Genomic DNA, 72,089 nt, shown 5'->3' on the forward strand with positions numbered 1-72,089 from the left:
AAACAACAAACATTTGTGGATGGGGAACTGCCAAAAATTAAATAAAGCTGGATTTAGAGGAGGATGTAGAACAAGGGATACAATTGCTCATGTCAGATGATCTTGGCTGAAAGTAGAGAATACCAGGAAAAAATGGTGTGCATATTTTTCAATAACTATACAAAAGTATTCAACTGCTGCGATCATAAAAAGCTAGGAAGACCATGGAGACTTCCATAAAGCATTATTGTTCCAATGCAGAAACTGTATATGGACCCCAAGCAGTCTTGGAATTGACAAAGGGACTTCTGGTGTCCTTTCACCATATTTATATAATCTGTTTGCTGAGTAAATAATATAAGATGAATTACATGAGTCAGAGTTTATTATTAGAATTTAGGATTGGAAGAAGGCTTATTAACAACTGGCAGATGACTCAACCTTGCCGCTGAAAGTGAGAACTTGAAGCGCTTGCTGATGAAGAGCAAGGATTGCAGCCTTCAGTATGGATGACAACTCAATGCAAAGAAAACTCAAATTCTTACAAGTGAACAAATAGGTGACATGATGATAAACAGGGAAATGTTGAAGTTGTCAAGGTTTTCATCTTGCTTGGCTCCACAATCAATAGTCGTGGAAGCAGCAGTCAAGAGATCAAAGGATGGGTTGCACTGGGGAAATCAACTGTACACGATCTCTGTAATGTTTTGAGGAGTGAAGATATCACGTTGACAACTGAGATGCAACTGACCCAAGCTATGGCCTTTTCAATGATCTCACATACATATGGATGTTGAACAGTAAATAAGGAAAACCAAAGAAGAATCAACACGTTGGCATTTGGTTCCGGTGAAGAGCATTGAAAGCATCATGCACTGACAGAAGAGAAAACAAACCTGCCTTTGAAGAAGTACAACCAGAATGCTTCTTAGAAGCAAAGTACTTCATCCTAAGTACTTTGGACAGGTTATAGGAGAGACACCTCTCTGGAAAGGAACATCATGCGTGGTAAAGTAGACCGCCAAAGGAAAGGAAGAAGACCCTAGATAAGGTGGATTGATAGTCTGGCTGTAACAATGGCCTCAAACATAGTAACAATACCGGGGATGGTGCAGGACCAGGCAGTATTTCATGCTGTTGTATATAGAGTTACGATTTGGAACCATCTTAATGGAAACTAACACACGCGCACGCGCGCACGCACACACACACACACACACACACACACACACACACACACACACACACACACAAGGGTATCCAAAAATGGAATTGTGCTGGACAGAGTGGCGCTTTCATAGTATGCATTTTTCCCACTCAGCAAGTATTGAGCAACTCGCTTTGAGTTAGTGCACTCAGTAGCGACACCTGGGAAGGTCCTATCTGAACACTGTGAATTTCTTTTGTAAAAGCAGTTTCATGTGAACCTCACCTTTTGTGATGCCTGATTTAAGTGAACAGTGCGTGGCCAAGAAATTCTGTTTCCTGCTGAGGAAATCAATGGTGCAGAAACTGTTGTGATGTTGAACACAGCTTACAAGGACAGCATTATGGGAAAAAGTCAAGCAAACAAGTGGTTTTCTCATTCAAAAAATGTTCATTGTTGACAAACCTCTTTCTGAATGTCTGTCAACTTCCCAAATAGATGAAAATATTGACTCATAGTGCATTTTGGAGCTCATTCACCCAGATCAGACTCTTTTTCCAGCTTTCTATTTAGAGGGTCTGAAAAGATTGCATAACAACGTATGGCAGAAAAGGGCCTCGTTTGTGGCAGCCGGGGGAATGGTTTTGCTATCATGATAATGCACCTGCTCATGCAGTGTGCCAACTTTTGGCAAAAAACAGCATGTCTCCCTTTCATCTCCCACCTTACTCATCAGACCTTGCTCTGTGCAACTTCTTTTTTATTTCCATGAATGAAGAGGGCCATGAAAGGACAGTGATTTGACAATGTAGAAGAGGTGAAGAAAACAATGAGGGAGGTGCTGTCAGCCATCCAAACAGATGAGTTTGAAAAATGTTTCCACGAGTGGAATTGCTGATTTGATGACTTTATTAAGTGTAATGGTGTGTAATTTGAAGACTATAAAGTTGTTTTGTAAAAAAAAATTAAATCCATTGTTACCAAAAAAAAAAAAAAGAAGAAGAAAGAAATTCTGTTTTGGGGGGGTACTCCCCTTGTATGTATACACCCACACAAACATACACAAACACACACGTGCTTTGAAAAACTTGGGGAAATTGTTTATGTTTTAGTTCCATTGTTATATATATACTTTTCCATGTATCTATTCTACAAACATTATGGAAAATTGGAATTTTCCAAATATTTAAAATTTTTTCTCAAGATTTTGGAAGCCCCTGAGTTAGGGTGGGTTTTCTAGAGCAATTATACCAATTATACTGCATATGCATAAGAAATAAATTTATATTAATGAAAATATATATACAGAGAGGAGCCTATACAACCTCAGAGTGAACAAGTCTCAGTCTAGCTCAAATTCATCGGTGAAATAGCAAGCTGGAGGCTCTTTCTGAATCAAGTTGCTGCCAAGCTTATGAAGCAAGAGGCAGGAAAATGGAGCAGGAGTGGGGGGATATTGTAGGTCAGGGTAGGCAAATTTGAGTGAATTCATGCCACTAACAGTCCATATAGTTGATTGCTGGTCCAAGTCCCAGGTACAGGACCTAGGCCAGCAGGAAAAATATGATTAGAGGGAACAGTCCATGAGTCTCTTGGATGGACATATAATAGGCTGCCCCCTCCAGAGGATGTCATTAGAGTATGACTTGAGAGAGAGGTTGTATTCCACCCATTTTGTCTTACAGCAACAGTGAAGTTGACAGAAAACCTGTCACATGTGCATTCCTGGGTGGAAATGTCACTGGCACACAATGACTCCAGAGGGTAATGACCCCGGGATTTTTTATTATGTTCACTTGGCCGGGGTCCATCACAAGCCTGGGGAGAGCCTACAGGGATTCTTTCACATATGTCAGATCTCCTAAGAGAATGACTAGACATTTCACGATGCTAGTAAATATTAGAGGTGGGGTATTCAGGGAACCCTTTATTATTAGGGTGCACCCAAATTCCTCTTCATAATTGGTAGGTAGACAGAAAATATTCCTGTCCCCAGTTTCATGACTACTGACATAATTTTGTTCCCTCAGTACCATCATCTCATCAAATAGTAATCTTGAGTAGCCAAACCCCATGCCATCATCCCCACAGGACAGACTGGCACTGCCCCTGAGCATTTCCCAGGATGTAAATATCTACAGGAACAGAAATACTGCCCTTTTTCATACAGAACTGCAGACGGGTTTAAGCCATCCTATGCACAACCAATTACACCAATAGGGTTACTTCTGTTTGGTGGTTATTGATATATTATAGATGATTACGGGTAACTTAGCAAGGTATAAAAGAATAAGGTCGCTGGATCACTCAGGGGAAAATAGTGCTATAAAAGCAAATAGTCATCTGATATTTTTTATAAAGACTAGAGGAAAGGATAAAGGTACCAATATCAAGTACTTGGCTTTTAGCTTCTTTCATCCTTCACAACTGTTTTTTATTGCGCCTACATTTTGAAGTCTTTGTTAGTGATTAATTTTTACATTAAATGAAAGTAATTCAGAGAAAGGCACATGAGCCTCCACTATGTGTGAATAGCTCCTCACTCCTGTCCCTGGGACTGCAATTCCCAGAGGACGCAGTGCTGACACCCTAGGAACTTGTCCCAAACCAACCAAACTCTCTATTTTTTCCTAATTCATAGTGACCCTACGGCAGAGGGTAGAACTCTCCCAGAGGGGGAGAGATGACACAAGAACCTCATCTTCCTTGGAGGGTTCACATTTCTGACTTTGTAGCTAGTACTCCATCTCCTCACACTCTGTGCCACCAGGACTCCTAGCTAGGAACTGTTGGCAAAGTGACAGGGGGATTTTGAATTTCATCGTTCTCTACTCCAGCAGCGGGAATGAGGGACAACCGACTACTTTATGGCTGATGTCAAGCTCTTTACATCCCAGATACAGAATTGATAGTAGTCTTTCCTCTGGATACTGAGATCTACTTGAAGGTGAGAGAAGTATTGGCAATGCTAGCTGGCAGCTCTGTGCTCTGTGAACTCTGCATGGGGAGGTTGGGCAGCTAACCTCAGCACAGCATCCACTCCGCACTCCTCTAGGTGAGTAACACGCGGAAGCAGTCCCGGCCCACTGCCATGGACTCTCTTCTGTGCTGAAGACCACTATCAACAGCAGCAATGTTTCAGATGCCAGCGTCTGGAGGTGGTCTTTTGTCACTATTGATCAGAAAGGCAGTACTATCATTCCTGACCCAAGCCATGCGACTCCCACCATCTGAGAAGCCAAATGCCACGCACTCAGATGCAACTACCACTGGATTTGAACATCAGTTGCCCGAAGGGGATCTTGGAGCCACGTGGATTGGTGCTCATACTACTTGAAGTTGCAAAAACCAGTTGGTGGTTGAGGGCACCAGTCCAGGCTGTGAAACACCTGTCATGATGCTCCTGTTTTATGGGACATGGAGAAGAGCTGGGAGCCACTGCCCATAGCAACCTCCTTCTCGTGGTGGACCTAGCGCCTCCAGCGGAGGCTGGGTTGATCAATAGAGGCCTGAGTGTGGACTTCCACATATTCCTTTTTAGAATCCACAAGTAGGTATTCGTGTCAAGATGCGATTACACTCAATGCCCAATCAGTGCCTGTCACCTGTCTGTTGTACAACTTGAACTTGTGCAGTTTGCCCCCCTTGAGCTTCAGGTCATGGAGGCAGATGGCCATCTGGGGTCAGTCCTTATTTTGGACAGTGTAGCTGAGGTTTCCACCATGAGGCCGTGGGAGGCCGTAGCACTTCTCCCAGGTGCCTCTGAAGTAGGCCGGGCATCACCAACCTGCAGCTTGCCAGCCATATGTGCCTGTGAGGTAAATGGAATATCCTTTGTTTGTAAAAGTGCATCTATGGCTTCGAAGAATACATTTTAAAATTGTTGTGAGGGACAGGATTGGCTCTTTGCCTCAAAAGTTTGCTGACCCCTGACCTAAGCAATTAGACAGCCACTGAGGCAGCTTTTGTGTTTGGCTCAATTAAGGCATAAGCATGCGTATATCTACATATATACACACGCTCCTTAACTTAACCTTCTCACACTTGTGTGCAAACCAACACCCAGAGACCAGGCCTGTTGGGGAACTGGAGTCTGACCACTTGCCTGTGCGCCTACCAGCGACATTTCTGCATTAAAGTCACATCTACCCCAGTGTGACCAATTTATAGTCCATGATGTTGGTTTTTTTAAGCCTTTCCTGCCCACTGGTGCCAGCATAAGAGGCATAAAACACTCTAGCACGGATGGCGCGTTTGCTGCAGCAGCCAACGGAAAAGCACATGGTTGTGCTTCACTTTAAGTGAGGGGCACAGGAGGTACTTTCAGTCTGCTGAGAGCTAACCAGGACATAGCTAATTACATGCCTTCCATGGGGGAATTCCTTTTGAGTTGCAAGCAGATGATTTACTGTTGCAGGTGACCTATATTCCAAAGGCTTCAGATGCCTCTGTATACAGTTTCTCCACTTTGGCCGTGTCTGTTCATCTTCAGCTCATGAAATAGAATGATCACTGCTAAGTGATTTGGAGATTATGGGGCACACTGCTGCTGAGTTTTTCCTATGTAGTTTTCCCACGCACCACTCCCCTTACCGTGTTCCCCGACACCAGCAAACCACGACATGATCTGTTTGCATATCAATGTTCAGAATCCCACTCGAGAATCAATGTCCTCGTGAAAGACTCACTGGTATTTGCCTATTTAGAAAATTAAATATAGGAGAAATTTTGCTGAAACATGAACACTAACTCACAACAGGCATTGTTTTTGAGTGACTGTAACCTTGCACCACTTCTGAGAGGTTTAGATTACAGAATTCCTAGCCAGGGCTTCAAGTCCTTGGGGTATCCGCGCTGAAAGAGAGGAAAGCCGTCACCCCCTCCTTTCCTTTCTTTATACAGGATAAGATTACTGTGTCATTTGCAGAATCTGAGTTAGTTGGAAGACAATAACAGTAAAGGAGAAAGGTATTGCTTTGTGATTCAAATGAGACTAGATACATTTTTATTGAGCAATGGATGCCTTTATCTCTGACAGAATGTTCTAGAATGTCATAGGATTTAATCTGATATAATAATCTCAGGACCTGCTCTGGGATCAAGGAATGTCTTCATTTCAAACCAATTGGAGTTCTATTCTCATTACATTCTGATGAGATTGAAAGGTCTTTAGACTCTTTTGAAGTTTGGAGAGTGTAATTTATTTATGAAGTTTGTAAACAAAATGTAATTTATCCCGATAGCAAAGAACCAGGACAATTCAGTTAAAAATATTTCGCATATTAAGCACTTATAGCTTTCTCCGTATCTTCATAAATATAGTATTTAATTATAAATTACTTAATAAAATTGATTATAGTTTTAAAATGAGATGTTTTATTATTTAAATCGTATTGTTAGTGTTGAAAATTGTAAAATAAGCACCAAACAGACCATTATTGACAGAGCACCTTGTTCCAAGTACCCAGAATGAATACCAATTAACAGTGTTTTATTTGCTTCAGAAAATTTCTCCACCTTTTTATTTTTAATACCCGATCATTTGATCTCCCTTTGACCCAATTTGGAATTTGTTCTTGCTATTAATGTTCCCTGCTTTTTCCTCTATTAAGGTTGATTTTTCCCCTCTGGTTTGTTTTTATATTGCTGTTGGTTCTTTCTCTTTCTTTCTCTCTTGGTTTGCTTTCCAGTGTGTGAAATCGAGGATAGGCAAATCTATAGAGACAGTTACTGGGATAATGCCTTATTGGGGATATGGGAGGGAGGTTGGGGGGAATCAGGTGCTAATAATAAATACAAGAAGGAAGAAAAATTTCTAGAACTGATTGTATAACTACAGCTGAACTATGGAAGTGTATGATATATGGATTGTATCTCAATAAAATAATGAAAATAAAATCAAACACAAAAGAAATAGTTAAAACAATACAAGGACTACTCCATACACTTGGAGTCCAAATTTTTAATGTTTTCTACATTTTCTTTGTCACCTCACATGTGCTTATTATTATTATCCTTTTGGCTAACTATTCAAAAAATGAGGCGTAGATTCCAAGAGGCCTCATTTCTGAAAACGTCAGCGAGAAATACCAGAAGGCCAGTGTTTATTCACAATGTTCCCTTCCTAAGTTCAAGAACATTACCATTATTTTCATAATACTACCCCAAATTTAGTCCATAAAAATCTCCTAACTGTCCTCAAAAAGCCTTTTTTTAAAAACATTTTATTAGGGGCTCATACAACTCTTATCACAATCCATACATATACATACATCAATTGTATAAAGCACATCCGTACATTCTTTGCCCTAATCATTTTAAAAGCATCTGCTCTCCATCCAAGCCCTTTGCATCAGGTCCTCCTTTTTTTCCCCTCCCTCCCCGCTCCCCCATCCCTCGTGAGCCCTTGGTAATTTATAGATTGTTATTTTGTCATATCTTGCCCTATCTGGAGCCTCCCTTCCCCCCCTTCTCTGCCGTCTACCTCCCAGGGAGGAGGTCACATGTGGATCCTTGTAATCAGTCCCCCCTTTCTAACCCACTCACCCTCCAGTCTCCCAGCATCGCCCCTCACACCCTTGGTCCTGAAGGTATCATCCACCCTGGATTCCCTGTGCCTCCAGATCCCATATGCTCCAGTGTACAACCTCTGCCTTATCCAGCCCTGCAAGGTAGAATTCGGATCATGGTAGCTGGGGCGAGGAAGCATCCAGGATGGTGGGGAAAGCTGTGTTCTTCATCGGAACTACCTCACACCCTGACTGACCCATCTCCTCTCCTAAGTATATTCGGGTCCAGTCAAAAGACAAGGGAAATGGAATTAAAAGAAAATGGCATTTTCCCACAACCATTTTTGATAAACCTCATTTATACACAAATAAGTTTATATCTGTTTTTGAGCCACTATCCATTCAAACATTATATATTGAAGGTGATTGTTGATGTTTCTTCATTCTCTTTTAATCTAGAATAATTATCCAATCATTTATGTAAGTAAATGTATTATCAGTGGGGCTTTTTGGGTAATTTTATTTTATTGGGGCCTCTTTGAGCTATTATCGCAATTCATATATTTATCCATTCTGTACATATGTTGTAATCATCTTTTCCGAAACATTTTCTTTCTACTTGAGCCTCTGGCATCATCTCCTCAGTTTTTCCTCTCCTTCCCCAACACTACCTCTCCCATGCCCCATTGATAATTTTTAAATTCTTCATCTTCTTTGTTTTTATGTCTTACACTGTCTGCTGTCTCATTTTACCCACCTTTCTGCTGTCCATCACCCTGGAATGGGGGCCATATGTCAATCATTGTGATCGGTTCCCCCTTATCCCCCCCCACCTTCCCCTTCTTGTGTCACTGCTCCCCTTCTTGGCCCTGAGGGCTTTATCTGTCCTGGATTCCCTGTGTTTCAAACTCTTATCTGTACCAGTGTACATGTTCTGGTCTAGCTAGATTTGTAAGATGGAATTGGGTCATGGTAGTGGAGGGGGGGGAAGCTTTAAAGAACTAGAGGAAGGTTGTGTATCATCGGTGCTATACTGCCCCCTGCCCCCTGACTGGCTCGTCTCTTCCTTGTGGCTGTTTGACGGGGCTGTACAATTGACAACTGATGGGCTTTGGGTCTCCACTCTGTCCAACCTCTCATTCCCCTTGATATGCTTTTGTTTGTTTCTTTGTTTTGTTTGGGTCTTTGAAGCCTGATACCTAATTCCATGAGCACCTCATGATCACACGGGCTGATGTGATTCTTCCATGTGGGCTTTGTTGCTTCTCAGCTGAATGGCTACTTGTTTATATTCAAGTATTTAAGACTCCAGATGCTATATCTTTTGATAGCCTGCACCATCAGCTTTCTTCACCACATTTTCTTATGTACCCATTTTGTCTTCAGCGATTGTGTCAGGGAAGGTGAACATCACAGAGTACCCTGTTAGTAGAACAAAATGCTCTTGCGTTGAGTGAGTACTTGGGTAAAGACCCAATGTCCATCCACTACCATAATACTATATAAATAAATGTATGTATATAGATCTATTCCCCTATCATTGTATATAAATGTATTGACATATATATGTCTATATTTAGACTTCTAAAATGTCCTTTGCCTCCCAGTTCTTTCCTCTATTTTCTTTTACTTTCCTCCTGTCCAACTATCATGTTCAGCCTTCATTTGGGTTTTAGTCATTCCTCTCAGCTACATAGCCATTGATCAAAACCCCTAAGCATCCTATGCCCTCCTCACCATCAATTTTAGATCACTTATTCTTCTTTGTCCCTGGGTTTGTTGGCACCCACTTCCTTTTCCCCCATCTTTCCCTGTCCCATGTCCCTCGGTCACATTGTTCTTTCCGTCGGTCAGATTGTTCATCCTGCCTATCTTGTCCAGATAAACATGCATAGACAATAATATGTGCAAAAAACAAAGCCGAGCTAAACATAAAAAAAGAACCATTGTATTGGGTACGTAGTGATTTGCTTTTTTATTTTAATATTTCAGCTGTTTTATTGGCATATAATACAATTCAATAGTTCAATCACATCAAGAGGAACTGTATTATCAGCACAATCAACTTTAAAACCTTCTTATTCTCATCGCTGTTAGCTCCCCATTCTTTCAACTTTCCCTGTCACATTCCAAAGGAGCCATCAATCCTGTTACTTTTTCTATAGATTTTTATAGTAGTTTTTAAAATGTGGGTTTCATATGCAATTTTCTTATGACTAATGATATTCAACCACTTTTCAGATACTTAGTGGCTATTTATATATCTGCTCTTTGTGAAATGATCCTACAAAGCTATTTTATGCTTCTGTATTATTTGTGCTTTATTTTTTAAGAGTTTCTTAATATATTCACTTTAAGATATATGCAACCCTAGTTGTTTTGTTGGGTAAGCATTGGACTTCTAACCATGAGGTTGGCAGTTCAAACCCATCAACAATCTGGCAGGATAAAGTTGAGGTTTCTGTAAAGATTTACAGTCTTGGAAATCAATTCAGTGGCAGTGGGATATACTTATTTAACCTTGGTTTGTATTGTAAGTATTTTATGTCAATTTTTAGTGATTTTCATTTTTTGTCATGTATTTCTGATATTGTCTGCTTAAAAATGGCTGCATTAATTAGTGTGTAGACATTCTGTTATATCTTCATTATAATTCCTAACTTTAGCACTTGAAGCTGTCATCACATTTAAAACTGTAAAATTCGAATTCTGTTCTGTTTAATGCCATGACTCTTATCCTTGCTTTCTTGTACTTTTCAATAAAAGAGTAAAGCCTACCAGTGTCACTTTGCCCAATAAGCAAGGTACACAAAAGTTTAATTGTGCTTAGTTTCTAATCTGTAGTAAGCTATTTCCCATTTTCTTTCACATTGAAGAGTCTGCCTCTAGGCATGGCTAGTCTGTCTGTCTGTCTGTCTCTCTCTCTCTCTCTCTCTCTCTCTCTCTCTCTCTCTCTCTCTCTCTCTCTCTCTCCCTTTCTGCCTCACAGCACCTTGCTGCAGAATCAAAGCCTCTTTTCAAATGTATGATCTCAGACAAGATCAGGGTACCCAGGAAGTAAGGGAAGCATGGGTTTATTGAGCTTACCTACTAATCCACAGAGAACAATTTCACATGTGTTTCACCACATCCTAAAAATCTATATACTATATACAACGGTTCATTACAGATTTAGTAAGTAAGCACAGTAAACCTTGTTTTCACCTTGGAGATTGGGTAATCCTCCTAAACCTAGAACTATTTACTGAGATAGCCCATGCTTATTGCATTGTTTAATTTGTCATTTTTTTTCTGAGGGACTGTATTTGTAAATTTTCGGTCTATTTTCCGTATGCCTTTAAATGTTTCTTTGTTGTTTGAATGCTAGATACTGCAAAGGATGAAATATTAAACAATTAAACAGAACTCATCCAACCTAAGGGATATGCTATGTCTGCAAACATATATAGATCAACAAAGAGTAATTATGATCTGGTTGAAGTAAATACTTCATATATGGAAAATGTTATGGGAATATGAATAGGGAAAATTACCTCTAAATAAGAGTGTTAAAGTGTATATTTACAATTGTTCTCTCTTTGTTAAAAATCTGCACGATAGGGATAGTAATCTCATGATTCCTTCATGAGTAGTCAAGATATATTAGGATCCTAGATTTAGTTAGAATAAAAATAATTTGTTTCACATCATCAAAGTTGAAGCTGCACACCTGTTGACAAGAGCTCTCCTCAGAAATAATCAATCACTGACACCTTGATTAACAAATCCTTCAGAATTAAACTCATTTTATAGAAATCTTGTGAAGTCGAGCTGCCTGCAGTTTAATCACACATTGTCAAAATGCTCTACTGCTTAGTTTTTATCTTTTCCCAAGAGTTGAATACATGTCCCAAATATGTGCGCCACCTTTCCACCCTATTTTATTTATTTGTATCTACATTATCTGTGGATTTAGTAGGGACTTTATCTGTGGAATCGACTTAATATAGGTTTCTTTCTTGCAGGTATCATAGCAAGCAGGGATCTATTAGCTGTTTCACCTCAAGAGTCATGGTGTGTGTCGCCCTTTGCCTGAATGAAGGAGGCCTGGGGGCCGTGGTGTGGCCTTGGACTGCTAAAAGCTTGCTGAGCAGCTCAGCCGTTCCCATGAGAAAGACGAAGCTTTCCGCTCCAGTAAGGAGGTAGTCTTGGTAACTCACAGGGGCAGTTCTTCCCAGTTATGTAGGACAAGTGTAAGGCAGAGTGGACTCGATGGCAGAGAGAGTTTGCAGCAATGCATCATGATTTGAAATGTTCATCATCGAAGGAGTTCCGGCAAGATGGCGGCCAGGTAGGCAGCTTTTTATCAGGAGCCCCATGGCGATCAAGGAAACTAGGGAATGGGAGGCCGGTGAGGGATTTGGCTTGAGAAGCAGCCTGAGGAGAAGACAATGAACCAACAGTTTGGGGGCCACTTGGAGGGAGGAGTAGAGGGAGTGGCTAGCAAACAGATGCTATATACAGGGGAACAACTAGGGAATTAAAATCAACAGTGAGGAAGCATACAGAACCTGGTGGCTTTGAAGCAAAAAGGGATTACTGAGAAGCAAAAGAAAGGTGAGCGTGATCATGGAGCAGGAGGAAGGTAAAAGGAAGCAGGAGATATGTAGGAAGCAAACCATTGATACGTGTAGAAACATTGTTGTATACATATGTAAATATATTAATTCATAAAATGGAGGTATTAGCCTATGCACATATATTTTATGGCAATATATTGAAGAAGTGGATGGACTTTGGGTCTCTACTCAAGCCTTCCCTCAACACAAGAACACTTTGTTCTAATAACTTGATAGTCTGTGATGCTCACTCTCCTGACAAGACCACTGAAGACAAAATGGGTGCATAAGAATATGTGGTGATGAAAGCTGATGGTGCCCATCTGTCAAAAGATATAGCATCCAATATAAATAATATATCATAAGCTATATAAGTCTTAAGGCTTGAAGTTAAACAAGTAGTCATCTAGCAGAGAAGCAACAAGCCCAGTGAAAGAAACTCACTAACCTGTGTGATCGAAGAGTTCAAGTAACAGGCATCAGAAGACTCAAAACAAATAATCATATTGTCAAGAACAAGGGAACTTGGAGTGGAGACCCAAAACCCATCGATAGACAAGTGTGTATCCTCTCAAAAATGGATCACAAGAAAAGGACCAGTCAGCCAGGTAGCAGTATAGCATCGATGAAACAAACAATATTCCTCTGGTTCCTTGAGGCTTCCTCACCCCCAAATCATGACTCCAGCTCTACCTTAGAAATCTGGTTAAACTGGAGCATGTACACTGGGACAGACAAGAGCTCTCAACATACAGAATCCAAGGCAGATAAGCCCTCAGGAACAGAAATGGGAATAGTGATATAGAGAGGGTAGGGTGAAGGTGAGGGGAGAAGGGGAGAAAAGGGGGAACCATTTGCAATGATTGATATATAACCACAACCAGCCCCAAAGGAAAAGAGCAACAGAAACATGGGCGAAGGGAGACAGCTGATGGTGTAAGATATAAAAATAATAATTTATAATTTATGGAGGGATGGAGGGTGGAGGAAGGGGGAAGGAAGGAAAACAGAGGAGCTAATACCAAGGGCTCAACAGAACGAAAATATCTGGACTATCATGATGGCCATGTATGTACGAGTGTGCTTGATACAATTGCCGTATGGATTGTTATGTGGCTGAAAGAGCCCTCAGTACAGTGATCTTTAAAAAAGGAAAAAGAGAATGACAATTTAAAAAGTAATCACATTTTCCTACAGAAATAAAAGTTTAATGTAAAAGCTCTTAAAAAAACTCAGTGAAAACATAATATAGAATCATGGTTTTGGTTAAATCTATCCTGGAAAGTATGTCATGGAATACTCCTGCTGTCTCCATGCCCAGCCCCACCCCCACCCCCTGCCCTGCCCTGGTGTGGCGAGACTACTCTTTTTCATGTAATAATATAGAACTTATTAAATCTTTGATCAACTGCTTAGAAGAACAAATAAACTTTTCTGTTGAGGGTTAGAAAATAGTTCATCATAGCCCTCATGGTTACTTACATTTGAAACATATGCAGTCTAGTACTGGTTTATTATAGCTCAAGTAAATGTGTTTCATTAAAAATCATTAAGTAGAGCCTCCATTTTAATGTTTAGTTGTGAAAAAAAAAAAAACAAAAGCAAAACCCATTGCTCTCCATATTAAAGGATTTCCAGGAATTAGGGTGGAGGTGAGACATATAAGGGCCATTGGCTCTACTTTCTTCCAGGGATCAGTTTCCCAGAACCACAGGCAGAAATGGCGTGCCTCTTCTTCAGTGTCTGTGCTTCCGTTTAGCACAATTTCAAAATGAAACCTTCCCTTCAGTATCTCGTCTTTATCTTTACCATATCCTTGCCTGGGAATGGATTACATTAGTTATTTGCTGTCTGTTGTTTTTAATATCAATAGCTACTGAATATTTTCTGTTAGACTACATGATGGGAACATTTTCTCTCCAATACCCCCAATCTTTCAGTTAATACTGAAAATCATGCATTTCCTTTGAGGACTAAGGTTCTCCAGACACGAGCCATACTATCTTCAATCACTTCATTCATATGTGAAAGCTGGACATTGAATCAGGAAGACCAAAGAAGAATCACTGGATTTGAATTGTGCTGGAGAGGAACATTGAAGGTGCCCAGGACTGCCATGCGAACAAAGGCATCTGCCCTGGAAGAAGGAGAGCCAGAGGGGTCCTCGGAGGCAAGACTTTGTCTCACAAACTTTGGACACAACAGAGCGGAAGGCCGTGACAAGATGGATCGACACGGTGTGTATTCTGCTTTAAACTAAAAACAGACCACTTGTCCCTAAGTGTATTCCAATTTATGGAGATTTCGTGGGTTAAAAGATTAAGCAATGCTCCACATTTTCTTCCTTTAAATGTGTTGTTGCTGTTTTTTGGTTTTTGTTTTCACTTAAATTTTTATGGAAGTTCCCGTGGTATCACTGGTACATTCAAACCACTTACCTCTCAGTCAGTAAAGTTGATTGAAAAATCAAAACCAAAAAACCACCTCACTGCCGTCAACCTGACTCATAAGAATTCTGACTCACAAGATCCTATAGGAAACAGCTAGGACTGTTTCATGGATTTCATCGACTAGAATCCTGTTCAGGAGTCGAAAGCCTCATCTTTCTAATGGGTTTGATCTGCTGACCTTCAAGGCACTATATGCCATTAAAATAAGAAAAAAAACATAGCAACTGAAGAAAAGAACAATCAGCAAATTTATTCACGTGGTTAATACTGAATATGTGCATACAACCTTGAGAAGCCTCAAAGTGAGGCATGCAAATTACAATGAGAACACAGCTCTCCTTTTCCAGTCCTCCTGAGTCTGATTCAATAGTAGGCATGCCCAAACATAAGGGCAATAAAAGATATTGTAGTGTGCTATATTTTTGAAACCTGCATGTTAACTTATTCTTATTTTTCATAGTTTAAGATCGTTTTCTTTATTATCTAACTATTTGTAAGTGGTTATTTCCACACTTCCTCATGACACTATACTTTTGATTATGTCACCTTATTAATCTTGTAAGAAATTCAGGATATGCAATTAGAAGTAATCACTAGATCACTGGTTGCACGGTATATTTAATTTTCTGAGTAGCTTCTGGATAAAAGGGTTTTCCAGACTTGCTTTTTCTAGTCAGACGCTACCTGTCACGCTTTCTAGTCCGGGTCTCCAGTTTGTTTCTAACAGCTAGTGTTACCCATTGCGATGGTTTATTGTGCCAGCGTGGCCGATAAACACAAGTAGGATTAACTGAAGGGCAGAGGGATAAATGACCCGGTGAGCCTCGCCTTGCTTGATCTGTGCCTCATGTTAAAGGGGTACACTACCTGTGGGATGCCTAGCCTGTGGACTGTGTCGCTGTAAGTTGAGGTCCCTTTAAGCCCACACTATTGGAATGTTCATCTCTGGAGCTGGGGACCGACAGTTGATGACAGTGGAGGACCTGCCTTGCTGTTTGCTGCCTGGGTATATATAGCCCAGCTCTCTTTATAGAAGGGGACTGGCAACTGGCAGCTCTCAAGCCTTAAAGGACTGCTAGTGTCTCACTGCTTTATAATTTAACTGTTAATTTCTTGTATTATCTATCTGTATATAATTTAACGGTTCATTTCTTGTATTATATATCTATCTTTATAAATATATTTATATATAATTACTAGCAATCTGGTTTGTCTCTCTAGAGAACCTGTCCAACACACCCATGTTTTCAAATTGTCACTTTTTTTATGGTTAAGACGGATATCTACCTGTTTAAATGAAATGATATACAAGGAGGAGTCAAAAATAAATGGAAAAGTAGAATAGAAAGATAATGGAATTTTTCTACGAGATTCCCCCCCCCCCCCACTGTGCAGCCCGCTTCAATGCCTGAAGCCCATGGGGTAAAGCCAGGCAATGGTTCAGGGTTACAGTTTGCTTTGGCATGGGTCACTGTGAAAGGCCCATGGGATCCACGAGCTGTTTGAGGCCTCATGTATTTAGTATGATTCCTGTTGGCTTAGTAGCTACTCATTAGGCTGCTAACCAAAAGGTCAGGGGTTTGAAGCCACCAACTGTCCCCCGGAAGAAAGAGGAGGCTTTCTGCTCCCATGAAGAGTTGCTGTCTGGGAAACCCACAGGGCTAGGTCCACCCTGCCCTAGATTGTCACAAACAATGTGTTATCAGTCAGTTTAGTTTAGTTCAGTTTTTTATTACATAAAATACACATCAATTTAATATTATGAAAAAAAATAATTCTGTTAAGCTATTTTGTCATTACCTTGACATCCCACCTCTTTTAATGTTCTTTAATCTTTGATGGTTGTTTAATTAAACATACAATGTAATGTTTTAGCTATCAAAGCCCTTTGAGAGAATTGGAAATGCCTCATATCAGTAAAGGTAAGCTTTTTTAACTGAGGGAAGGAAAAGAGGCAATTTGATGTATCACTTTTTGTATAAACAGTGACATCTAGAGCTGCCATTAGAATTTTCTAATATGTGACTAAGTTAAAGGTTATCATCTGCTGCAGATTTAATGGATTGGAATAGAATTACAGCAAATGACCCTTGCTGGTCCTTTAAACGTGATCGATCACAATTTAATTGCCAAGGCAGAATAGCAATTAATTTTCATTAAACTGGTAGGCCATTAATACTTGCTGTTAGGAAAAGAAATAACTGTTAAGTTGTGATAGAAGGTGCTTAATCGTTTTCTTGTCAAAAGATAATAATGAAAAACATTTGCTTAATTCAATGGCAGTATATGGGTAAGAAAGCTATTGTAAATGTATCAGACTCTCCACATAATATAATTTTTCCTTGAACTTCTTGAAGTTCCCACATGTATTCATATGCAAATAATGGAAAGCAATAAATCTGTCTAGCGACGCAAAAGGAAGGACTTAGAAAAAGACAGAGAGAAGGAAAGACAGAGAGAGAGAGAAAGAGAGAGAGAGAGAGAGAGCAGAATTCTAGCCTGCCCAATGGACTCTCTAAGATTTAAAGAAATGGTCAGTTAATACAATTGTTTGTTTGCTGGGTTCCATTTTTGTGTTTTTCTTTGTTTTTGTTTTGCATATATATTTTAAGCTTTTTAAAAACTTTTACTTTTTAAATATATTAGTATAGCTCTGGAATGCTTAAGAATAGAATAATTAGCTCACCTATTTTGAAAACAGACAGAAATATTCATGGCGTGGTCACTGTCACATTGGAAATAAACAATGGGAGGCTTTCTTGACACGTTTCGTTCGACCTTAACTCCCTAGACTAGTAGTGGTGCTCCAAGTCCAGTGCGTGTGCACACATATGCACATGCTCACACACTACCATGCACTCCAGCTGACTCACGGTCCTCAGAGGGCTTCCACGATGGGACTCTGTGGGAACAATCGCATCCAGCTCTCAAGGAGTGCCCAGTGGTGAGCAGAGAACACCCAAGCCAGTGTTCCCTTAAATTAACTTAAAGTAACAGCGTGGTAAGCTTAAAACGTATTAAGACAAAGTTAGAGGCAGGCTCCAGCTCTCAGATAACAGTTCAGCAGATGTGGGCCAGGCCAGGGATAATACATGTTTAACTAATTCCACAGCGGATTCTATGCCAGTCTTCCCGATGGTTCTGTGTGTGTCACTGTCTTAGTTTTATTCGTATATATAAATAAATCCCCATTGTGTACATGTTTTGTTTGTGTTCTCCTTTTGTCATTGAACTTTATTTTCCCTCTTTAAGTAAATTAATATACTTATACAATTATTCTTAATGACTATTTTCAGTGTATAGACACCTAGTACTGTTTTAAATCAGTCTTCTGTTGTTGATAAGTTTCCAGACCACAGAATCACTATTTGGCTATTCTTTCTCTTTTGAACCTGGGAAGTTTCTGTCAGGTTACAAATAAGTTAATAAATTCTGCAGTAAAATTAATAACAGCAATAGCAGCTCTTCATTTTCTTTAAAATTCACAAATGTTCTGCTTTGAGCCATGCTATATCAATAATGTGTCAATATGTTCAGTATAAAATAAGCAAACCTCTTCTTGTTGCTTTTAAATATGTCGCTATTTACGAGTATGATATTGAAGTAAGTACCCAATCTTAACTCCTCCCTCTCCTCAGTGTGCTTTTGTTAGAGGCGCTCTAAGCGGCTTCTTCAGTCTCCCTTGGCTTACGGAAAAAGACTAGCTAGAGGTCAACTTTTTCATCATCAAAGGTCAAACAGATTAGAAGATAAAAGATAGTAAACCTTTATCCAGCATTTGTCTTTCCTAAAATGATTATTTAATGCACCTTAAGGAATATTTAAAAAAATTAAATCAGCATAGCACGTGCTTTAGATGTAATTGACAAAAACTTAGATACTGGATAACCTTGATTCATTTAAAACTCATTTCTAGGTATTTTTCCCTAGATGCTGGTTGACTGCATAAAATTTTTTAAAGTGTAGTAAGTGAAATGATACATCAGTATGTCTGATAATAAATCTGGGAGCTGTACCTGTGGAGTTTGCATACAAACAGTTTCCGGCCAACTTTGTCTATGTGACTCGAACTGTTTGTAGGTACTTTACTGTCACTTGTGAAGCACATGCCTGCGCCCAGTGCTCGGCTGTCTCCACAACCCTATGACATTTGAGCTCGTTCTTTCAACCACTCTGACCATCCTCATTCCCAGGTCACTATTTTAGAAAAATTGATGCCATTTTTTCTAGGAATTGGCCCTTCCTCATGACATGGACCAAAAAAATATTGCAATCTTTGCATCTAAGAGAACATTTCCTCTGTACTTCCTCCCAGGCAGATTTGTCTGTTCTCTGAAAGTCCACAGTATATTTAATATTTTTCACCGACACTACAAATCAATTGTGTCAATTCTCTTTGGCCATTTTTCTTCATTATCCAGCTTTTTCACAAATAGCAAGCAATTGAAAATAGCATAGCTCGTTTGTTCCCTGATGAGATCATAATGCAGACTGACAGTACGCAATCACCTTTGTAGACTTTTGCCTACAACTACAGGGTACAATGATAAAGCACTTTATTAATAATTTGTATCATCATCTTAGATATAATGGAGCCTGAAAGACTCAAAATTTGCCAGTTGGGTTGTGGGTCAAAGTAGATATTCAGAAAATGAGCAGGATGGCACTTGCTTAGAAGTCATTTTTACCTACAGAGATTAAAGAACATGAACGAGCAGGACATAACAACTTAAAACAGTGGGGCCACTTCACAGAGGGGTCCCAGTCTGCAGGACCTAATATGTTAAACTTTAAGCACAAACTCTAGGTCTGTTTAAGCATTGTGCCATTTATAGAGTGTTCACTGAGAATAGCAAGGAAAGTAGGTGAGGACACATCGTGGGAATTGGGACAGGTAAGCGTCCATGAGTCAAATGCGATCTCTTCCTTTAGAGAGTGCAGGAAAAATGTGGAGGGTCTGCGCGTATGCATGGGATGTACCAATGGATACTTGTCTATGAAGCTAGGGCAACAGATCAGAATAAACGAACTCTCAGTTTTATACTGAAAAGAAATATTTTTTATTTGGCCAATTTGAATACAAGAGAACGTAGGCTTATTGACTCACTTGATTCACAGTCTTCCTGAAAGATTAATTCTGATGAGGTCCCTGCAATTTATCCCAGAGTTCTAGGTGAATTTGTCTACTGTATGATGTAGTTAAAAAAGATTTTAATGACTATCTATGATAAGACTAATTGCAATATGTGTTTCACAAACTAGAAATGCAAGTAGTTATTTTCTCAAACAATAAAAAGTATATGCATGTATATGGAAGCATAGCCATTTAAATATTTGAGCAAAATCCAGATACTGGATTGTTAAAAAATAAAAGTGATTTTCTCCTTTTCAGTGTTATATGATGCTGATTAAATATCAAACAAACACTAAAAAAGTGTTTTAATGGTGTAGTTAAGTAATTGTGTATTGTTAGCAGTTGTCATGGATGGCACCATGAATAATTACTTAACGCTCTTAGACATTTTCAAATGCTCAGTTTATTTACTTCAAACACATATCAAAAATTCTAACAATCTTAAAGTTAACTTAAGTCATATAAGGGTGATAGAAACATAAGTCAGCATCATGTCGATTACTGGCCCTTAGTCCCGTACGGCATTACCTTCATCGGTGTCCTCACCCGGGTAGAGCCGCAGAGAGCAGGAGCGGATGTCTCCTCCTTGGTTTCTAGCTCTCTGAATTCTGTCTTTCTATTCGAACCTTTTATAGGTGGTCTTGCTGGCTCTTTGACATCATTTAAGGTCTTATTAGGGTTCCCCAGATGTGTCTGGGAACTTCTAGGTGCTGCCCTGGTGGGTGATTTACTTCTTTTCAGTGAGTCTGCAGGGATTCAGCATTTCTTACTGGTCTTTCAGTCTCTCTCAAAATGGAGTCACTTATGTTCATAGGTGGTATGTAATTCAGCATCTTGAATGAAATTCCATGTCTCATAAGGTAGTTTTACCATGCTCTCATCAATCAGTCAGAATTATTGTTTCATCATGGAATGATTGATATTAGAAACTGAAATATTTGAAAATTTAGAGTGATGAAATTATGTCATTTTTAAGGAGGATAATAAATTTCAGCAGCAGTTAAAAATAAATTGTTTTTAAGGGGACTTGTATATGCACGTACATCGAAATGGGATAGAAAATATACAGCGACTGTATGTTCCCTCTCTGTTCCTTGTGACCCTGAGAATCAAAAGAATGAGAAATAAGAAAATGAAATTATTATTTCTTGGAAAAATTAAAAATCTAGAAAGGATTCAAGTATCAAAGAGAGAATTCAAGGGGAAGAGTTAGAAGGGGGTGGAGAATGCTAGAGCATGTTATTAGGTAACTTTAATATGAAAGGGACTATACATTTAAAAATAATTTTCAGAGTAGATATAAGAATGAGAAAAAGATGCATAACAACAAACAACAAATGATTTTTTAACTTCACCAAAAAAAATAAAAACACCCAACAATCCAACAGAATATGATCCATTGCACCCTTTTGATGCTCTCAGATTTACATAGAAATTCAAAAGCCTTGACTACTAAGTAAAGCACACATGGAGGCTGTTTCTCTCTGGGTGGAGCCACTGCTGTCAAGTGGATTCTGACTCACAGTAGAATTACCCCCTGGAGTCCAAGTCTATCATGTCCAAGAGAGCAGACTGTGACAGCGTTCCCATGTGAATCCATTGGTGGGTTTGAACCACAAACCTTTTGATTAGCAGCCTAGCTCTCTTAGACAGTGCGCACAAGGGCTCCATTTACTTTAGTTTGGGTTTTCCTTACCAATTTAAGTTCATTTCTTGTTCTTTCCACTGGCAATGTAAATCTAGTCAGATAACTCAGATCACAGAAATATTTATGAAGATACTTTCATGTTTTTGAATGGACAAGAAATGACACGAATATGTTTGCTACCTCTTGAAATTGACTGAGAAAATGATACTTCTCCCTTGTTTTAAAAATGCGTAGATTTTGAGAGTCAATGAAATTCACTAAACTACCTTAGTAGGTTCAGGAAACTAGGATGCTGCTGTTGCTAGGTGCCATCAAGTCGTTTCCAGCTCCTAACAACCGTGTACATAACAGAACAACCCACTGCCTGGGCCTCAGCCATCCTCACAGTGATTCCTTTGCTTGAGCCCATTGTTAGAGCCCCGGGACCTTTCTGCTTTTTGCTGCCCCTCTGCTTTAGCAAACATGGTATCCTTCTCCAGGGACTTCTGTCTCCTAACCACATGTTCAAACTATGTAAGATGAAGTGTTGCTAGTCTTGTCTATAAGGAGAACTCAGGCCTTATATCTTTCAAGATAGATTAACTTGCCTTTTCAACATTCCAGAGTACTTTCAATGTTCTTCAGCACCACGATTCAAGTTCAATGATTCTTCAACTATTGTGTTATTCAAGTTGACTAGAGAAACAAATTCATACACACTCATAGGTGTATAAGAAAGAGGTTTATGTACAAGAGAAATTTAATATTGAGAAAACATCCCAGCCCAGTCTAGATCAAGTACTTACATCCGACATTATCCCATATGTCCTATACCAATCTATAAAATCCTCTTCAGACTCACGCAACACATGCAATGGAGCCAAATACAGGAAGATCACAGGTCAATGGGTGGAAAGTCTTGTAGATCCAGTGGCATTGTAAGCACCTCAGCGCTGGCAGACATCTCCACATGGTTCCTCCAGCTATGAAATGGATTGCCATCAGGGTAGTTCATGTGGCTTCTCCTCAGGGGTTTCTAGAACGGAGTGGGCCTTGTTCATAAAGAGTCTTCAAGGGGTAAATGTGTTTCTCACCTCCAATGAGCTATTTATGGTATCTCCTAGTGCCTCCAAATGAGATCATCAAGCGAGATCTGATAGACAGGCTAACCTCCACTGCTTCACTCTCAATTCTCAAATTGACACCAGATTATGTAACTACCAAAATTATCTTCTTGATTCAATGTCCAATTTTCATACGAATATGAGGTGATTGAAATACCATGGCTTGGGTCAGATGCACCGTGGGTGAGATGCACCTCAAAGTAACATCCTTGCTTTTCCGCGCTGTAGAGAATTGTCATGCAGCAGAGTTACCCAGGGCAACTCATCTTTTGATCCCTTGACTGTTGTTTCCATGAACATTGACTGTGGATCCAAGCAAGACAAATCTTTGGCCACTTCATCCTTTAATTAATTTATCATGTTAAGTATTGATCCAATTGTGAAAATTTGGACTTTCTTTATATTGACTCATAATCCATACTGAAGGCTACAATCTTTGATCTTCATGAGCAAGTGCTTCAAGGCCTCCTCCCTTTCAGCAAGCAAGCTTGTGTCATCTGCAGGGTTGTTAATAAGCTTTCCTCTAATCTGGAAACCACATTATTCTTCATGTAAATCAGCTTCTCTGATTATTTGCTCAGCATACAATTTGAATCATTATGGTGAGAAGATGTAACCCCGTCACAAGCCTTACCTGATTTTAAACCAGGCAGTATTCCCTTGTTCTGTCTCTTGATCCATGTACAAGTTCCTAATGAGCCCAATGAGGTGATCTGGAATTCTTGTTCTTCTTAACTCTATCCCCAGTTTGTTATGATCCACAGCCCAGTGCCTTTGTATAGTCAAGGAAACACAAGTAAACATCTTTCTGTTATTCTCCACTTGGAGCCAAGATCCATCTGACTTCAGCAATGATATGCCTCTTCTGAATCCAGAATGAACCTCTGGCAGCTCCCTGTCAATGTACTGCTTCAACTGTGGTTGCATGATCTGTAGAGAAATACTACTTGCGTGTGATGCCAATGATATTATTCTATGATCTGGGCATCATGTTGGGTTACATTTCTTTGGACTGGGTACAGACAAGGCTCTCTTCCAGTCAGTTGGCCAAGAAGCTATCGTCCAAATTTCCTGGCAGAGACAGTGAGTGGTTCCTGTGCTTCCTCAGCTTGCTGAGACCTTTCAATGTGTGCTCCATCCATTCCTGGAGCCTTGTTTGGGGCTAATGCTTTCAGTCCAACTTGAACTTCTTCCTTCAGTACCATTGGTTCTTGTTCATATGCTACCACCTAAAATGGTAGAAAGTTGACTCATTCTTTTTGATACCAATCTAAAGGTTTTCAGCGGCTCCTTCCTCTGAAAGGGGAGCTACATCCTTCTTTGTTGTCTGTTCATAGGGTGGAAGTTCCACTGAAATCCATTCACTTTGGATGTTCCTGCTGGCATTTGAAATAAGAATAAGATAGCCTCTGGTATCGCAGCCATACACAAGGCCCTCCAGTGTGACAAAACGAGAGACGAGGTAGAAATTAGAACGAGTGGGGGTTTTTAAGAGTCACACTGAATATGAAATGTATATCCCACTAGTGTTTATTTGAACAAAATATCAAGAGCCTTATAGTTTATGGGTGGTACATTGCATGCTGTTTACCTGAAACATTATATTTAGATTTCAATTTACTCTAACTCTAACCTATTGTGAAACAATCATGGCAACCCTGTGCCACTATTGGATTTAAACTGGTTTCTGCTATAATTCAGCATGCTTTTTCTCATTTCTTGCTGTGAACAGTTAATGAAATATTTATTGGTACTTCATGCATGACCATGTCACTTGAAAGTATACAGATTTATTATTTAATGTGGCTAATATTCTTACTAACATATTTTTCTACATATGGTGTCTATGTTCTGGCAAAAAATCATTTTAATTTATTTTGTTGCTTTTTTACCACATTTACTGATATGTTTATTATTCCTTCCTATACTAGATTACTTTTTTCTTTTTAGGGGAGAGCGCGAACGCAGTCCCCCACTGCCACAAATTTTGCAGTCGAGTTTCCCACATTTGGGGAAATCGCAGGGGTCTGCACCTCCGGAGTGTGATGGGTGAGCCTCGTCCTGGGACAACCAGCTTCGCGATCATGGAGTCTCCCCTGCGAGGTAAGTATACTAGATTACTTTTAATACTGATTTACTTCATATTTGGGTTTACATTTCTAGTGCGTACCAAAAATTGGTATGTATGATTGTTTTTTTTAAATACTATGGGCAAGAAGGTACTTTATCATATTTGGTTCTTTTGCTCATGGTCAAAATCCTGTGTTCCAATAATGTATTTATTTTCATTTGCTATTTCAATATAAAAATGATTCTCATTTTTCTTCGTATGATTACACTGTGTGAATGGACTGCAGTGATCTGACTTGATTGCTTTTTAAGTTCTCAAACCAACATAGTTGCAGTTCTGCATGACCGATTTCATTCAGGAACATACACCTTTTAGGAGATAAAATGAAGCCTTGGCTTCTGATTGATAAGGCTATTGGGGAACTTCAGATCAATATAAAGGTGACAGAATACAAGTAGTTCCTCTTTCTATAGATTACTGTATCTGGGCCACAGGCAGCCATCAGAAATAACGATCGTGTAGCCCACTGTATTTTGATGCCATTGGTTTTTTAAGTTTGCCTTATTCCATACATTTAGATAAATCATAATAGCAGATCTTATATCAGGGCATGCTTTTTGACTCTACATACTTGTGGTTTTCAAATGAAATTTAAAGGATGAAAGCTGACAGTTTCATGCTAAGTATGATATGGTACCCATTATTTATATGGTACTATATTATTGTAATCAAAAGGAGCTGTGAAAGCTGGTGTGCATACGGTTTTGAGCAAAATAATATATATTTTCTATTAAAATAAGTTATTTTCATTTTTGCAAGATGACCTACTGCCATACCTCATATTTTAGAGGATAAAAAAGCACAGAGTGTTTTATAACTGGAATATTTGCTAACTGATGTAGTTCTTTTGTATTTTTCTCATTAATTTCATGTTTTTGATATTCATTGTTGCAAGTTCTTCTTATTATCTAGGTTCCAAGTTCCACTCACGTTTAGATTTCCCAATTAATAATTGTTTATGAGGCTATCCAGGATATTAATAACATTATGGTAACATAGTATATCACGCTGACGTGTTGTAGGGGTCTCTGAGTCACCTCCTACTCGGGGAGTATATGTGTATAAGAGAACACCGCTGGTCCTGCACGCGTCTCAAAATTATTTTGTTTGAATCCATAATGAAAGCTAACATGTCAATTCATCTCATCTAGTATCTTCCTCTTTTTACTGACCCTTTACTTTACCAATTATAACGGGTCTCTCCTGATAACATGTGGAAAGCATGTGAAATAGTCTTGCCATCCTAGTTTTGAAGGAGCATTCTGGTTTTACTCTCTCCAAAACACATGTTTGCTTTTCTGGTAGTCCATGTTACTTTCAGTATTCTTGGCCAACACCATAATTCCGATGCATTAATTCTTTTCTAGTCGCCTTCACTCATGATCCATTATTCACATGCACGAGAAGTGTTTGAAAATACCATGGCTTGAATGTACTCAAAGTGACATGATTGCTTTTTTTTTAATTTGCAAAAAAACCCCAAACCATTCAATAGGTTTTTCATAGCAGATTTGCCCAATGTAATATGCTGTTTAAATTTGTGATTGTTGTTCCTATGAGTATTGACTGTGGATCCAAGTAACATTAATTTCTTGATAGCTTCAATTTGTTTCCTTATGTATCAGAATGCTGTCTCTTAGTCCAGTAGTGAGGCTTTTCGATACTGATGGCTGTTGTCTTTGATTTGCATCAGTAAGTGCTTCAGGTCTTCTTGGACTGCAATAAGCAAGGTTTTGTCATCTTCATATTGCAATTTGCTAATGATTCTGATATCTCATTTTATTTTAAATCATTTTATTAAGAGCTCTTCCAGATATTATAACAATGCATAATTCAATTAGATCAAACATAATCGTACAAATTCTGCTACCATCATTTTCAAAACTTTTTCTTTTTTCTTGAACACTTTGATGTCAGTTCCCCTTTATCCCTTCCCTCCCCACCCTACCCACAGGAACCATGATCCTTAGTTATAAATAGTTATTATTGTTACTGTTGTTATTATTATATTGCTATATCTAAAACCACCCATTGCATCTGTTCCACTACAACTGTGCTATTCATCTCTCTCAACTGGGCTTATAGAGTCATCTATGGGGTGGGTTCCTCCTTCCTCCCCTTTCCACCACACCTCTTCCCATACCTCCGGGAAGGCTTACTCAAAGTCAACACATACTGCCACAGAGTCACGTCTGACCCTTGGCATCCTGCAGGACAGGGCAGAAGCGCCCTTGTGGGGTCATGAGACTGTAAGCGTTGGCCACAACTCTTATAGCTAGAGCCTCCTAGTTCCCCTTCTGTGAACACTAGGAAACTACCTATGTTGTAGGGTTGTTGGGTGGAGTTTTCTGTATCCATTTCTGAGATAAATTAGGGTGATTATGCTGTTTACATCTTCTTTATCTCTGCTTAATTTTTTTCTGCTTCAAAAGAAGTAAATTAAGGTTTTCTACTATTATAGAGAATTTTCTTTATTTCCAAATTTTATTCAAGTTTAGTTTATGTATACTGGAACTTTTTCATTGGATGGGTTGATATTTATTAGGATCCTCTTCTTGGAACAACCATGTATTCTGATAAAATCTTTCCTTTCTCTTTTTCTATATTTTTGTTGCCTTTAACTCGATTTTATCAGAAATTAGCACCACTACTTGTATAGTTTTTTGGTTGTTATTCACTTGACATATGTTTCACTCTTTGATTTTTTGTTTATTGTATGTGTGTGTGTCTAAAGTATGTCTCTTTACACAATATATTGATTGGTCAAGTTTTCTTCTCCACTCTGAGATTCTTTTTCTTTTGATTCAAAACCAAATTTAATAAACTCGCTGTCATCAGGTTGATACCAACTCATATCGACCATATAGGAGAGAATGGAACTGCCTTTGTGAGTTTCTGAGATGGAATCATTTATGGGCGTAGAAATCTCATCCTTCTTGGATGGCTGTGGTTTCAGATGGCTGACCTTGCAGTTAGCAGCTCCAGGTACAGGCCCCTATGCCACCAGGACTCCTTTGTTTCTTGGCCAGTACATTTATTTCATTCAACTAGAGTGGAAATCAGGTGGCTACAAAAGCATTGCTTTCATTCTGCTAGGAGTGAGTTTGTGTGTCTCTGTGTTCCATATGTTTTTTTGTTCCTACTTCTTTTCTTTACTGTTTTTGTATGATTTCACAATCTCTTTGTTGATATTTTTAATGTTTAAGTAGACTATGACTTTCATCTTTTTAAAAATTTTGTGACATTGGCACAATTTTTTTTCAGATTAGTATATAATTTATTTTATTTTCCCAATTAAAAATGTGCAATCTCTTAATATTGTCTTGACTTTCTATTTGAAATTTCTTGTGACATCCTTTACACTCATGCTTGCGTTTTCCCAATTAAAAATGTGCAATCTCTTAATATTGTCTTGACTTTCTATTTGAAATTTCTTGTGACATCCTTTACACTCATGCTTGCGTTGCAGTTTTCACTGCCTACATATTGAAATTCTGGTTCCCTGCTTTCAGTGTTGTATGTCTATTTTATTTTTGATACTTCTATATGCAGGTTGATTTCCTGGTGATATTTTCATCTGTTTTAATCTCTCATTGCTGTCTCTTAATCTTGAATCTGTATCTGAAGGATTCCTTTCAGCATTTCTTGGATATTTAGTCTTTTTACAAATTATCTCCATTTCTGTTCACCTGGGAATATGCTAATTTAGGTATTTTATTAGAAGGACAATTTTATGGATATAGAATTCTTGTTTAGTGCTTTTCTTTTTCTTTCTTTCAGGGGTTTATATGTTCAATTGCCTTCTTACGCGCATGGTTTCTGTGAAGCTTAGTTACGTTGTTCCTCCTTCAGAGGTTGCTTTTTATTTTCTTGTGCTGCTGTCAGGATCATTGCTTTCTCTCTTGTGTTTGGGAATTTTGATGATATGCCTGAGGGATTTTCTTTGGGAACCTCTACTATTGGAGGTTTGTTGAGCTTCTTAACTACATAGTTTTCATCTTTCATCATATTAGGAAAATTTCTTCCAAGATGTCTTCAACAATTTTTTTGGAGTTTTTCTAACATTTATCTTCTTTCTCAAAAGGAAGTGATATCGATCAAAATAAAGATGTGGATCAGTGCTCTAACAGAAAAATAGTCAGTGATATTACTTCAATCTTGATAATTCTATATTCAGCTCACTAAATGTTCCCCTTTGCTACTCCAATGTATTGCCTATATTGGAAATTTTACTAAGCTCCTCGATTTTTGTTCACTATACTTGTATGGTATCTAATCTTTTAGTTTAATTTGCTCTTATATTTGTTTTAAAATCTCCTAGGGTTGCGTTTGTGTTTTCCTTTAGTTTTGGTTGTGATTTCTGTAAGTGTTTTCTAAATCTATATAATGCTTTCAAATTTCTTATCAATTAGTTCAGATATAATTTTCCCCCTGTGAGAGATTTTCTGGCTTTGTAGATGGTCACTTGTTTGGTCTCTTTTGATATGTGTATGTGTGTGTGTGTGTGTGTGTATAAATGGAATTTCTGTAACCTGAAATCGCACTGTTATTATTTTAATGTGTGAGTTTTTATTGGAGTAGTTACATAATTTCATGTCAACTTGCTCAATGGGTTTTAGGGGTGGAGTCTAGTCTGTCCAGAGGTCATAGTCAATGCTGCCTCTTTGTGGGCATGCCTTTCTCCTGGCAGTTCTGGGAACTCTGGTCTTTCTCCCTGGAGACAGGACACACATACTCTATCCTTCGTGTTCCTGCTGATAAGACATATGGAGCTATGCACATTGAAGCTAGAGGAGCCACATAGAGATCCACACCAGTGCTACGATGCTTCCACCACCACTGATTCACAAGACTTTCCACCCACTGGCCTGTGATCTTCCTGCACTCAGCACATTGCATGTGTTGCATGAGTCTGAAGAGGAATTTATAGACTGGTCTTAGACATATGGGCTAATATTGGACTTATGGACTTGATCTGGACTGGGCTGAGATGTTTTCTTAATATACAATTACTCATGGTATAAAGCTCTTTCTTAGACACATATGAGTGTCTCTGGATTTGTTTCTCTTGTCAACTCAGACTAACACATCTATGTTTGTTTGCTTTACTGTGATATTTTCCTTTTGCTTTAATATATCAAGACAATCGGCAATATGTTACTCTGGCCACTAGTTGCTAGTTGCAGCACTGGGTACTTACCATCTGTTTCCAGATGGAATCGATAGTGTGCTTGAATGTGTGATGATGTCTCTACTAGAAATGATTCAGAGCAGTGGAAGGAAAGATGAACAGGTGTTGGTCTTGGTCCTTGGTCAAGTGGTGCTGGAGTTGACAATGGCACTTGCCTAGTGGGGAGGATGAGCGGTATGGTGGTCTTAACTGGATAGGGTGCTGGCTCTCAATTCCTGGGGAATAATAGAATAAAAGGAGTGTGTGTGTGTGAGTGTGTGTGTGTGTGTGTGTGTGTGTGTATAAGGAAGCTGCACTAGTAAAATGGCAAAAGAAGGGGAGGAAGGAGGAACTTAATGAGAAGGAAAGAGAGAAAATGAAGCACAGAATTGACGACATCTGGCAAGCTTGGCTAACGTAGAAATATCATGCCACACTGTAGTGTGTCCTGCCACACGCAGAAAGGAACATTAGCTGGTGCTGTTGAATTTGGAGGCAAGGGAAAAAAGAGAAGGACAGGGGTAAAAAGAGTCAAACTAATTGATGCAAGTGTGCGCTGCTGAACACAAGTGCGGCAGGAATGCAGGGCTCGCTCTGTGAGAGCATGTGCCACCATGCATGGAGGGATGGGTGTGGAAGTTGGTGATCACATGGGGGTGGGCAGTATTCTTAGTGGTTTAGCAGTTCAGACATCTTCCACATTGAAATCTAACATGGTGTAAGCCAAGCAGTTACTTAAGTTATAGGCCTGATAATATCTCTTCAGATATTTGGCCTACTTGATGTTAAAGGTACGTGCTGTGTAGAACTTCACTCTTCTTGCTAGCCTGGATCTTACATCTGTCTCCTCAGTTCTTGACCCAATGGTGTGCCAAGTTGCCATGTGACAAGGGGAGTTATTGTGTGCTCATCCTGGGAGCAATCAGAGCCTTCAGACCGTGGATTGACTGTGCTCTGCCAAACACAGGCCTTCCTAAGGTGACGACATCCACCTGCCTGTCGTTTCCCGTTTTCAACCACATGGAGTGGCTCAAAATTGTATATAACTTCCATAACCCAATAAGGCTGTCTGTGCTTCATGTTATGCATGGTAGGTATATTTTGCTCAGACAAGTTAGAGCGCTGTTGGCCTGTGTTTCATGCAATGCATTAGCAGTATATATTAAGCACTGTGTCTTTAAACAGAGGAACATATGAAACATCATGTATTGATTAGTTGATGAAAATGGATTATCAGGGCTATTAGGATTCTAACCCGGTATTTTGACTCGGAACACCAATTCATTGTTCATGTTAGCTTTACAGCCTATAATGATTCATGAATAAAGAGAATAAACTGAACTTTAATGGTATAATTTTGTTACGTTTTAATGTTTATTTATAACACATACACATTATTCAATAACCTGTAGAGTCTTAACTTAAAATTTGATCAAGGAAGTTTTAAAAGGTTTTTAATGACATGTTATATTGACTAGTTAGTCTACTAGGCAGGGCTAGGATTCATAATCAGTTTGGCAGTTGAGGTTTAGTAACACCCCAAGATGTGCTTTCACACAATCTCTTGCAGGAAGCTTAGCACTTGTAAGAAGATTAGCATGGGATACACCTTTACTCAGGTAACCGTCCTCATGGAATTAAAATGAACTTTGCTTGGGTTCGATAAATGCTTTGGAAAGCTTATTTGATTTTTTGCTGGATCTAGATCTGATATCTGGCATATCAACCTGTGGTTCTTTGGACTTGAGCCAATGGCTTGCATTATTGCTTGCCAATTATGGGAGCTATCAGCAGCCTGCCATCTGACCTGCAAAACCTTGGTCAGAGTTTGCATCTCTAGTCACAAGCCTAAGACCTGTTGAACTTAGATTCATTCAATATCAGGCTGGTTGATATCAGGCTGTGGTATTCCTGCTCATCCTGGGTTCATCAGCTCCCAAGACTACATGATTCAGGAGAAAATTCTAGCTTAATATCTGACCCATGGAGGTCACTGAATGTGCCCGCTACTGCGACTGTGCATGCCATTCTTTTAGATATAAATTTCCATCCTCTCTGTAAGCATCACTGCTTTTGCTTTTCTAGAGTACCCAGCCAGAAACACTGGTAAACATGATCTAAGTCTCAATTACATATAAAATAAATGTTTCGTTAAATTATTGTGTATTTATCTCTAAATCACTATAGAAGTGATTTATTCTAATTCCTTTAACTCTGCTATTAATTGAAACATATATTTATCTGATACTTGACCCGATTTTAGCAATGTTCATTATTTAATATTTCAATTGAGCTATGTTTCCAGCATATGTTTATATACTAGTTATATGAGACATCACCCTCATATTCATATTTTTGTGGCTAGCAATAAAAAAACCCAAAATCACTGCCATTGAGTCAATTTTGACTCATAGCAACCCTACAGGATAGGGTAGAACTTCCCCTTTGGATTTCCAAGACTATAACTCTTTACATGAGTATCAAACTTCCGGTTGCTCCTGGCGGACAGCAAAACACACTAAAAAACAAGTTCTGGCCTGAAAATAGCAATATGAGGCTTGAATGCACAACATGCAAACATAGAACAATAAACTAGAATATGACCATCCACTGTCCACTGTAAATTGTGTTTATTTGGGATAACATATCCTGTTTTTAAGATAAAAGGATCAAAGCAATTTCCTGGACAATCAAGTATTTTTCCCCAAAACAACTGTTTGATGAGTTAAGTGTAAATGAATCAGAACCATATGGGCAGAGCTTTCCTTGCCGCACAGACTGCTTTAATGGGACAAGTGTTTATGAGAATGCATTTTGGTTTTTAAAAATTTGAAAAATATTTTTGAGAAATACTGTAACAATTCAAAATGTGGTTTGCTCATCTGTTCCTGGTACAATACACATCAAAATAAAGCCTTTAAAGGAAAACAACCCTCGGGCATAGTTAATCAGAATGATAGGCCCAGATCTGATGTTTATCAAGGATTCCTCAACTGTAGCTAGGCATTCTTTCGGGGAAGTGGGTTAAGTAGAGAATGAATTATATTTGGCAGTTGGAAAAAAAGAGGCAAACAATTGTCAGTATATGTGTATATATAGCTATATATGTGTGTGTACATATATACATTTATAAATACACATAGATGTACATATGTCATAAAATTGTCACAAAAAAGAGGTCAGTCCTCCCCATAGACATTGAAGCCACAATTATGTTGATTCTTGGAGCCGTGGAGGTCCAGAACAGAACTGCTCGTCCCTGCTGAAAGAGTTGCAAGATGAACCAAAGTGACACTCGTACTGGTGCTCAGCAGTGTCTGAGCGTTAGGAAATGCAGGGCCTTGCCCCCTCCCTCCCTTCCCGAAGGAGGGCGTGCGAGGACAGGGACTGTGCACAGGACATGCTCCCATAGCCACCCCCGGGAATTGGCCAGGTAGGAAGGAAAAGGAAGCATACTAGATGTAACAATACAACACACATAGAATTTTTATAGGATTTCTTCATTGCGTAAAGGAAACGACCAATAACTACTAACAATAAATCTTGTTCTCTCTCTTCTTTGGGGGGGTTGGGGGGTTGTTAGGTGTTGTTGACTTTGTTCCAATTCTGACAACGCTATTGACAACAGAAACACCGTCCTGCCCTGAGCCACCTTCACAGTAAATTTTGTGTTTAAGTCCATGGTTGCAACCCCTGTGTCCATCTGTCTCATTGAGGGTCTTCCGATCTTCGTACTGGCAATCTAAGCCTGCTGTCCTCAAGGGACTCCGCCTTCCTGACCAGTATTTCAAGTCCTTTTCACATTAAGCAAATAACTGTGTATCCTCTGCATATCTAGGTTTATCACGAGCCTTCATCTTTCCCTGATATCACATTGTTTTCAGATCGTCCAGCCTCTTGGATTAATTACTCAAGATGAATCAGTCAGTCTGGTGAGGACACAACTTTCACACACTCATTTTAGAACACCCAGTATTCATTCATTCTGGATCTTTCCCAGTTCTCCTGAATCTTGCTGGAATTTCTGGGAGTCCTTTCTCCCGTAATGTTGTGATGGTTCTTGAATTATCTTCAGCAACAATTTACTTGTGGGCGATATTAAGGATACTGTTAAATAAGTTGTGCATTCTGTTGAATCACTTTCTTTGGCATGGGCACAAGATATGGATCTCTTCCAGCCTTTGACCGTTTACCTATCTTCTAAATTTCTTGGCGTGGCCCAGTTAGCACATCCAGTGTTCTAATATTATCCATTAGGCATGGGGAAAGACAAGAAATCAGGAGTATTTATGGAATACCTAGGCAATTGCAGAAGGAATTTATTCTTTCCCATTCCCCTTCTTTTTTATTTTTTTAAATAAATCTTTAGGCTTAACCTTGAAGCAAAGGTCAAGAAGTGGGTAGTCATACTGTCAGGAGTTGTATTTTTACCATATAAAATATTACCTCAGAATATCAGTACTCACAACAAATTCTTGAGTCTGAACTTATAACACAGTTGTAGATTTGCTGTTCTAAGCTGATTGGACCAAATTGGACTGTACATTCTTGTCAGGTTCCGGTCTTATGTGGGTAGACTAGAGAAACAAATCCTTAGATACTCATATATGTGGTATAAGAAGGAGCTTTATACACAAGAGCAGTTGAATATTGAGAATATCTATTAGCTCAGCACTGGCAGGGTCTCCACATGGCTTCTCAGGCTCCAGAAGCCTGGCTCCATCAGTCTCTCTCCACGTGTCTTCTCCACAGGAATGTCTCAGAGAGAGTCAGGAGAGAGAGTGAGTATTTCTCCTCAGCTTGTCTAGCTCCACTGGTCGTTTCAGTGAGACTGTTTTCAAATTGTATCATATTACCTTCTAAAGGGATTTTTGATAAGTTTTATTGGACTTTGACTTTAGAGTTAATGTAACATAATTTTTAATTCCAGGGAGCAATACCGGAGTTCCCGGAATCCTCAGGAGAAGGCCATTCCCACCGAGAGGCCTCATTGGCTATGACCTGAGAGGCAGCCTAGCCTCCCCGCTTCACTCTGAAGCCTCAAGTCGAACACCAGCTCGTGTAACTAGCACAGGTGGGTAGCAGATTTTGTTCTGTAGTCCAGGCTAGGATGGCAGGGCAGTTGGTATGCGTTTTCTCCTACATTCAAGAGAATGGCCAAATAATGGAGGTGCATTTAAAAGCTGTGCTGAGATCACAAGCACTGCACTCCCCAAATCAAGCAATACATATTTCAAAACTCAAAGCCATTGCATCGGGAATGTTTATCTTGGCAAAGTAATTTGGTTTGTGAATAATTGGAAATTATGATCCAAAATATTACAGGAGGTTCTGTCAATAGTTCATGAGGACAGGGCTGATCTGGTGCTTTGGTATCTTCTTAGCATCTGAGGTGGGAATTTTCATTTTGTTTGTTTTAATGGAAGAATGGAAAGGTGGGTAAAATTAGTAAATGTATTAAATTAACTCCAATGTTATTGTCCAATAAAACTTATCAAAACCCCTCTAGAAGTAATATGATACAAATTTGAAAATAAGTGCACTAAAGAGACCAGTGGAGATAGAAAAGCTGGGGAGAAACATCCGACATCTTCCTCCCACCTTTCCTTATACCTCACCACTTTCCACTGAAAGAAATCTGCCCGAAGGAATAGGGGTCTGAGAAATGGTGCCACTACGAGTCAGTACCAGAAATATATGATAGCTCAGAAGAATGATGACTTGATATGAAGAGAAAGTAATCTTGGAGACCAGTGAGTAATGAATGATAGAGTTATATCATCTACAACCCATCTGGGTCTCAAGACCCTCAACAAGCTGGACTGGCACAGTTGCTGCAACAAAAGGCTCCCACATAAAACAATTGTGAGGATGGCACAGGATGAGGATGAGTTACATAGGGTCACTGCATGTTGGCCCAACTTGATGGAACCTAACAGCAGCAGCCGTCTAGGTCTCTAAGTCAAATAGGCATGCTCCCATAAGGAGCTTAGAAGCGATATGTTTTCATTTTCAAAGTTCCAGCACTACTTTCCCTTTAAGAGTCAACGAGTTGAGAGAGCATAAAAAGATGCTCACAGCATTTGCCTCACACCCACCACGTTTAGAAAACAAACCACCCCTCATCGGCAGCAGTGTACTTGGTAAAAGTATGTTCTGTTCCCAGAAAGATTGCTAAAGATCGTAATAAAATTCGCCGTGGTAGCTGAATGAAGAACTGCAGATGCAAAACATATTCTTGGGCTTACTGTCACCAGGATGTGAGACTGTTTATGCCAGTTGGCCCAAATCCATGACCTGAGAACGTAAGTTGAGTTGAAAAAAAACCCTTAACACTATTCATTTACTGTATTTGAGGATATCCATTTATAAATCTTCCTCTCTCAGAAAGCAGAATTTATTGTTTTGTTGTTTGCGTAGGCAATTTAGAATCTGCAATCTTGGCACCAGAGTCTCACTGTTTCCACTTTGTTGTTTCAGTGGGCTTCTCCTCAGTTCTCCAGTGATTACTGAATTCACTCGCCTTGCACTTTAAACACAGAAAACAATGTTTTATTCACTAAGGCCTAAAAGGCTCTTATGGATCTTCCAGCCTCATAATGAGATCCTTGCCCCAGCTTCATTTGCTTGTGGTTGCTCAGGTTGGTCCGAGGCCTGCTGCTGGCACACATATGTGAAGTATTGTTCAAGGTCAAGTTGTGGTATTCTGCACCATGCGCCTGACTGCACCTGCTAACATCAGGTGTGAGAGTTAAAACAATTTCCTCATTCCCCATGTCCTTTTAGAAATGGTTTCAATTGGAAATGAATACCTTCATAAAAATTCCTTTGAATTCAAAAAGCCTATTTCCTTTTGACCATTATTATATTTTTACTTAGAATTTTTATATCATTTTATTGTAACTGCCCTCAGCTCATCTATTAGGTGGTCTGATGTGGAACATGAAAATGAAGGAATTTATCATTCTAGAGCTCTTTTAGGATTGCGACTCAAGGTAGGGATTTTGTTTTTAGTAAGTCTGTGAGTTCAAAGAACCACAGAATTGGAAGGTATGCAGATTTCTTACACATTGTTTATGTTCGAATGACCCAAAAAAGGTTTCAATAAATTGGGATATTCCTCAGACTCCTGTTCAGCCTCCTCTAACTCTAAAGCCTCTGCTTCAGTGAAGTGAAGCAATTGCTGGGGTCTGCAGGAAGGCCGGGAGATGACAGGCTTTGGCCTCTGTAGCACCAGGTGGGCTAGAAAAGGGTGTTCCTCCCAACACTGGCCTGTCCACACCAGTGGCAAGCTCCTGAGTGCTCACGAGTAAGTTCCACACGTGTCTTGTGTGTCAACAAGAGTGTGTTCTAGGGCTAAAGAGGACATAAAGGGGTGAGCCAAGCCATTTCTACAACTTACAATTATTATAATTATTGAGTGCTGTCCAGATAATTCCGAGGAGCTCTGGTGGCAGCATAAAGGTTAAGCATTAGGTGGGGCTTTCTGCTCCGGTAAAGAGTTGCGGTCTCAGAAACTCACAGGGGCCGTTCGACCCTGGCCTATAGGGTCTCTGTGCCTTGGGATCCGCTCGGTGGCGGTGAGGTTGATTGGGCTGGAGTCCATTGTGAATCGTGGCACTGTGTCTGCTCAGACTGGTACTGCACTCCAGAGGGTTTTCTGTGATTTGTGGAAACAGATGGCCAGACTTATCTTCTGATGTGCTCTGAGCCTGTGTGAGCCATCAGCTTTTGAGTTGGGTGCGTAGCCCTCTGCACCACCGGAGGAGCTCTGAGAAGACCCCAAACACCAGGAGGAGGGCAACCTGTTCTTGCTCCTTCTACAGGAGGTGTGTGGCCTCCCTAGTGCTGCAGTCTCATCCTTTGGGGCATCTTACTTTTGATACTTGAAAAAATACTCAAAACCAGAGTCTGACTTATTGCCATCAAGTCCATGCTGACTCACAGTGACCCCCTGTGGGTTTCTGACACTATAGATGTTTATGGGATTCTTTCTCCTGTGTGGCTGCTGTTGGTTCTGAACTGATGACCATGTGGATCGCAGCCCAACGTGTAACCACTACAGCACCAGGGCTAAGCCTCAACAAGCTCAGAAAAGCAAAACAAAACAAAAAATCTAATGAAGCTAAGCAGTCATGAGATATGAACTCCAGCACACAATTCAGACAACCTTTGCAGATCAATGAGTTCTATCAAAGGTTAGCACTGCTGAGTGACCCTGCCATTCATTTTTCTCAGCATAGTTGCTTGTTTTCCCGTACCTGACTCTTGATGTCTAGAAAGAACCCTAATAGGATTTGATGTTCTATGCTGCAGCGCACCTCTGAAGTGGAGTAGAAACACTGAAGTTTTTTGCTTTTTCTACCTTTTTTTAAAAAATCGTTTTATTAGGGGCTCATAGAACTCATCACAATGTGAACATACATCCATTGTGTACACTTTTGTACATTCATTGCACTCATTAGTCTCAAAACATTTGCTCTCCACTTAGACCCCGGGCATTAGGTCCTCATTTTTCCCCTCCCTACCCACTCCCCGCCTCCCTCATGAACACTTGATAATTTATAAATTATTATTTTGTCATATCTTAATCTGTCCAACGTCTCCCTTCACCCAATTTCTGTTGTCCATTCCCCAGGGAGGAGGTCACATGTAGATCCTTTTAATCGGTTCCCCCTTTCCAACACACCCTCCCTCTACCCTCCCAGTATGGCCACTCTAATTACCTTCTGCTACCTTTATACTAAACCTATAAATATATGCACATAGATCTATTTTCCCATACTCATATAAATATATTTGCATGTGTACATGTCTTTATCTAGACCTCTATAAATGCCCTTTGCCTCCCATCTCTTTCCTCTATTTCCCTTAACTTTCCTCCTGTTCCACTATCATGCACCATCCCCATCAGGGTTTCAGCAATTCCTCTTGGTTACATTACCCTTGATCATGCCCTAACCAGGTCCCCCACATCCTCCTCACCACCAATTTGGATCACTTATTGTTCCCTTGTTCCTGGGTTTGTTAACACCACTACCTTTCCCCCCCACTTGCCCCTCTTCCATGTCCCCCGGGAACTGTCAGTCCCATTGTTTTCTCCTTCAGACTGTTCATCCAGCCTATCTTATTTAGACAGACCTGCGGAGATAATAACATGCACAAAAACAAGACAGAGCAAGACCAAGCAACAATATACAACAAAACAACAACAGCAACAACATACCCATGACACAAAATAAATAAATAAAACACAATAAGAAAGAAAAGCTTGTAGTTAGTTCAAGGACTGTTTGTTGGCCTTAAGGAATGTTTTCCAGTCCAGTCTGTTGGGGCACCACACCTTGGCCCCAAAGTCAACCTTCAGCATTCCCTGGAGACCTCGCCACTCCATTCCTTTACTATTCTGTTGCACCCCCTTAGTGTTTTGCCTCAGTGTGGCGGGATCAGATTGAGTCTAATTCCCACACTGTGTCTCCGGTGCTGTCCCCTGTAGGGCTATGGGTCAGTGCGGGGCATCATGTCTCGTAGTGGGGCCGGCCATGTGGTCCTCTCTGTGGACTGGCTGCTCAAATTGGGAACATCGACCTCAAGGCCTGGTGGGAGAGAATGGGCTCCACTCATTCCTTCTCCCCATTCTTCTGCACCCGTGTGCTCCGATCAGATATGTCTCTCTTCCGGAGCTGCAGATTCAGTGCTGTCCTTTGAAATAAATTCTTCTGGGGAGAAGGGCAGGTGTCCACTTTGTAGTTGGGTTTGGGGCCGGCCCCCCACACTGAAGTATTTTTAAATGTGTTTTCTCCCTAGAAAAATGCAAAGTTGTAGTTTATGCTTCATATAACTTTGGTGTAATAATCCTATAATAAGTACATAAGTCAATCACTGCAATATTGTGAAGATTACTCAAACTAGACACAAGATCAGATAAATGCATCGCTCATACATGGGTTTCAATGAATACTGAATTCATCAGTACAACTAGATTCAATAGAGAGGTGCAGATAGAGGCTTAGCAATTTAATGCAAAATAGGATCTAATTGAGAATACGCTCAATTTAGTAGTAAATAGAGAATGTCCTAAGTTGTCTCTAGAGCAAATCACAACTTAGGAATGTAAATGTTATGGAATAAAAAAATGTAGGTTTCTAAGCAACACTATGTGATGTTATTTAAACTTGTTTTATCATGGACCACCACCATTTTTAGAGATTTTGAATAACGAGTATCACCAAACTCAACTAAATTAAAAGATATTAAAAATAAAAATAACTGCTCATCTTATAAACATAAAATTTTATGTCTGTAGATAATTATAAAAAATGATAGTAAATTTTGTGGTGAAGGAAATATTAGTTATTTACATTTTTGTTTCATAGACATCAGATCCTAACCATAGTAATAATGCTATAAATAATTGACAAAAATATTAACAATGTGAAGCATTAATGCACTCTTGAATGACTCTTGGATATAAGGGTAAAATTTATCAAATAGGTTAAAGGAAATCAGAATTTTGAGGTGTTTTCTATTTCTGTGTAGTCTTTTCACCCCAACTATTTATAGCAGCATTGTCTTTAAAATGTATTTTTGATACCAATAGGGTTTTTACTTATTTGCAGCCAAACTTTCTCTTAGTATCTATGTTAATGTATTCCAATAAGGGTCAGTCCGTGGTGCTAGACAGAAGAGAAGAAAGGGGGGAGGGAACAAGGTTGGGGAGAAAGCTCATACCCTGTACAATAACATTAGTTTGAATTTATAGTTGCTTCATCAAAGCACTAGAAAGGAAATTGATTTCAAGAATCTGAGCATTTTGGCTCAGACGGAAAAGTTACCTTTAAAGTTCTGCATCTTGACCTTGAGTTTGGAAGGGCTGGCATATTCAGTTTGTGAGTGGACGTCTTTGAGTGATGTGTACTTCACTCTGATGTAGCTCTTTTTGAGTGATTGACAAGACATTGTGACATTATTCATACAGATTAAGAACCAATAAAAGTAAAACTGGACCAACAAACTTGCCTGGTTCTGTGCATTCTAGTTATGTCTCATTCATGGTGACCACTGGAGTAGAACTACTCTATGGAGTTTCCATACCTGGGCAAAGATGTAGCACCTGACTCATAAAAATGACTGCCTGGAAAGCCAGTGGGGCAGTTCTACTCTGTCTTTGGTATTTGCTCTGAATCAGAAAAGACTGGAACCATTGCAGTGAGTGGTCTTTAGGAGAGCAGATCACCAAGTCTCTTCTTAGAGTGGCTGGGTAGGTTCGAACTGCTCACTTCCACTTAACAGCTGAGTACTTAACTATTAGGGCTATTCCCCCCACCTACCCACCCCAGAGCACTATAATTTTGATTTTACATTCAGAGTTCTCATTTAAAGATTTTTTCCCCCAAGATTAAACTTCTTGATCACTGAAGGCAAGTCACATGAAAGGAAAACATGTTGTCCAGTTCTTGTGCTCCCTCACACCCACCCTCCTTATGTGCTCCTGACTCCCCTCTCCCTCCTGGCACCCACCTCCGCCCCTGGGTCCCTAGGGCCCCTGTGTCAGGTATTTTCATTATGTATCTACTTCTTCTGTGCTTCACATCTGGGAAAAGCAACAGAAAAATTGAAACCAACAGAAAAAATAGAAAACTAAATCATCTTAAGCTGATAAGGCTAAATTCATAATAGAATAAGGACAAAAATACAAAATATGCTTAAGAAGGAAAAGACTTCCATTAACATTCAAAAAGGTAGGGAGGAAATTTCTGTCATGGAACCAGTAAGATACTTGCCACTAGAACAAATTGAGTTCGTGTCTTTAGTTTACTCTATTAATTTTCCTATGATTCCATTGATTTAAAATACACATAATTCATATTTTTAAATACCTATTTGACCATATAATATTTAACCATTTCACATCAACTTTCTTTTTATATCAAGTCTGGGCAATTTAGAAATGAATAAATTTAACATTCTGAAAACATCTCTATAAAATGAAAGAATTAATAGTTAAAACTGATGTTAAAACCATCTCTACAATTATGGTGGAGTTTACCTACAGAATGAATACTTAAATACCTATTTTTTCTGACTTAAAAATATGATAGTACTATAATATTAAATCAGAATACCGATTTTAGGGATGTATGATTTTCAACAATATAGTATAAAATCTCTGAATCGCTACAGTGTTAATTCAATAGGGTAAATTTAATATATTACTAGTTTTATATAGTACCGTAACACTACGTAATTAAACAGTACTTCTTTAAAAAATGCTTGCAAACATGAACATGTAACACAGAGATTAGAAAGCAAGAAAATGAAAAATAAATTACTAAAAGTGTGCCCAAACTTGAAGGTTTAGCTAAGCTATAAAACCATTATGCAAAACTAAAGGACAGCTTTCCAGATTATTTGCATGTTTCTCCGTGAGTAATTTACTTTTAAAACTCAAATCGAAACACATCAGAATACATGTGTCCACAGTATATATTGCTGTATTCACCACAGGCATTGAATAAACTTGGGTTATTTTAGATTTTTTCCTAAGAATTTCTACATAACTGAGAATAGTATATGAGTTCAGCCTCGATATATTTTTATTTAGCACTAACATAAGCTCTTAAGGCTATAATTGAAGAGGGAAAGTATATTTATTTAGTTTGGGCATAATTTTGTTAAGTTCATTTAACAAGTCTGGACATGCATTAAAAACAGAACTAGAAATGGATGTGGGCATGCGGTGAACTTAGATGCATTCTATACCCTCCAGAGGTATGTGGGCAAACCCTGAAGACACTGTGAACCATGCTTTTAACAATAAGATTGACCCTTAGGAAACTTGAAGGCTGTGTCATTATCAAACCTATGAGCTTGTTAAAATGAAATATATTTGGTATATTTACTAATAAATGGCCATAAATAAATACATGGAAATAGTTAGTACAACTATGTAATCTTATCCAATTTATATGTAAGAAAAATGTAATTCTGAAAGTGAAATTCTCTAATTTGTACCACACATCTATTTACTTTTTTATGGTAATTACTGGAAAGAACATTAATTTCAGAGTATAAGGTAGCCTGGTGCCTATGTCAAACGATAATGTAATGTTCTAACATTTTCCCACAAAGGTTGACCTGTGCTTCCTTTTTCGCGTTGTCTCGGATTGACAGCTTTCTTCACTAGCAAGCCAAGTCTTGTTTCCCACCTCGTACGCCCGTTTTGTGAGGCTGTCACTGTAAAGTCAATGTGTCTCGGTACAGCACCCGTCCTAGCTTTCCCCCAGGGTCTTGGTTCTCAAGGCAGTATTTGGAATTAGTAAGAAACCCAACTACAACCAGTTGTTCCAACAACAAAACATGAAAAGCTCTCCTGGGTCAGATATTACTGAAGAATAGATCATGCTCACGTTTGTCAAACTGCCATCAAGGCCTGTACCTCATATCATGCTGGTGCTATTGTGTCTTCCTGATTCGATTCTGTACGTGGCCTATAATATTTAAAGCACGTGGTATGGGCAGTAGTATAAGAAGATAAGAAATAATTTTATTGCTGTTCATCTAAGTTATTAATCTTCACCAGAATATATTAAAAAGTACCCAAAAATATCCACCTTTCTGTTTGCTCACCGAGCACAGCCAGGAACCTAGAATTAAGACCCGGGAGTGTATAGTGTTTACACTTCAAAACCCTGTGGGGCCTCTCATTTTAGTCACTGCCACCTGATAAAAGCACCTCACAGCAGTAGAGAGTTCAGCATCACTTCAGTTTGTAGTTTATAAACATGGAATCATGCCATGTGCATGACCTGGTTTTCTTCTTAATTCAGTAAGGTATTTTAGAGATTCACCCATAAAGCTATGTACATTGTTGTTCTTGTTGGATGTAATTGAGTTGGCTCCGACCCATAGCATCCCTGTGCAGAATGAAACACTGCACCACCCGCTAGCATCCTCATCATTGTTTCTATGCCTGAATGAATTCATGCAGCCTCCATGCCAAATCTGTCTAGTTGAGGGTCTCACTCTTTTTTGCTGTCCGTCCACTTTACCAAACATGACTCCTTGTCCAGGGACTAGTCTCTCCTAATGATATGTCCAAATATGTATATGAAGTCTTGCCATCCTTGCCTTTAAGAACCATTCTGGCCTTATTTCTTCCAATACAGATCCATTTATCCTTTAGCAGTTCATGGTACTTTCAATATTCTTCCTCAGAACCACCGTTCAAAAGGAATCTATTCCTATATGGTCTTCTTTTCTTTATGACTTGGATCAGGGGTACCTTAATCCTGCAAGAAATACCCTAACTCTTACAAATGCAGCTCTTCTTTTGATCTCTTGACTGTGGGTTCCAAGAGCATCGATTGTGGACCCAAGGAAGACAAAACCCTTCACAACTTCAACCTTTTCTCCATTTATCATGATGTCACCTATTGGTCCAGAGTGAGGATTTGGGTCTTTTTCACGTTGACTTGTAATCCATCCTGAAGGCTACAATCCTTGATCTTCATCTTTCAGCAAGCAAGATTGTACCATTGCATTTCATCGAGTGTGAATCTGCTTTACTGATGTCAATCCTGTTGCCACATTCTTCCTCATGGAGCAGAACATCTCAGACTATTTGCTCATCAGAGACTGACCAATTTTAGTGAAAGGATACAACCCTCACACACATTTTCATTGATTTTAAATCACTCCGTGTGGTTGCTACACAATTTAATGTCAACTTGATAAATAGGGTGATATGGTTCCTGGTGGGGAGATCTTCTCATAAGGATCATGGAAACTTCTTCTCGCTGGATATGGGACACACTCTCTCTCTGCTTCACTTTCTTGCTGTTGAGGAGCCACACTTAGAGATCTGGAGGAGCCACATGGAGACCCATACCAGTGCTGCCGCTTCCACTGGCATTGAACCCACAAGACTTTTTCACTCACTGGCCTCTGATCTCCCTGTGTTCAGCATCGTTGCATTTGTTACATAATCCTGAAGGGGAGTTTTTGGATTAGTGTTGGACATATGGGCTAATTTCAGACGTAGGGACTTCATCTGGATTGGTGTGAGATATTTTCTCAATATACAATTGCCTTTTGACATAAAAGTCTGTCTGACACATATATGAGTGTCCTTGGATTTGTTCTCAAGTCAGCCTGGTCTACCAATGAGGAACCCCTTGATATGTGTCTGTGACTGCTGCTTGATCGTGTGCATGTTTCCCATACATGCAGTGAGGTTTGCAATGGTATCCATGGTCTGGGATAGTCCACACAGTCAAATATATTTGTATTGTCTATGAAGCACAAGTAAGCATCTTTCTGGTACTCTCTGCTTTCAGCCAAGACCCATCAGGCATCGCCAATAATATGCCTCTTTCCACATCCTCCTCTGCATCCAGTTTTAACTTCTCACAACTCATTTCTGTATTATCTTCAGCCACATTTTACTTATATGTGAGAGTAATGATAACGTTGGATAACTTTCATATTCTAGGGAGTCACTTCCATGGGACAACAAATAATTTCTTCCCATTGGTTGGCCATAGTATGACTATGAATCAAAGCTAACGGAATGGCAGTGCTTATATGAAAGTCAAGTATTTTCCACATAAATGCAGCACTGAGCATGATTATTGTCCTTTGTGATGCCATTGAATTGATTCCAACTCAGAGACTCGAAGGACAACATCATGGAGCAGTGCACTCACCGGTACCATCCTCACATTTGCAGTTAAGCCTCAGCCAATTTCTGGACGTCGATAAATGCATCCTCCCAGAGCTTCACCAGCTTGTGGAAAAATTGCAGTTGGTAGTCGGTCAGTTTTGGAAGCTTTTATTTACTGCCCTCCAGTGTGTCCTGAGTTCCTATTTTCAGTGTCATTGGTTCACGATCATAGACTTCCTCTTAAAATACCTAAATATAAACTAGCTATTTGTGGCATAGTGACTGGGTATTCCTTCAATCTTTTTTGAATGTTTCCTGCCTTGTTCAATATATTACCCATGGGATTTTAAGTATTCAAAGTTGAGGCTTCAAATTGTGCTTCCATTTTTTAAGCTTGAGACTCATATTGAGCATTTGGCTTTATCGCCCCCTTCTCTGTCTGCCTGAGCTTCCCTTTGAAATTTCCTATTCAGCTTGTTCACTTCGCCATTTCTCCCACTGTCTTCAGCATGTTCAAGTGCAAGTTTCAGAGCTTTTTCTAACATCCTTTTTGGTCTTTGTCTCTTTCTATCATTTAGTGATTGGAAACATTAGTGACAGGATCATTTAATGTTTTTTATTCCCTCGATGATGTTCTTAATGTCAACCTGTAGCTCGTCACATCTTCTGCAATTAGTGTCTGATGAATCAAATATGTTGTTGAGATATTCTCCAAATTCAGCTAGGATATACGTAAGGCTGTATTTTAACTGTCATGGACTTGTTTTAATTTTCTTCAACTTCAACCTAAACCTGCACATGAGCAATTGATGAGCTGGTCCTGTTTTCCCCTGGTCTCATTTTGGCTGATGATCTTAAGCTTCTTCAGCATCTCTTCCATTAGATATAGTCAGGTGGATGCCTGTGGAGTCCGTCTACTAGGAGCCGTGGTGAATAGCAGATTATGCTTGACTGCCAAGCAGAGGTCAGCAGTTCCAAACCACCATCTCTTCTACAGGAGAAAGATGAGTATTTCCTCTTCCAAAAAGATGTGCAGTCTCAGAAACCCACAGAGACAGTTCTACTCTGTCCTACCGGGTGATCATGAGTTAGAACCAGCTTAATGGCAATGGTTTGGTTTGGTTTTGCCTTGAGTATGCTACATAGCAAAATTAGTGTATATAATTATTTATGTTGTTGAAGAAAGTATTTGTCCATAAATTCCTCTTAGACTCACGCAGCACATGCAATGATGCCAAATGCAGGAAGATCACAGGCCAGTGGGTGGAAAGTCTTGTGGATCCCATGGCAGTGGAAGCATCTCAATGCAGGCACTGGTTTCCACGTGCCTCCTCTAGCTCTCTGAATGTCTCAACAGCAGGAAAGAGAAGGCAGAGTGCTTATGTGGCCCACCTCCAGGGAGGAAGACAGGAGTTCCCAAAATCCTCAGAAGAAAGCCATGCCCACAGAGGCATCATTGGCTATGACCTGATTAACAGGCTAGACTCCACCCTATCACAAGTTGACAGAAGATTATGTAATTGCCACAGCCATTCTTCTTGAATTGTGCATACCTTTTTGCAAAATTTTAATGTGCCATAAAATTATCTTCTTTAAAATGGCCAACACCAGCCCATTTCAGCTCACTAATATCTAGGATTATTACCTTTGTGGTATCCAGGAGTTGTCTTTGACTAGAAGCTCACCACTGATGAGTTGATTTAAACTCATAGCAGCTATATAAGACAGAGTAGAATTTCTCTTTAGGATTTCAGAGACAAAATTTTACCTGCAGCAGAAGCCTCATCTTTATCCCTTGTCGTGGCTGGTGGATTTGAACCCTCAATCTTGTGGTTACCCACAACATAACCAATGCTTTACCCACAGCATAACCAAGGCTCCTTTAAATTACTTACTATTGTCTACCATTAATCATATTATACATTCTTGTGCATGAGAGCATTAGTTCTTTTTTCTAACATCCTGTCCTTTTTGGTATCATAATCACAAAATTTACTTTGTCATGTTATAAAGTTCACAATGAATTGTTTTCAATTTTGATTTAAACATTCAATTATCTCTTAAAGATAATTTTAGAAATAAGAATAATACTTTAAAAAATTCGAAACTTGATAGAGATGTGAGTTTTTATCTGGAAGAAGAGATTTGGGGCTGTCCTTTTGTATCCTTGTGCTATTGACCTGGCTTTGTTACCAGGCTTATTCTTGGTGTAAAAAATTAGATTGGGAATAAGTTATCCTTTACTGTATTCTGGAATAGCCTGTGTTGAATTGGTGACAACTGTTCTCTGATGGCTGGTAGATTGTCCTGTGATGCTATCTAGTCCTGGACTTTTCTTGTTTGGAAATGTTTTGATAACTTGCACTCTTTCTTCTTTTATTATGGATCTTTTGTGGTATTGTACATTAGCCATTGATTTTGATAGACATTGTATTTCTAGACATTTGTTCGTTTCATCTGTTTTCCAACTTGTTGGAGTACAGGTTTCCATGGCTGTGTGTTTATTTTCTTTTCACTTCATTTGGTTCTGTCATTCTGTCACCCTTCCATCTATTCGACATGGTGCTTCTTCTCTTTGTCCTTAGTTATATTCACCGTGGTTTATCAATTCTGTTAGTCCTGTCAAAGAACCAGCGTCTTGTCTTGTTACTTATTTTTGTATTGCTTCCTAGTTCATTTATGTCTACTGTAAACCTAATGATTTCATTTCTCCTATTGGTTGTAGGTTTGTTGTGTTGTACATGTTTTAGTTGTTGCAGATGCTGTATTAAGGCATTGATTTTGGCTTTCTGCTCTTTTTTTACACTTGATAATACTAATAACTACTTTTGCTGCATCACAAATTATGGCATGTTGTGTTATCATTCTCATTTGTTTATAGTATTTTTCAAAAAATGTCATCCCTTGTTTAATCTCTTAACCAGTAATTTTTAAGTACTGTGTTGTTCAATTTCCATGTAATTGATTTTTTTTGCCTTTGCTCTGTCTACTGTTGATTTCTAATTTTATAGCATTGTGGTTGGAAAAAATGTTTTTTTACAATGTTTTTACATTTATTAAGCTTGCTTTTGACCTAATATTTTATTTTGTTTTATTTGTTTTGTTTCTGGAGAATCTTCTTGTGTACTGAAGAAAAATGTAGATTGTGTTGTTGAGTATAATGCCCTGTACATGTTTATGGATTTGAGTTGAATGATTGTGTTGCTTAGTTCTTCCGTGTCTTTATTGAGTTTAATTCCTGATGATCCATCTTTCCTTGAGAATGGTATATTGACGTCTCTTACTACTATTGCTGAACTGTCTATTTTTCTCTTAAGTTCTGTGAGAGTTTGACTAACGTTATTTTAAGAGTCTTTCATGAGGGAGCCGTATATGTTTAATATGATTATATCTTCTTGTTCTACTGTGTTAAATGATTACATATATTTAATCATTATATATTGCCCTATTGTGTTTGTCATGATGTTCTTTGGGCTGAGGAATATTTTTCAGTGTTTAATATTTCCATTTGTGCTTTTATGGGCTGTGATTAACTCATTAAAATTTCTGTCACTTTATTTTTAGTTTATGTGGTTTACAATGTGTGTAGGCAGCATATTGGTGTGCCTTGTTTCCTAGTTCAGTGTGCTAGTCTCTCTGAAAGGGAACTTTAATCCTCGGACATTCGCTGTCATTGTTGCAATGTGCAGATATGCTGTTGTCATTTACTGTTTTGTTTGTTTGCTTGTGTGTGTGTGCAGTTTTATTGCTCTTCCTCTATTTCTGCATTTTCTTAAAGTATTGATTCCTCATGGTTGTATGCTTTGATCAATTATCTATCCAAATTATTCATGTTGATGTTTTTTTGTAGTACTGGCCTTATTTGGACAAATATCTTTAATTGTTTCTTTACTGGAAATACTTTTATTTCTCATATTAGAGAGAGACAGTGGTCTTAGATATAGGATTCTTGGTTGGAAGTTTTGCTTTTGCTGTTTTCCTTTCAGAGTTTTATATATGTCATCCCAGTGTTTCTTTGTTGGCATGTGTTTTTCTGAAAAGTTCTAGCTTATTCTTACTGGGTTTTGTTTTCAGGTGACTTCCCTTTCTTCCTTACTTCCTCTTAGGATTCTGTCTTTATCCTAGATATTGGAAAATTTGACCATGGTGTTTTGCTATAGGGTGGGATGCCTGTTTGGAATTCTGTCAGGGTTTGTATCATATTTTTCTTCTAACTTATGGTGTTGAGTAGGTTCTCTTCCATTATTTCTTTCACTATTTTCTGTGTAGGTATTTTTGTTTCTTTTTGCTCCAGCCTCCCAAGAGGGACAAGTTGTTCCTTTGATGATGCACCACATAATTCAGAGATTTTCTTCAGATTTCTAAGCTTTTCTTCTTTATTGTTATTCTCATTGATTGTACTAGAAAGAATTATCTTTGAGCTTGTTCTTTTAGTTTTCCTATTCTTTGGTTCTATTATTCAACTCTTTTATCATGTTGTCTAATTCTGTTATCATATTTATTTATTGGATACTTATTTGATGTAGATTTTCTAGTTTTTATATTTTTATCCTCCATTCATTGTTGTCAACTAAACATTATTCTCCTAAGTTTTATTACTGATCATCTCAAGACCTCTTCTTTAGAGTGACACTTTGATATTGCATGTTGTTCAGTTGTTTGTGCCATTTTTTCCTTTTATTTTCTTTTTAAATTGTGCACTGCGATTATGTCCTGTTTCTGTGGTATCTCATTACAGCTGTTAGACTTGGCTGAGCTTCTGAGTTGTATGGGGGCAGCTGACTCTTTCCAGGTGGCAGCGATGGCTGGGGCATTCCTTGACTGTGGTGGAAACATCTAAGGCAGTGGTTCTCCACCTTCCAAATGCTGTGACCCTTTCATACAGTTCCTTATGTTGTGTGATCCCCCAATCATAGAATTATTTTTATTGCTACTTCATAACTGTAATTTTGCTACTGTCATGAACCTGGTGACCGCTGTGAAAGGTTTGTTCAACCCCTAACACCCCAACAGATTGAGAACTGCTGATCCAAGGTATTTTGGTGGGCTGCTGGGGTGCCTGGGGACTTCCTTGCTAGGTCTTAGAGACAGCTGGGGCTGTCCTACCAGGATGTAGAGGGGCCCAGAGACGTCCTTAATGGGTTGCTATGATGCCTGGGGCCTGCCTTGTCTGTGGGCGGGGATGACAAGAGTCTTCCTCCTTGGGTCACAGAGGTGTCCAGGGCTACATAGGTGGTTGGGTTTGCTTTTCTAGGCCTGGGGGTTAGCTGGGGCCTTCCTTGATTGGAAGGGTGGAGAGGGTATTGGGCAGGTCCTTTCTTTATGTTACAGCGAGGTCTGGTGCTTTGATTGGGGACAGAGACAGCTGTGGCCGTCCTCGCTAGGGGATAGGTATGCTCAGGACATTTCTTTTCACAGAGATGAGATTGATCATATCTTCCTTGATGGGGGAGCAGGGTCAGCCAGGGCCTTCCTTGCTTGGTCCCGGGGATAACTCAGGCCTTCTTTGCTGGATCTCTAGGAGGGCTGGGCCCTCCTTGCTGGGCTGTTGAGGCACACTCAGCCTTCCCTGTTGTGCTGCTGGATGGCCGGGGTCTTCCTTGCAGCATTTTCTTGCCAAGGGGAAGGGATAGCTGAGGGCCGGTGATGGGTCTGCAGGTGGCCAGGGACTTGTGCGCTGAGTTGCAGGAATGGCTGGGCCCTTCTGTACTGGAGAGGCTGGGCCAACGAGCATCTTCCTTGCTGGAGTATTTTTAAAATAAAGAATAAGTATAGTTTTAGGGTCCTCTCAAAATATGAAATGGAATAGTTTGAGAAGTTTGAAGGTGTGTGATAGGGGAGAATAAATATGAAACAGAGTGATGCATGGCACAGGCCCAGAAGAAGTTTAGTTAGCAGACATACAAATGCTGGACAGATCCATTAAGTACTGGAGCCCTAGGCGTGTGCTAGTTGCTCGTTAGGCTGCCACCCGTATGGCCAGCAGTTGGGAACCCCCAGCTCTGTGGAAGAAAGACTGGCTTTCCACTCCCAGAAACATTTACAGTCTGGGAAACCCGCAGGGGGTCACTCTGAGCCAGCATTGACTCGATGGCAGTGAGAGAGATGCTTTATGCCACGATGAATCCAGGAGAGCCTTTTCATCAATGAGATTTGAGTTTTAGAAATACCACTCTGACAGCAAGGCAGATAGTGAATTTTAAAACGCCAGCTCCGGTCGTGGAAAGGGAATGGAATCACCCACGGAGGAGAGTGAAGATGCTTTGGGCTCAGGAACATACACTTTCTGTCTGAAGTGCTTCACTGGCTGCATGCACTTGTCAGCATCATCGAACTCTCTACCTTGTCTAAGAGACAGGTCTTTTTGTAAATTGGACCTCCATAAAACAGCTCAGAGGGAAAGGAGGGGAAGCCGAGGGGAAAGGAGTGGCAGATGTCTGAGCCTGTGGTAGGGAAGCACTGGAAAACTAGGAGCGAGATGATGAAGGCCTGAAGCTGAGGCAGTTTCCGAAAGGAAAGAGAATCCCACAGGGAGAGGTCATTACAAAAAGGCACTAACTGGACCTGGTTATTTCCTGGACATCAAGAAGGAAAAAGAGGGAGCAGTTTTGGGAGCAATCAATGTTTCTGAACAAGGAAGATGGACAGATCACAGATGCCTTTAATAGACATTAGAAAGAAGGGAAGCCCATTTAGAAAATAGAAAACTAAGTTATAGACTTTGAAATGTCTTTAGGATCATCCTTTGGAAGTTTAGTGCTGATGGCCAAATATAAAGATTTGGTGTGAGATCTAAACTGTAATCCTGTTCTATTCATACTGTTCCTACTCTAGTTCAAACTCAGACAATTGTTGTCCATTTCTACTATTTGCTTTATACTCCAGTCCATTGTGCTACCGCCATTTGATGTCTCCCTTTTATATAAAAAAGTCACGTCACTACTTACAGGAAGCAGTTGACTGTTATTTGTTGTTTTTGAAATTATAGTCCCATGACTTCGCCATACCCTTAAGGCCTGTACTGTAGACCTGGCTTCCCACTGCTTCTGTATTCATTGCATCCTGTAGGGCAGTGGTTCTCAGCCTCCCTCAGGCCGTGACCCTTTCATGCAGTTCCTCATGTGGTAGGGACCCCCAACCATAACATTATTTTCATTGTTATTCATAACTGTCACTTTGCTATTTTTATGAATCACAATGTAACTATCTGATATGCAGGATATATTTTGATTGTTACAAATTGAACATAAAACATAATTAAAGCAGAGTGATTAATCACAAAACAATATGTAATTATATATTGTGAAATAGTTATGTGTTTTTTGATGGTCTTAAATGACCCCTGTGAAAGGGTCATTCGGCCCCCAAAGGGGTTGCGATCCACAGGTTGAGAACTGCTGCTGTAGACAAATCCAATCACTCCAAACAAAGCCTGTACCTGGCTATGAACCTTTGTAATGTTTCTTTCTCTGGAAACATAATTGCTCTCTTTTTTTCCCTCCAAAGTTCCAACACATGTAGTCACTATACCTCTTCCTTAGTGGATGAATGCCGACTTACGAAACTAGAATATAATACTAATCATAACAAATAAGTAGAGTCACCACATCATCCTTTCAAACTCTATCAACAGCAGTTTTGCAGCATTTTTCAATACACATTAAATTACAAAAAAAATTATCCCCTTGATTCCACCTAAAAAGTGTGATTTTTAAAATGAGAAAGTAAAATTTAAAAACCCTAGGTGATCTTGTAATGATCAAAAACCAGTGGTTCATAGTGCTTAATTCACTATGTTCTGGTTTCATCAATCACGTTTTTCTTCCATGCTTTGAGCCTCTCTGAGAACCTGAAGATGTGAGCCAGTTCCTTCACTTGTCCGAGTAATCAGAATCCTCCTCAGGAGCGACTCTGCTGAGCCTCACTCATGCCACCTCCATGGCCACTCCTAACATGATGCTAATTCTATTCCTAGTCAGTATGTTTTTTGTTGAAAGAAGTAAAATACATTTTACATATAAAACTGAAGTGACCCACTTTCAAAATTTGTCAATTAAAATCATATAGCTACAACATAGAATGTCAGTTATCAAAATGTCATGCCTTAATTAATGAGAACAATCCTTAATAAGCGATTGTATTTTTAACAAAACAGTTTTAGTGGCTTTCTTTATTGTTCATCTAATATTAATGTTATACTTTCTTGAAATAGTGAACTCTTACAATAGTAAGAAATACATTAGAAAGTTTTTTTGCTGTGACTGGAAGATTTAATTCACCAAATTGAAATTCATCCTGGAATTTCTATTCTTAGAATATGACATAATCATACAGTAAAGGAGAAATAAATTTCAGTGAATGAAAAGACAGTACATCAACTTCAGACCACAGAAAGCAATCTGCATAGCGCTATAGATCCATCTACGCAGACCATTGTCTGTTGTGAGTGAAGTTTTCAGTGTCATCACTTCTAGTTTTCCCTGACTTTAAATACCATTATCCTGAAGGATAAAGCTTTACTAAAATGTAGATGCCTATATATGGGGTTCTGTTTTACTTCGGAGACATGAATTGACATATTAATTCAATTTCAGAGGCATTCTTTCAGCATGTTGCCAGATTATGTTATCTGTATGTAATAGGTGATCCGACTGTGTTTGTGTGCTTCATGTCACATTGCTGGATAAGCTTCTTGACCTACACAAGAGTTACCACTTAACACTGGTACCGAGGAGTGTGGGTGGTCTTGTGCACAGGACAGAAATATTATGGTGACCAAGTGTCCCACTGTCATCACTGATCAGGCTGTGGCTTTTCCATACAAAGTGTGGGGATGCACTACACTTCATTCATAAATGCTTTGGGTTTCTCATGTAAAGTTAATTTATTTTGAAAAACCTTTTAACACAACCATTTCATTCCATGCAAACCTGTCCCATCAACCCTCCTGCCGCTCCAAATACCTCCCCCTGCCCCACTCTAGGCTGGACAGATTGAGAGTCTTTTATATTCTCAGATTCATGCTAGTCATCTTCCTGTCTAATCTTCCTGGTCTAATCTTAGAAAAGAAGGAGTCTGTCTCATCCTCAAAAATTGTTATAACCCCATGCACAGAGAAAAGCCCACTTTAAAATGATTACTAACGCGACTTAAAGGCCCAAGGAAATACTAACTTTTAACATTGGTTTCTTCCTATATGAAAAAGGCCTCTATAAAGATTTTAAATTACCTAATAAAGATTAAGATCAAACAATAAAAATAATAGATGAGATTTAAGCAAATGAGATTTGTTTAAGTTATTTTAAAATGCTATCCAACTAAGTAATAACAAAATGAAGGAATGGGGTGGGGTGGGGGAACTCAAAACGATACAAGTTGTGAGAAAGCTTTCAACTTTAAAGAAAAGAATACTTTATATAAATCCTAAATAAGACTTTTTGACATACTGTTTGCTGTTCTAGATGAAAGGAAAGTTGTATTATAAGTAAGATGCTACTTGCAATTGAGTTGGCTCCCATGCATAGTTTTCCAATGTATAACAGAAAGCCTAGTCTGAAAGATAAATTGCAATGTGGCAGGCAAATAAGATGTCTGTGCGGAAGGCTTTTTTGAGTAGGAAAAGTCTTCTTGCTATGCTCAATAGTAAATAAGCCATTTTAAAAGAAGTCTTATTTCCCTGTAGAAATAATGGTAATGACATTGGTAGAGATTGCACCCTAAACATATAGGCAGGAAAATTGGAACTTCAACTATGTAATATTTTAATATACTGTAAAAGATTTGTGAGTCCTTGCCAGTGGCCTGATTATTCAGATTATTAAATTATTTTGGAGTTAGAACACCTAATCTTACAGTGTTCCGAAAATGAATTTTCACTTTTCCTGCATAAACTGAGAAGTTACACGGTCAAGTTTCATTTCCATCGTGGCAAGAAAGTGAGAGAGTCACGATGAAAGGGTCAGCACCGCAATTCTAGGTGCCTGGATGAGACTTCAGGAAGCGCTCTCTGACTTCACCTGGTGAATATTGGATATGTTTAATGCAGGATAGAAAATAATTTCTGCCTTTCAATGCTTGCATATGGCTTGTAAGCTTTTAAACCAGGCGTAAGTTAAATATATGTTTAAATAAAACAAACAGGATAGCGGTAGCATGCAGTTTACTTAAGATTTCATTAAATGTGCATATAACTTTCCCAATCAACACCAAATCTGCATACAGGGCTTGGATCTTGGCTTCTAATATCCTTCTTCAGTGAAAGAGGCCAGAACTCCTGTGACAAATGATTGATGTTAGAACTGGGTCAAGAAATAAGCGGGGCAAAGCTGTTGCATCCTGTATTCCTAGGAAGTAAGGAAATAAGCGTCCAAAAGAAATGGAGGCAAGTCAAAGGGACATAGAGCCATTTGTTTAAAGTGCTCCCAGTGGCCACGTCTCAATTGATTTGAGCAATAATACAAGAAAAGTCATATTGACTTGAACCTAAAATATAAAATAAATATTTGTGAGTTCATCCTGACAAATAAATATTTATGAATCCATCCTGATAAAATTAGCAATGAAATAAATGGGGAAAGAGAAAAATTCCACATGCAAAAATAAAATCCCATGTGAGTTTCACAGTAGCTCTGCTCTCTGGGATCTCGGACATACATAAATCTCTACTCCATAGGCTTGGGCTGCACATGGTGACTTGACTTTCCCCCACAGCAGAGAGCATTGAAGGAGGATGACAGTGCTTTTCAGTGCAGACACCTGGCAAACATTATCTCCGCCAGGTGATCAAGGGTAATGTATGAGGTATGTACTCTTTGCATGTTCTGATGAGAGTAAAAGTTTAACTTAGGGATTTTCTGCCCCAGAGACCATCACCGCCATATAATCATGAGAAAACCACCAAACACACACCCATCGAGGGGGATTCCAGAAAATACATCCCCCACACTCCATAAAACCATAAAAGTCATAAAAACTTAAGAAAGTTTGAGAAACCATCACAGCCAAGAGGATACTAAGGAGCCGTAATGAATCGAGATAGGATTCTAATACAGATAGAGTACATTAGGCAAAGTGAAAAATCTGAATAAAGTATGAGCTAAAATGAACACTAATGTTTCAATATTGATTCATTAATTATAGCAACTATACTGTACTAATATAAAATGTAAGTAATAGGAGGAAATGGATATGTGCTATGTAGCGAATGCACTCTTTGCACTATTTCTGTAAATGTGAAACGATTCTAAAATTAATTCTATTACAAAAATAAAGTAAAAGGGAGAAAAAAACCCAGTACATGAAATCAAATTGGCCTCAAGCCCGAGGCAAGCCTACTGCCATTGAGTTGCTTCTAACTCACAGAGACCTGATAGGACAGAATAGAAATATCCCTTTGGGTTTTTGAAACCATACAGCTTTATGACGGCAGGCAGCTTCACCGTTCTCTGGTGAAGCACTTGGTGGGTCGGAACCACCAACATTGTGGTAGCAGCTTGATACCTACCTCACGGTACCACCAGGCTGCTTTAAGTTGGCCTTCGTATAGCGAAATGTTGGTGTGAGTCCCTCTGGTTGAGATGCAGTGTCGGCTCTATTTGGCTATCGTAGGGAGAGTGTAGCAGCTACTCAGCAGTTTATTTTATTTACAGTATATGGTATACCTCAGAATGCATTTATGGTATACCTCAGAATGCATTTGAAAATGCACCTAGGCTTCCAACCTGCAAACCCCAGTCACTGTCATGCGCAATGGGTCCACGCTAACCTCAGTACAATGTGCTCTGGCATGCGGAGGGTGGAAGCAGGCACGGTCTGCACGAGGCCAGAATGCATTCCAGATGCCTAGCTTTATTTCCATCTTGCATTCAAATTCTCTGTATGGTACAAGCAAGTAGAAAGGCTAACTACCCAGGTCAAAGTGCTATTATGGTTTTACCTGGAGGTAATCTTTTCTGATTAGTGCCTCATGGCTTTTACTACACAATGAAAGCAGCTGCTAAACCCTAAAGCCGCTCAGCAGCACCGTTCAAGAACACACGCACACAGCTCAAGCACCCCCCCCCACCTACACATATGCATACATACGCTGCAGATATGCCCATTCAGTTTACTTTATTTGGCTTTTTTACAGCTATAAACCTGAAAGGTCACAAGACTTTTGAAGATTGGAAAATTTGACATTGCTTCATATCTCTTTCTAATGACTTCATTTGAACCATTGATTTGCCAATTACTTTGTCATTTAAAGAAATTGTAATATAGAAACAGAAGTCTTTCTTAAATCAATCCCTCTAGTAACCCCAGCCCCAATGGAAACATCAAAGTACCTCCATGAGCCGAGATGCCTGGATTTCCAGCATTGTAGAAAAGACCCTTTCCACCATGAAGCATAACATAGGCTGTAACTTGAATGGAAAGAAAATAAATGAAGAAGAAGGGTCTCAGAAACTTCCCAACACAGTGTCCTAATATTAGACTCAGATGTAGAGCTGACCTTTGCGCTCTCGCTTCCCTCAAGTTATTTGAACGGAGTCGATTCCGGACATTAGGATTTTAACCTGGATTGACGGCTGAGCTGGGTGCACATTATATTTTCTTAGCAGCCCTTGCAGAGGCAGTAGTGTTCTTAGACATTGCAAGTAAATGATGATCTTTTAAGTGGTGGTGACTTCTTTGCGTGTATACCCCAAAACAAACCCACTGCCACCGAGTCCACTTGGACTCCTAGCAACAGTGCGGAGGATTGCTACATCTTTATGGGAGTGAATGACTTCCATTTTCTCTCTTGGAGTAGCTGTGGGTATGAACCACTGGCTTTGCAATTAACTAACAGCCCAGCATTTACTCTGTGGAACCAGTGTGTAGGTGACATAATAAAAGGAAACTGATGTGTGGAATTTTAGAGAAGAAATCAGCTTGAATGAGTATGGATAATTTATACCAATCTCAATATATTCTAATTGCTGATTTTTTTTATAAACTCTCAAGGTCTCTGTTAGATGTATAATAAATTTAATGGAAGAACAGAGAGAAGGTTTAAATGTGGTTCCATGTCAATCAAATTCTTTCTTAATGAAGATGACTACTTGGTTCTGTCTTCTATCCAGATTTCTGAATTCCCACTTGGGTAGTGCTTGCAATCTGGGACCTAAGAATATGGGCATATGCAAACACTTTAAAGGTTTTGAATCAAAGGAAACAGATGCATTTTATACAAAGTCCTGAATTTTATATTATGGATTACTAGGATTGGCACTAACATAAGTCATGTGTCTAATTCTTTGCATCAGTAGGAGAAGAAAATAAGGCCAACAATAGTAAATTATCTTAACTTCTTTCAGGAAATACGGATGACTTCATAGTGAGAGATTGGCTGTGTGAGTCAAAAGCATTAAAATGCCAACCATAAATAAAGGCAAATGCCCTCATCCCCACTGGGATAAAATGATATTCCATTCCAAAAACACTGACTAGGTACAGGAGGTTTGGTTTTGTTTTATTTGAGATTTGCTCATGCCCAAAGTAGCGGGAAAAGAACGTAAAGAACTTATTCTCACAAAACACAATTCACAAACAAGCACTCAAAACGAGAAGACCTACTCTCAAATCCATTTTGTACTGGCAAGTGGGGTGCTAAAATTTTAACAGCAAACATCATTTTCGGTTAAAACATACATTTGAAGGCAGATTAATTTGGATTTGTTTACATTTCAATGTGATATTTTATCACATACATATGGACTCACACAATTTTAGAAAGAAATGATCAGATCTCTTTCAAAGATGGCTCTTTAACTCCGTACTAGTGGCCAACAGCTGAAAATGAGGCTGTAGGTTTCATTTTATTAACCAACATCCTATCACATTTTTGCTGCTATGTAAAGAATTAAATTTACACAATGAAATTAAATTCAGAAAGTAGTATTTGTTAATGATTAACAGTGAAGAGTTACTTTGTAATTGGTTATACATTTGAATTAAGGATTCATAACAATATTTTCTCCTAGTTCTATGTAGTTATGGAATTAGAGAATAATTGAAAATAGAACAAATGAGGTCCAGTCTATTATTTGTTTATTTTTATAGACTGCAAATTCCAGTTGTTATACTGAAGGAAGGAAGCACTGGGCTCTGCCACTCGCTGTGAAAAGACCACTTTGGCATTACAATGATTTCTTATCTGTCAAAAGCATTAAATCACACTCACCTTGTTCTACTGTATGCTGGTTGGCTTAACAAATTAATGACATGAAAGTGCTTTGAAAATAGAAAGAATGAAACATCTTTACAGCCTGGGAATAAGTCTGAGAAGAGGAAGAAGGCTAAAGGGCAACAACTTGTCCTCTAAGACCGTAAGGATTTCAAATAATGACGTTTTTTTTAACTAGCTCATTCTTACTTTGATATATAAAATCTTCCCTAAAAGAAGTTATAATGGAAACTTTAAGAGCATATAAGCAATTCTAATTGAACCATGATGTTAAAAGACTACCCACTCTAGCCTATAATATTTCTATAATTGCAGCAACAATTCATTCTCCATTGCTTTGTATTAATGTATGCAATAATTAAAGTAATGGAGTTTGTGCTAATTTTGCATGATAATTGATTATGCAAACCAAGTATATATTAAGTATGTGCTCATTCTTGAATTAAGACATGCTTGATGATATGGGAAAAAAATAGCTAAACTATATGGCTTCTCAAGAAGCTTTTAACCTTGTCAGGAAACTGTGTATACAGATGTCCTCAGTATGTATTCTGACCTGTTAAACCATTTCAGGAATAAATGCATAGCTGCATATATATACATCTAATATTAGAATGGCAGAAAAAAAGTGAGGTGATTTCTGACCCTGCTACAGCTAGAGAGGATGGCTGGCAAGAGAGCCCAAGATTTAAGGAGCTTAATTAATTACTCAATCCTAGATCTGAACTTTGGAAGCCATTGGGAAGCTGGGGAACTGGAAAACAACTTCAAAAGCATTCGAAGTAATTGGAATAGCTTGAAGAAAGAAGTAGAGATAGAAAAGCACAAAACATTTTTAGGAGAGGAAGTAATTTCGCAGTTTGAGACACGTCAAACTGGGTAGAAAAGGACACAATTCTGAAGATGGTGTGGTGCCAGGTAGTATAGCCTGTTGACTGATAGAATGAAATAGATGGGCTTCCTTTAGGGGGGAGCTGTAAATCACTTTAAAGTTAAATAAACATTTCTAAGCATTTTTTAATTGGTTAAAAAAATAAATTTTATTTAAGATGGAATTATATGTAATTAAGTTAGAAATGCTCTTCCTAATTGTGGTTAGAAAAATAAATAACTGTCAATCTGGTGATACCAGATTTCTGAAGAAAACAATGATTGTAATTTGAAGGTCCCACTACATGAACATTTGAGGAAAGAAAAATGCTTTCAAAGTAAAGGACTTTTATTTTTATTGAATAGTCACCTTTTACATAGTACTGTATGTATATGACAATACTCAATTTCATTCAGGAGTCCAAATTATAGACTGATATCACATCGAGTATTTAGAAACAATAGCGAACACTTTGATGGATCAACTTTCTGTTCGTTATTGACCAATTACCATATTTTCTTTTAAGTTTTATTAATTTGAATGTTCACTTTATTAAGTATGCAAGCAAATTAAGTACAAATATTAACAAATTGTACTGTTATCATATGGCTAGGTGATTTCTAAGTTATACTTTTCTTTTAAATTTAAAAAACAATTACTAAAGAAACTTTCTAGCAGGTATTCTAGAAGAATATTTTCATTTGTAAATCTAAATTTTAAATTTGAGTTATCAACTTTTTTAACATAAAAAGTAATAATGATTGTAAATATATGTGCATACATATAGTCAAACATCATACATAATATGTAGATGTCCTAAATGTCATAGGCAAATGTCCTAAATATAGCATAATAATATTTATGCATACACATATATCTCATTGTACCTATATCCACACACCATTTATAAATAGATGATTGTGAAATATGTGCGTCCAGATATATCATATGTACACAAGTTTATGATGTGTATGATATTTGAATATATGGGTGTACACCTACATATATGCAAACATCACATATATGTATGAAAGTGTGTGTGTCTAAATTATTATAGAATATTTAGGACCTCTGACAATTATTAATATTTGAATTAAATTATATATTCCACACAGATAGGGCTAATGGAGAATAGTCTTTAATTTTTAATAGAATGGATTTCTGTTTCACATAGTGTTTCAAAAATCTAGAATGTTTCATAAAGTAACAATAAGGAGTTTCCTGAAAGTTTTTTGGGTAATGATAATATGTTCCTGAAATTTATAAAAATATGATTATGTTTAATTTTATTTACAAATTTTGTTCAGGTTTAATTGATTCCTTTTTTATAGGTTTCACTAGTTCAAAAACTGAAATGATTTTCTTGAAATGGCATTGTTTGTTTTAAATTATACTAACCAAATAATAGTTTTATATGTTCTTGACTATGTTATGTATTTTTACAGACCAATATATAACTTTTTAATCGAGATTCCACTATTATATTTGATTTTCTTAACCACAATGCACTAAGTTATCATAATTATTGTCTATATAAATTCCCATAAATATTTGGAATAGGAGAGGGAGATTACTTATTCAGAAACTTTATGGATATGTCGTATCAATTTTGTTTTGTTTTATTCTTAATTCCTTCTTTTTTCTGTTGTTTTTATAATATACTATCTCTTTTATTTTGGGTTGTTGATATGCATATCATATTGAAACTGAAAAACAGTAAGACTGCAGCCAGGATTGGCTATAGCTTTTAGGGGTTAGTCTAAAGTGAAGGTGAAATACCTCTTATTTTTAATTCTCACAAATGTCTAGTTGTGGCAGCAGAGCATTGGAAAAGCACGGGGCTATGTCACTATTTGACTACAGAGGCCGCATGCTTAGGAAACCATCCCTTGTAGAATTTGCAAAGGTAAATTTACCTTAATTAGAGAGAAAAACACAAAATTCCCTTCTTCATCTTCTACGTATCTGGTAATTTCTTCATAAGGCAAATCTTACCACAGTAAGCTAACTGTTTAGTGTGCCCTTTCTGTCCTTAGTTTAAAGACAGGAGCTAATGATGGCGGCCAAATCTTTAACTTTTTCTATTCATTCCCTCCTAAGTCACTGCCTGTTTGGGCTTAAAATTTACAATAGTTCAAGTTTACATGGGCTTCACTGGGCTCAAATCAAGGCGCCCACAAGGCCACTTTCTTCTTCAGGAAGGGTCTAGTTTGGAATCCATTTTCTTGCCTTTTCTAGTTTCTAGAGACCGCTTCCATTCCTTGCCTCATTATGTATTTTTCTGTCTTCAAAGGCAGAAGTAGAGCATCTTCAAATTTGCAGCCCCTCCCAATAACCTCTACTTGCATCACTGCATCTCCTTCTCTAAATCTTTTAAGGACCTGGTGATTATGTTGGGCCCACTTGAATAATGCGGGATCATCTCCTCAACTCACGATCCTTATCTTAATCACATCTGCTAATTCCCTTTGTCATAAAGCAGCATATGAACAGGCCCTGGAGATTAGAGCCCGGACATCTTGGCCACATTATTAGTCTGCTTCCCAGTGTGTGTTTGGATCTATAGCACTACCCTGATTCTTCGTGCAGAATGGCGTCTACTCACCTGCAGTTTCCCTGATTTAACAGTCAGCTAAGTATTCCCTCCTAGAGTTTTGGTGAAAATCAGAAAGATATATAATTATTATGTGTAGGCTGGGGTTATGTGTGTTCCGATCAACATGCATGCCATAGATTGAATTGCCCCCTCAAAATATGTGTGGCCTTGACAGGACAATAATTCTCAATGATTTGGTAGTTATGTTGTGATGTTACTCACCACCCCAAACCGTCTCCCTGCCCCCAGTGATGTGATCAACCAATCAGTTGTAAAGGGATTAGAATCAGATCCATTATCCTTTCTGAGGCATGAACTACTGTAAGGGGAGCTTCCCTGGGGTGTGACCTGCATTGCTTTTTATTGCTAGAGATGAAAGATGCATGAGGTAAAAGCGAAAGCGGAATATAACTACTATCCACAAAGAAGATCCAGAAGCAAATTGGATCCTTTAGACCTGGGGTCACTGTGAAGAGAGCCTTCTAGACCCAGAAGCTGCCCAATGCCCAGACGCAGGCAGATTTCAAAGCAATGCCAGGTCCACGGGTATTGAAAGGGGACAAGGGGCGTGCCTTCCCCTGAGCTGGCACTCTGAATTCAGTCTGCTGACCTCCTAATAAGTGAGAGAACAGATTTATTTGTGATAAAATCATCTGTTGATGGTAGTTCTGCTATAACATCACTAGCTAACGAAGGAAATGTGGGAAATGCTCTTTATTTACTTAGTAATGATATTAATCTAATATATACAAAATGTATACATCATTTCTAGATCATTTGAACAATCTCTGTATGGATGCATATATATATATTCCAAACAGTTCATGGAAAAATTCATTATTTTATAATGCCATTTTCCCATGAACTTTTTGAAGTCCTCTTGCACTACCAACCTCAAGTTCAGCCGTTTGAAGCCAACAACCACTCCAAGGGAGAAAGGCAAGGCTTGCTACTCTGTCAAGGAGGGAGAGTCTCAGAAACTCCCCGCACGAGTCCTAGCTTATTCCACAGAGTAACTATGAGTCAGAATTGACCCATTGGAAGTGAGTTTGGTTTGGGTTCATTTCTAAATGTCAGCCTTTTATAACTGCTATTCCTAAAAGTTATCATTGGACTGCTAACCACGAGGTCATCGGTTTGGAAGCACCGGTCAACCACGTGGAGAAAAAGGAGGCTTAGTCTTCCAGGAAAGCTTTATTGTCTTAGAAACTTACAGGGGCAATTCTATTCTGTCCTCCATGCTCACTGCGAATCACAATTGACCTGATGACAGTAAGTATAAATATAGTGCTCCTAAACATAATTAAAATTTCCCTAAGTTTTCATTTGTTCATACTTCCTTTGATTTTATAGGTTCAAAAAATCTAATCCTGTACAAACCTCTGTGTTTTTTACAAGTGAAATGCTAGTGAAAATTTAAAAGATGTGGGCTTAGCTATGTGTTCAGTGTTTATTGCACGCATACCCCAATAATAGCAATTATAGAGTATACATTAAATGTTTCTAGGGAAAAGTAAGCAGATACTCAAGCAGCAGGCATAAATTCAATAAAACAAGATATACATCAGCTTATAAGCAGGGTGGTCTGTGGCTTTGGTGTTTATCTGGAAAGTCTCCTTCGAAGACCTAACTTTTGCAGAAGGTATTACAGGAATGAAGGAATTTGGCAGGGTGAATGAAAGAAGGTGATTCATAAAACTGAATAGTGTAGGCCACGGTTTCTGGGCTGCAAGTAGGGCATGAAAGGCAGGACCGGAAACATGCTCGCTTTCATGGGAAGAGCCATCCTCCCCAGGGTGGCTAGAGAAGAGAGAACCGTTGTTGTTGTTGTTGAAGCCAGTATCAGAAAGGTTGATATTTCTGTGACCAGGGTTTGGATTTCATCTTAAGATACTTTATTATCTAATAAGGTGAATGTTATTTTCAAAATAGGAATCACCCAGAGAAATCTTGAAAGAGAACTGCCTATTGGAGGCCACTATGCCATTTGGGGGGAGGTTTCAAAACAAGGTCGAGATGTGTTGAAAGTGAGAGAGCTTAAGAGGAGGGACCATTTCAGATGTTAAAATATTGTCAGAACGTGGTCTTAACAGTGGACATAAAAGAAAGAGAAGACTATCCAGTGAATACTACATGTACAAAAAACAGATTCACGGTTTAATTTGATGTGTTCTAGTACATCAGAAGTCACATGGAACATATAAACAGGAGAGTGTAAATAATGGTAACTTCATAGACCATACTGCCCTTGATGTATTTCAGTACTTTAAGACTCACAATTACTGTTTATCAAAATCATTACCAATATTTAGATCTGACATCAGTGTTTAAGTGATTTTCCAGTAAGTAATTACCAAGATTGACGAGGAAATAAATACAAAGTTTCCAATCCTGGCTTTCACACACTTTTCAGTTCACTGAACTTAGGACATACAAGCATTTGGTCTAAAATGAATTTCCTTGTATGCCTAAATCCCATTTGTTGTTAAAATCGTCATCTCATAGCACTAAACAAAATCATAAATTACATTTAATTAAGGTAGCATTTAATATTAGAAAAGCCACTGCAGAGACCATGGACTATGAGGGGTTGATTTATGTTTAATCGCTTGCAGTACTGAAAACAATCTTCTTGCATTTTCATATAGCAACAGATGAGAAGAATTTCTCTTTTATTCTGCATTGAAACCTTTGCTAATGTAACCTCCACTCTCTAAACTTTATTGTATCTCCTTAATTACAATGATAAATTATACGTTCTTCCACATAACACTTCAAAATATTCTAAAATAGCCATCAAAAGTCTATTCCAAGGGAAGCATCCTTTAGTTTCTAAGTTACGCCGATCTCACAGGAACCACATCATGATGGTGTTGGTCCATTCATTACCCTGCTCAGGATGGTGTAGCTACATTGATGCTATTCACTGGTCTCAGGCAATGATTTAAATTAGGCCATCATTCTCATTACATTTCCTCTTGATCCCTTGTATGATCTATAAAGTGCTGTGTCCAACTTACTAGCTTTCTTTACATTAGCATTACTCACCAAATCCAATGTTACAATCGATGTGTTAGTTTCCATGCTTAAAATGAATCAAAGCTCTGATAAAATGAGTCCTCAGTTCCAGCACCCACATAGACAGACACCTGCGAGGCTGGATCTCTGGAAATCTGAGACTCATGTGAGAACTCAATCACAGTTCACACTTCCTGTCGCTAGTGTTCAGCTGGGAAGCCCCAGTCAGTGACCTGCTGAAGGCTTTTCCAGTAAAACAGAGAAGACATAAACCAGGAAAAATCAGATACGTTTAACAAGAACCTTCTCTCCTTCTGTCAGTGAGCCACGCCACACTGAAGATGCCCAGTAGGAGGCTCTTCCATCTCTGCTTTTGACTAGTCAAGAGTGTTTGGTTAAACATTGTGAAAAGTGATAGGTGAGTGGGGTCTTAGGTTGAAGTTATGGGTCAAATTCCAGGCTCACATTAACATGTAGGAGACAGAGAAAAATAAATGAGCAGCTGTTAAGTACATGTGGACATAAAATACTTCATGTTTTGATTGAAGGCTAACCTCAAATTTAAAAGTCAAAATAAGTTAAAAAAAACAGTAAAAAATGTTAAAGATCCTAAAATGGTTAAAAGAAATAATCGAGGGGTGGGTATCAAAGATAAAGCCGGATGCGACCTGACTGACTGCAGCAGCAACGCAATCATTTCTTACCTTACCTTATCTCACTGTCTAAGAGGCTGGTGGCTTATCCTGACCGTGTCCACCTTATCCTCTTATTCATGATATGGGTAAGTTTATTCAAAGGGAAAGGCAGTGGGGAGCATTCTAAAGGAATTACATTGCTTTGAAATTCATGTTTTGGATTTCATTTATAAATTTTTATTTATGGATATACATATATAGTCAATAAAGCTTTATATATATATATAAAGTCAATTCAATGGCAACTGTTTTGAGTACTGATTTTTAAGGTATTTTTAAACCACCACAAAGATGCTATTGTTAGCTATGTATCTCCCAGAAAGCTAAAACGAGTAGGTAACTGTAATAAAATGTTTTATGTTGTCATACAATTTATAGATTTAAGTATATATTTTTCAAATAACATCTCATTTGATTCTTTTCCTAACAAGAGCCTTTTAGCAGCATATATATATATATATTCTTTTATTTGATCTTTTTTAGAGTCAATTCATGATGGTGGATGTAATTATATGAACCAGCTGTGACTACATTCACTTGACATATGGAAATCCCATGTGTGTCCTAGTAGAAGTGGGCTCTGATGGCATCTGGTGTTGGGTTTCATCTAAAGGTTACCAGGGCTTTCTTCCAAGGCACCTCTGGGGGAAGAAGAATTAGAACTTCTATTCCTTGTTTACCAGCTGAGCATGCTAACTACTGTTACGACCTACTGACCCGATATAAGTGTTTGGTGCGTAGTCAAGAAAGCCTGCCACTTCAGTTTTGCTGACTTTTCAATATGACCTTGTCCCCCTCTATGTTGCTGTGTTAGATACTAGCTGAATCACAGTGACTATTATATAACCGAACAAAACACCATCCAGGTCTGGGCTGGCCTCCCTCACCCGTTGTTCTCACGTTGGAGCCTGAGTTTCAGCCTTTGTTTGCATTCCTCTTGCCAGCAGTCTGCCTGTTTGGCTGCCCCAGCACCATACCTAGCATGGTGTCCTTCTGCAAGGAATGCCCCATCCTGGTAACGTTTTCAAACTAAATGAGACGTGGTCTCCCCGGCCTGGCTTTTGGGGAACGTTCTAGCTTCATCTCTTCCAATATAGATTTATTTGGTCTTTTGCCAGTCCATGACACTTTCAATATCCTTTGCAAGACCCCTGATTCAAATGTGTCGGTTCTCTCTTGGTCTTCCGTATTCAATGTCCAGTTTTCACCTGTGTAGGAGGTAATTGAACCTCCCTTGGGTCAGGCACACCTGAGTCCTTTTAAGCAAGTTTCAAAATCTCTTCTAACATCCACTTTGGTCTTTTCTTTGTTTTATCTCTTTTGGTCAATCTTTTTTTTAATTCATGCCTGATGAGTTAATAGCATCCCACAACTCATCAGGTTTTCTGTCATTAGAGTTCAACGTGTCAAAGCTGTTCTTAAAATGATCTCAAACTTCAGTTGGAATATACTCAAGGTTGTACTTTGGCTCTTGTGTACTTGTTTTAATTTTCTTCAGTTTTACCCTGAACTTCTATCTGAGTAATGAATTGTCTGTTCCACAATGGGCCAAAAAGCTTGTTTCAAGTGCTGATATTGAGCCTCTCCATCACCGCCCACCACAGATGCAGTCAATTTGCTTTCTGAATATCCTGTGTTTAGACTCCACCTGTACAGTCCCTGTGTTCTCCAAAAGAGAGTGGTCGTGCTGAGAAACTTGGCGATCTTTCATGGGGTCTCTAGGTTTGTTTTCTATCACAAAGGTCTTATTTCCTAACAACCATTCCTGCTTCTTTGTTTCCAACTTTTCATTTCATCCATCAATACTTATAAATATATCTTGATTGCAGGTGTGATCATTCTCAGGCTGAAGCTGTTGGGAAATTTCCGCATACTAGTGTTAGTGTTAGATGCCTAGATTTGGATATTACTTGTATTAACTGGCTTTCCTTGTATGTGAAGGGATCTTATTCTGTCACACACAGCAGGTACTTGATAGGTCTCTCTTGATGCTGAAGGCAACACCATTTCTCTTGAGTCTGTCAGTCCTGGAATCGTAAACCATAACATTTTCTGTTTGAAAATGGTTAATACCAGTCCATGTCAGCTTACTAATGCCTAGGTAATTGATTTTTATGCATTCCACATTTTTGACAATTTCTAATTTTCCTGGATTCCTACTTTGAACATTCTAAGTTTCAATTATTCATAGGGGTTTGCAGCTATTTCTTTTCATTGTGAGGTTTGCCCCACCAGCAAATGAGGGTCCTGAAAGTTTTACTCCATCCATGTTATTGTGATGGATTATCCTTTGAGAAAGCGGCTCTTTCCCGGTCCTATTTGGAGTGCCTGCCTACCTGAGGAGCCCCTCTTCTGGCACTATAGCTGACTATCTTTTGTTGCTCTTCATGAGGTTTTCAGAATCTGACAATGTTTGGACGATGTCCACGTGGCTTCAGCGGCTAATTTCTCTACTAGTCAGCAGAAGCTTCGCCGGAACCTATTCACTCTGGAGGACCCTCCTGGTATTTTCACCTGTCAGTAGCATAGGTTCCGGCACTACAACAACACATGTGCCACCACAGTATGACAAACTGACTGACAAGTGGAAAATTAATATTATATATAGGCCTGAGAGTATTTACTTATTTTTTAAATGACCTCTCACATATTCTATCCCATGTAGAATATAATTATAGATTCGAAATAGCTGAGTATTAATCAATAAAACTGTGCTGTAATGTTTTAAGAATGCATCTAGAGCTTTTAAAACTCTCGATGAATAAATGCCTTTGCATGTTTTCTTCGACATTTTTATCAAAATATATTTTGTGAACGGTGAAATTAAAAGACAAAGAAAGCAAACACTTCATTTTCAAGCAACAATACTTCCTTGTGTTGTCCTGGTACAAAAAAAACATGTTTACATTATACACAGACTGAAAGGAACAGGAGTCTTGGGCTCCTGCCTCGCCCCCAATTTATGACTCAAGTTCAACCATTCAGAGACAGGAGCACAGCCCTTACGATGCTATGCTTTTTGAAGCGTGCTTAATACTCCATCAGGGCTTTTCAATGTGTACTTCTCAATCTGATTTCGATAAGACACAGTTTCCTTCAGCAAACTGACCTGGTGCAAACATGCAATGTATTAATTCATAATAAATTATTGGTGCAGTAAAGCTTTCCCAAGCTGTTTGGCTCTTAAGTAACAGTCTTTTATGCTGCCTTATAAAAGTGAACTTATGTTTTATTTGTAAGTCGTTCTGGGCATAATAAACTATTTGAATCTGGGCACTTAGTTTTGAAGTTGAGCACATTTTTTTCTTTGTGCGCTGTTTTATGATGGCTCTGGAGCTACTTATTAGCCAAAGCACCTGAACCTTCCTGGAGGACAGTAAATCTAGTCACAATAACATCACACCTAAAGGTGCATGGGAATATAGACTCCATATAATTCTGAGCGCCAGCTGTTTTTCATCTGTTTTTTATTTCTATTTATTTTATATGTAGAAAAGGGCCACCATTTGCCATCCAATGTTGAAATAAGATCAGTTTGCTTCAGTTTTGTGTAAAGTTATATTGCATAGAGTATGTACTTAAGCCATTTTTAAGATTTCTGTGTGAGTGGATAAGCTCTCTCAGGCAAATATACAAAGGTGTGGATTATTGATCATACCCTCCCTGATGAACACTAAGTTGAACAAGTGCTCAGAATAAATATTATTGTTCTTTCTTGCAGAAATTCTTTGTTATATATTTTAACTCTTCTTTTCTGACCTAAACACTACCATGTGTGATTACTTTAACCAAAGAAGGGAAGTTTATTTTGCTTAGTTTTTAATTTACTTTGGCCCATAGCATCAGAAGACCAATTTGGAAATTACTGAGAAAGAAGCTCAGGTGCATTTGACCCACAAGAATTCTTGGAATAGACAATGTATTCCTAATTAATGATTACACCATTGACAGTCAGATACAGTGTGGGAAAATGAAATAAACAGCTTCAGGTAGGCAGAGATCCCAATTGATCTTGACCACTGAAACTTTTCTAATTCTACTTATCTTTTTTGTGAAAAGAAGATTTCGTAAAACCAACGGAATATTGTCTTAGTGACTAAAAAGGTCTTCCCTTGAAAATTTGAGGAAATGTTAAGCATCCCTATCTTCAAGGCAAGCACGAGGGCACCAAAAGGAAATCATGGATTTCTTTCAAAGCGATGTAGTTAATTTTTTTTTTTTTTTACAAAACAACCTTACCGCCTTCAAAGCACTCTCCATTACACTTAATCCATTTGTCAAATCTGTGATTCCATTCTTGGAAACATGTTTCAAACTCATCTGTTTGGATGGTTGACAGCACCTCCTTCACTTTTTTCTTCACCTCTTCTGTGTCATCAAATCGCATTCACAGGTACAAAAAGAAGCCACACAGAGTGAGATCACATGAGTAAGGTGCTGAGGCAAGAGAGATATGCTGGCTTGGTTTTCTTTTTTGCCAAAAACTGGTCCACTGAGATGGCTGCATGAGCAGGTGCATTGTCTTGGTGGCAAAACCAGTGCCTTGTCTGCCCCAAATCAAGCCTATTTTTTGTCTCACAGTGTTACACAATCTTTTGAGAACTTCTAAATAGAACCCTTGATTCATAGTCTTAACTGGTGGAACCAACTCCAAATGCACTACAAGTCAACATTTTCATTCATAAAGGAAGTTGATGGACAATCAGAATGAGGTTTTTCATCAATCAACACTTCACTTTTTTTGAAATGAGAAAACCATTTGTACATTTGAATTTTCCCATAACACTGTCCTTGTAACTTATGTTCAACATCACAACAGTATCTGTGGCATTTATCCAGAGCAGGAAGCAAAATTTCACAGCCACATGCTGGTCTTTTAAATTGTCCATCCCAACAAATGAGGTTCGAGTGAAACTGCTTTTATGAAAAATTTCACTGTGACCAGAGAGAACCTTCCCCGGTGATACCACTGGGTGCACTAGCTCAGCGAGAGTTGCCTGATGCTCTCTAGCAGGAAAAATGCGTGTTACAAAAACTCTGCCCATTGCTGCTTTTTTCCGTTTTGGGTGGTGGGCTACCTTCTCATACAGAACCTACTCTCTTTCATAAGTTCTCTCTAACCAGTCTCACATGGTTTTGTGAAGTTTAAATGCGAATGTATATGGAA

General features: G+C 38.8%; 1 non-coding gene across 1 annotated transcript; it reads right to left on the reverse strand.

Moving 5' to 3' along the window:
* Nucleotides 1-24,515: 24,515 nt before the first annotated feature.
* LOC142457687 (U1 spliceosomal RNA) lies at nucleotides 24,516-24,679 on the reverse strand. The gene has a single exon (XR_012786383.1). It is a non-coding gene; the product is annotated as a U1 spliceosomal RNA (small nuclear RNA).
* Nucleotides 24,680-72,089: the final 47,410 nt, after the last annotated feature.

The sequence above is a fragment of the Tenrec ecaudatus genome, chromosome 9, assembly GCF_050624435.1.
Source record: "Tenrec ecaudatus isolate mTenEca1 chromosome 9, mTenEca1.hap1, whole genome shotgun sequence".
Classification (NCBI taxonomy): domain Eukaryota; kingdom Metazoa; phylum Chordata; class Mammalia; order Afrosoricida; family Tenrecidae; genus Tenrec; species Tenrec ecaudatus.